The sequence below is a fragment of the Cupressus sempervirens genome, chromosome 2 (assembly GCF_028749045.1).
Source record: "Cupressus sempervirens isolate cs-2001-9-10 chromosome 2, ASM2874904v1, whole genome shotgun sequence".
NCBI classification, from domain to species: domain Eukaryota; kingdom Viridiplantae; phylum Streptophyta; class Pinopsida; order Cupressales; family Cupressaceae; genus Cupressus; species Cupressus sempervirens.
The window spans coordinates 103,405,335-103,477,423 of NC_143119.1; the positions used below are offsets into that span (position 1 = coordinate 103,405,335).

Genomic DNA, 72,089 nt, shown 5'->3' on the forward strand with positions numbered 1-72,089 from the left:
AGAGGCAATGCCCCTACAAGGTCTTGTGGTAGCACCCCAGGTGTGCTCCATGTCCCAGTACAGGGTGGCATCGAGGGGCAATTCCCCTGCGGGCATTGTCAGGGGTAGCACCCCTAAAGCCAAAAATGACCTTATATTGTAAAAGGCGTCAGCTATTGTTTTTCTATTATTCTAGCCCTAATTTTGTGAGTGGCAAAATGATTGTATAGAAAGGCTTAGGGTTAGGGATTTTTATAATGTGTGATGCAAAAATTACTTCTTGTAGTGGTATTGAGCTGTAAGGGATTACAAGTTGTAATCAGGTTGTAATCACTAAATCGTAATAATATTGGACTTGTTGTTTGGTGGATGTAGCCTAGAGATTGGGTGAACCACGTTAAATCTTGGTGTCTTGTGTTCTCTTATGTGCGATCTATTATTTTCTGATATTGGTTATATTTGCATGTAACTATTATTTATGTTTGAGGTTAATCCTAACAAGGTTTGGAGAAGCTCAAATTTGAAGATTGTAATTGGTTTTCTTTGAGCAATAATAATATTGATACCTTGTCTTATGGATGATCCTTAATGTATTATCAAGGTTTTACCACACACATTTGCACCTTATATGATATCATGTTTTCCTATTACATTTTATTGAGTATTTATTTACAACTAACTTGTTCTACTTTATTTATTATTATTATTATATTAGGGTTCTATGCTTCTTTTGTGCTACAAATCCATGTCTAACCACTTTATAATGGAATAACATCATCCCAACACAACATCCCAAAGAACCAATTTGAATTAAGATATGTTACAAAAGACATAAATGTTCATCTAGTGTTTCCTAATAAACAATCATAATAGATGGATATGAATTTATAATTCTAACCATACTCTAGAATAACTATAGAAGTACTCTATAATGTTTATCTTTAGTTTTTTGTAAAGGGTTTCAGGTCCCTTCAAAACTTTCTTTTGTACCATAATCTAAAAACTATAGAAGTACTCAATATGCTTAGTACATTTAAAAGAAATTAATGTACTCTATAAAATGAGTCATATATAAAGATAATGAAGAAATATGAAAAGTAAAAATTAATTAATGACCAAATCCTAAGTAAAGTATTAACTATATAAGAAAAATTCTAATCTTAAAAATAAGATATTAAATTCTTCAATAAAAAGTTATAAATTAAATGTTTGTAGGATCCTTCCAACACTTAATATATATATTAATAAACAAGATTTCAAAATACAAAAATTTTTCCATCTAAATTTATTATATGCCTGTTACTAATTAATTACAATTTAAAACTTAACACAATTTTACTTCATAAACTAATATATACAATTAAATGTACATTAGAATGATGTTTACTTCTAAGTTAACTAAGGTATATATTTATATCAATATTTAATTTAAATGATACTTTATATACTAAACATGGCTCCCAATACATGTTGAAAATAATAATAACAAGAGCTCTTGACGATCCAAAGTCTCTTCCTTTTGGAGGAGTGAGGAATTAGTGGGGTTTTCTATGAGGAGTTGATTATAGACTTGTTATTTTGTATGGAAAATGCATGAATAATGTATTTGTAGATATTATTCTTTTTGTAATTAAAATATCAATTTAGCCATGAAATGTAACTATCAAATAAGTTTGCAAGTCTAAAGTTGATATTGAATAGCCATCAATTTATAACAAGATTAGATACACAATCATGCTAAAAGATACTTTGTCATGCTATTGCATAAAATTAAAATAAAGATTCCATGATAATGCAAATGGAGTCTGCAATTTAAAACAAATATTGCACATGTATACTATGTTTTTATTTAGACATAGTTTCAAACACGAGCAAAAGGAAACTTGTACTTTTGCAAATATCAAAAGTCATGTACAAGTTGTAGAGGCCTTTTTTGAGTCCAGACACAACTTAAAGATCAAGCAAAAATTTTGATACAAAAGTGAGTGGAGAGAAAATTGCAATATTGTTTTCATGATAAAGAAATGAGTAAAATGTCTATTTTCTTTATGTAGAAGTTGGATTTGAGGTTAGTTATTTGAGCATTGTATGCTTCTATTGGTGATGAAAGGTGATCAATTGTACCCAGAAAAAGTGTAAAATAATGACAATATTTAACTAAGAGAAAAAATAGATATTGATCAAGTGTAATGATTTACAGATTGCGTGTGTCTTTAATGTCAGAGAAAATGTGAAGTCAAATATCAAGGGCACTAAAATAATATTATCCTATAGGTAAATGAGAATGCTTGGCAGTTTAGAATGATAACAATGTAAATGTTAGGTGATAAAGAAGCAAAATACTAATCAAGTATCACATACATCCAGTAACTTAAGAATCTTAAAATTAGCAAACTAATTATGTAATACAAATAACTAAACTGAACTACAAAAGTACAAGATATTCCTAAAGCTAGTGCAAGCCAAAAGTTTTAAAGAATTTGTATACATATGTCTATAATATATTATCATTTAGACCACTCAAGTTTTCACCATGTTCAAGTTGTACCATGTGCTTTTGTGATGTGTGCCTCATTTACTTTAGATTACAAAATGAATGATATAATGAGTTAATACAATTTAGTGATGTTTCCAAAGGGCTAGAACGACATAGTAGAAAATTAAAAGCCATGACTAATTCTAATTTGTCCAACTTCAATTAAAATTCAAACTCCCCTCAACATAAAGCATCTAAATTATGACAAATGTGTCCAACTTTATTTTGTGAAAGACGAAATAACAAACGAGAGCAAAAAACCATGGATTTTTATAGGGTTTTCTTGTTTTTGCAGCAACCAAGTCTTCCTCTTGATCTACCAGTCATGAGTGAGTCTTGGTAGGGTTGTCACAATTTTCACATCCAATATTGTTCCAAGTAGAATCATATCCACCTATCAAATAAAAAGTATATTCAAGTATAACCTTCCTCCTTACATAATCAATGTCACCTAGTAGGCTAAAAATTTTTATAAGTGAGAAAACTAAGAGAAAAGAAAATTTGAAAATCTTCTTCATAGTTTATAAAATGTCCAGCATAAATTGTTGAAGTTTCTATACCGAAACATCTAGAAACTATGGTTGTCCCAAAACCAATAAAAGCAATTAGGACCCTTGATGGATGTTTACTATTATTTACCCTCACAAATAGATTCCACACCTTGCCTAACATTATTTTAATTATAAGTGCAAACATGCACTTGGGGTATATAAATTTTAATATGGAGTATGTCAAATTAGGTAAATGCTAAGCTTTCCTTGAATATCAACACTAGAAAAAATAGAAACTATTAAGGCTTTGAAGGATAACTCTGTCGAGATAGCATTCCTCATTGAATTAGTTTTGTTAGAAATCATATTACGAAATCATTCGCCCTACCTTCTTGAAAATAAACCATAATCCCCAAATTCTTGCTGAAGGATTTTAACAACTTCCTTTGGGCAACAAAGCAATGTCAGGGTATGGCTGGGATAAGATCACACAAACTAGAATCAAGCAACTTAAACACACTATACTTTGGAATAACATAAAGTTCAAAACTTTCTTTCATGGAGTCAAGTGTTTTGTGAAAAGCAAGTAAAGACGCATGATTAACAAAGTAATATTTATCATGGAGTTGTAGATCATGTTATTGTCATTGGTCAAACTCTATGGGATGTGTGTGATGATTAACATGACTAGGGTACGAGCCTTTTGGAACTTAGGGTTTTAGAAAATGTAACGTAGAGTTTCCATACCTAGATCTCAAGCACTGGCATAATGACTTCAAAACTTTCAGTCTTTGTAATGTCCCATTTTTTTTGGAGGAATTAATTATAAAGTTATCAATTAAAAAAATATATATTACAAGGTAACTTTATAAATTAAATAAATAAATAAAGCTTCTAGAGGTTGTTGGAAGAAGCAGAGAAAAATTAAAAAAAGGGAGGCCAACCTATCAAGGAAAAAAGAATAAATAGGCATTGAGGGCTCATTGCCTATCATCGAGATTTATTATTGATTTTTTCTTATGTGCGTTGTGGAGCCTAGGGTTTCTACAAATAGTCACAATTGGCCATTGAAAACAAAAACTCTCAATTGGTATGCAATTTTGAGGGTGTGAGAGATCACCTAAATTATTGCAGCTATGGGAAGGATATTTCAATCCTTTCATTTGTGCTTAATTGCTGATTTGGAGTTTCCAGTGGAGTTGCACTTTCACCATATCATCTACAGCATTCAGTCTCCACCATTTGATCAATCCAGGTTCTTCATTTCAATCTGTAGTTGCAACAAGTTCTCAATTGTATATAGCTAGTTAGGGTTTCTCTGTAATGTGCTATGTCATAATGTTTTGGTGCTGAAATTTGTCATATCATTTGTAAAAACATTTGATTTTCATTGAATGAATACATTGGCACTATTATTTCTTTGTTTCAACAATATACTTTAGTTGTGCATTAAATTTAGGGTTTTGTTTAGTGGCCTACTGGTACAGGTCATTATAGTGGTATCAGAGTGGTTTCCTGCTAGCCTAATTGGGTTACCCAGCCATAATTTAATTTAGTTTACAAAGGAACTAGCATAACTAAGAATATAGCTAAGAGACATTCTCCAAGTCCATCCAAAAGTGTGCGAGATGATGAGACTTTACAGCAACAGGAGAGACTTCTACAGTCAATAGAGGCAACTACACAAGCAATGATGGTTATGATACAACATTTGATTGGGGAAAATAGGAGAAATAATCATGATTAGGATGATAGAAGCATAGCAAGATCACAACATAGGACACGGTCTAGAACAACTGATAGACCCACACCTCCTACATTTAGAGAAGAAACTCCAGCATGCACACCTGATGCTATGGTAATAGATATTGTAGATGAACTCCAATAAGCGAGGAATGAGTGAGATTCATTACCAGAATATGTACAGGATGGATGGACATTTGACAGGTACCTGAACTATAGAGCTGAAGCAAGTAGATAAACATAGTGAGTTGCAACAGGTCACCAACAAGTTGGTATTACCCACATTTGATGGCAGTGAAAAAATGACTACTCGTGCTTGGATTCATAAGGTGGATACTTTCCTATCTCTGAAGAGTATGACATAAATTGAAGCACTCAAGTATGCCACTTTACACTTAGATGGGGCAGCACATGATTGGTGGACACATGGCATGATCACATTGCAACACAATCAGGTAACCACTTATTAAGAGTTTGTGGATAGATTGATAGAAAGGTTTGATAAAAAAAATCTTGGAGTTTATTTCTGGGAGTTAGCCCAGTTGAGATAGTCAGGAGGCTTAGAACAATTTATCAATGACTTCCAGAAGCTTGTAGTGATGGTGCCTGACATTTCAGAAAGGAGGCTAGTCATTTTATTCACAGAGGGATTAACTGAACCACTCAAGGGGTGGGTAAAGGCCTTTGATCCTCCTACATTATAGGAAGCCATGAAGAAAGTGCACAGTATGGAACTTGTAGCTCTAGCAAACCAGTTTAGTTCAAAGGGTTCTTCATCATTTAGAGATAACAAAGGGGAATTCAGCAAGGGTAAAGAGAAGGTTAGTGACTCAAAGGACAAGCTAGCTGCACCTTGGGATAAGGAAACACTTAATGACTTGCATAGGAAGAAGCTATGCTTCTTTTGCAAAGGTCCCTATGAGTTTGGTCATGATTGTCCTATGAAGCCTAAGGGGAAGGCTAATCGGGTGATGTGGGCTTATTATGAAGGTTCATATTCAGACATCTCAGAGCACCATGATGAGGATCCTTATGAGGTAGAGGGTGAACAAGAGGTAGATAGTGCTGAGAAAAAAGAGGCTCCAGAGATACATTTATAGGAGGCATGTTTGTCTAGTATTCAAAGAGAGGGATCTTTTAGATTTCGAGGAATCTTGGCAGGACAAAAGATTATTACTTTGTTGGATACATGTGCCACACATAATTTCATTGATGCACAATTTGTGGAGAGGCGTGGACTCATTACTAAGAAGTTGGAGGGACTGAGAGTTAAGGTAGCTGATGGATATACTCTTTGTTGTGATAGGATGGTGTGAGATCTACCTTTGCACCTAAACAACTATGAGTTTAAGGCAGACTATCATGTGGTCAGCATGGGTGACATGGACATAGTACTGGGGATGCAATGGCTACATTCTTTGAAGGAGGTTACCCTGATATTGGAGGATATGGAGATACGATTCGTGGTGGATGACAGGACTCATGTGCTGAAGGCTATCCATAATGATGATGTTAGGACTATCTCATTTAGGCGGTTGGAGAGATTAGCCAGACATAATAATATAGAGTGGGCATCAATATGTACCTTGATGCCTACCCAGGGGGAGCAACATAAGACTGAATATCATCCAGATATTCAAAATTTGAGAATCAAGTATGGGAAGGTATTCAGTGAGATTCCACCAAGCAGGTCACCAAATAGAGGTATTGAGCACATTATCGAGTTGGAGGAAGGTGCTAAGCCTATCATGATCACACCATACCGGCACCCAAAATGACTCAAAGATGAGATCGAGAGGACCATCAACGAGTTGCTAGTAATGGGACACATCAGACCAAGTAAGTCACCTTTTGCATCTTTTGTTGTTTTGGTAAAAAAGAAAGATGGAACTCTATGAATGTGTATTGATTATAGGGTGTTGAATAAGAGAACTATAAAGAACAAGTATCCCATCCCACGCATCGATGAGCTGATAGACGAATTGCATGGGGCTTGTTATTTCATAAAAAATGATTTGAGATCAGGCTATCACCAGATCAGAGTTCAAGAGCAGGATATTGAAAAAATTGCTTTTAGATGTCATTATGGTCATTTCGAGTTTGTAGTCATGCCTTTTGGTTTGACTAATGCCCCTGCCACTTTTCAGTCCACTATGAACAAGGTCTTCTACCATCAATTAAGAAAATTTGTGCTAGTGTTCTTTGATGATATTTTGATCTATAGCAGGACATGGCAAGAACATTTAGAGCACTTGGAGACAGTATTAAGCATTTTACAGAGCGAGTCCTTGTATGCCAAGGAGTCCAAATGTGATTTGGGGATGACAGAATTGTTGTATCTTGGACACATCATTAGTGTAGAAGGAGTGCGAATGGATCCTGAAAAGATCTATGCTATTGTTGATTGGCCACCACCAGAGAACATTACACAGTTAAGAGGGTTCCTTGGTCTATGTGGATTCTATCGCAGGTTTGTTAGTGGCTACTCACGACATGCATCACCCATGAAAGATTTGCTGAAGAAAGGGGCATCTGTGTGGACTCGGGAGGCACAAGAGTGTTTTATGCAGTTCAAGGAAATAATGACTACATGCCCAGTATTAGCATTGCCTGATTTCATGAAGCCATTTGAGCTTCAATGTGATGCTTATGGAGAGGGAGTTGGTGATGTACTCATGCAGGACAAGCATCCTATAGCTCATGAGAGTAGGAAACTCAGAGGGGCTGAGAGATCATTTAGTATATATGATAAGGAGATGCTGGCCATCATGCATGCCTTGGCCAAATTCAGATACTATCTTGTCGGCAGCAAATTTTGTATTAAAACTGATCATAATAGTTTGAGGCACTTTTTCGGACAGCAGGACCTGAATGATCGTCAGCAGAAGTGGGTGAGTAAGTTATAGGCATATGATTTTGATATCACATATGTTAAGGGGACACAAAATATTGTTGCAGATGCTTTATCCCATAGGCCACATCTCACTTCTATGATTCAAATATCAGGGGATTGGCGACACTTGATTGTAGCAAAATATGCCAAAGACACGTGGACCTCTTCTATAGTGGAGGGGACAAAAATCGACACCATATACACTCTCATAGATGATTTGATCATTTACAAGAACAGGATTTACTTAGTCCCAGGATCGAAAGTGAAGTAGTTGATTTTTAGAGCATTCCATAATTCACCTATAGCAGGCCATCCTGGGTATTTCAAGACTTATAGGTTAGTACGGGAATGATTCACTTGGAAGGGACTTAAGGCTGATGTTTTGCAGTACGTGCGTGAGTGTCATGTTTGCCAACAGAACAAACAAGAGCACACTTATCCAGCAGGGCTCCTACAGCCACTTCCTATTCCTGACAGGAAGTGGGAATGCATCTCTATGGATTTTATTACGTGCTTGCCTAGGGCCCAGGGGCATGATTGTATCTATGTGGTGGTGGATAGGCTGACAAAATATGCTCACTTCTTCCCTATTGCTACTACATACTCAGCAACTCAGGTGGTAGAGGTCTTCTTCAGGGAGATTTTTAGATTACACGGTTTGCCTCGGACCATTATGAGTGACAGGGACAGCCACTTCATGAGTCACTTTTGGCAGGAGATATTTCGGTTGTGTGGCATTGAGCTTACACCTAGTACCAGTTATCACCCACAAACTAATGGTCAAACAGAGATTGTAAACAAATGGGTGGAAGGGTATTTGAGGAATTATGTGGCAGATCAACAGTGAGCTTGGGTCAGATGGATATATCTCTGTGAGTATTGTTACAATACTACATATCATATGACTATACAAATGACACCCTTCATGGAACTTTACGGTTATGAGGCACCTAGTTTCTTAGATTTGTTGTTGGGAGACAGTCGAGTACCTCGTGCAGGTGAACTATTACAGGAAAGTAAGGATATAGTTGCTACTCTCAGAGAGAACATTGCTAGAGCTCAAAACCAGCAAAAATAGTATGCAGACAAGAAGAGGACTGAGCATAGTTTTGAGGTAAATGATATGGTTTACCTCATGTTGCAGCCATATAAGCGGTCCACTCTCAAGAAGAGTGGTACAGAGAAACTCAAGCCATGCTATTATGGACCATTCAAGATCATCAAATGAGTTGGTGAGGTGGCTTATGAGTTGGAGCTTCCCACAGATAGTCGAGTGCACAATGTGTTTCATGTATCACGCCTCAAAAAGGCGTTGGGTCAAAATGTGATGCCTTCTGTAGTATTACCTCCCTTGGATGATGAGGAGAAATTGATCTTAGTGCTAGAATTCATTCTAGATAGTAGAGAGAAGCAGCTTCGCAGGAGAGTAATTAGAGAGTATCTAGTTAAGTGGAAAGATTTACCTATTGAAGATGCTACTTGGGAGGGAGAAGTGATTTTGCAGCATCTAGCATTAAGATTGCTTGAGGCCAAGCAATTTTAGGAGGGGCGGACCTGTAATGTCCCATTTTTTTTGGAGGAATTAATTATAAAGTTATCAATTAAAATATATATATTATAAGGTAACTTTATAAATTAAATAAATAAATAAAGCTTCTAGAGGTTGGTGGAAGAAGCAGAGAAAAATTTTAAAAAGGGAGGCCGACCTATCAAGGAAAAAAGAATAAATAGGCATTGAGGGCTCATTGCCTATCATCGAGATTTATTATTGATTTTTGCTTATGTGCGTTGTGGAGCCTAGGGTTTCTACAAATAGTCACAATTGGCCATTGAAAACGAAAACTCTCAACTGGTATGCAATTTTGAGGGTGTGAGAGATCACCTGAATTATTGCAGCTGTGGGAAGGATATTTTAGTCCTTTCATTTGTGCTTGATTGCTGATTTGGAGTTTCCAGTGGAGTTGCACTTTCACCATATCATCTACAGCATTCAGTCTCCACCATTTGATCAATCCAGGTTCTTCATTTCAATCTGTAGTTGCAACAAGTTCTCAATTGTATATAGCCAATTAGGGTTTCTTTGTAATGTGCTATGTCATAATGTTTTGGTGTTGAAATTTGTCGTATCATTTGTAAAAACATTTGGTTTTCATTGAATGAATACATTGGCACTATTATTTCTTTGTTTCAACAATATACTTTAGTCGTGCATTAAATTTAGGGTTTTGTTTAGTGGCCTACTGGTACGGGTCATTACAATCTTCTTCCTTTATCGTCTAGGAATATCTGTGTACATACACCCAATAACACACAACTTTAACACTTAACAACTAAGGAAAAACAAATGAAAAAATTATACAAGGGGAGACAGGAAGAAAATGTTTCAGGTGCATGAAGATAACAACTAAATAGAAATAAATGGAAAATGTTCAGGGAAAAATTGAAAGATGAGTAGAAATAAGCAAAAACCCTTCCTAACTTTTACTCCTCCCTCAAACTCATCTATAATGCATCCAATCTTCATGCTTTGCTTCTTCATCAAGTTTGTTTTACATTTTCAACTTTCCAAAAATCATGGTTCTACTCTATCTGACTTTTAACATTGATTTGTTTTCTGACACATCACTATCTTGGTGGAATGAATGCATGCGGCTATACTTCATCCAACCTATCATTTTGAAATTTTTCTTTTTTTTAAATTTTCACAAAAAAACATTTCAACACTAGGAAATTCTATTTCCCAATCAAAAATAAAAAATTTCCATTCAATAAATGCTATTTTCAAATACAACCTTCCTAACTTTAGAATATGACATTAGATTAGACAAAAAAAATTTAAAATTTAAAATTTAAAAAGGCCCACTAAAAACATTAGGTCCCGCCTTAGGGAGGGACATGTCAATCCCTATGTGGGCCTTTAATGGTCCCTTGTGTGGATAACGGGGATAACTCACACATTAAAAAAGCAAATAACATTAAATTAATATGGTGTATGATAATCCATTCCCCATATTCAACAAATATGACTTCATTACCGACTTTGTTAACTTCGCTTCCAAACGGTAGGTAAGGCAGGTACAAACTTCCAGCGGTGACCAAATCTATGAGCGGAATTATAAAACATTTCTAATGACATTTAAAAGTCGTTAAAATTCTGATCATGAATCAAGGGTTTTTCAGCAATAAAACTTGGAAATTTTGATCAAAATGGAAGAAGTAAAGATCGGAAGAAAAGTTATGGTAGCAGTGGACGAAACAGAGGAGAGCATGTACGCATTGGAGTGGACTCTGGATCACCTCATAATTCCAGGGGATTCTCCTGCCTCTGACAAACTTATTCTCATACACGCACAGCTCCCTGCTGCATTAAATACTCCCCTCACAGGCCACGGTAATGTCAAATCTTAACCTCTTTTATGTGTATTTACGATTTGAATTTTGTTTTCCGTTGCCTTTGCCGTAAATTTTGAGCTCTCCTATGTGTATTTATGCTCTGAATTTGTTTTCTATTGCCTTTGCCGAAGATTGCATTTTGCTCTCTTGTGCTCTGAACTTCTTTTGAGATGCCTTTACCGAAGAATTTTCCGCTCTATTATGTTTATTTACGCTCTGAATTTGTTTTCCTTAACCTTTGCCGAATAATATTTTCGCTCTCTTCTGTGTATTAATGATCTGAATTTGTTTCCGTTGCCTCGCCGCAGAAGATTTTGCTCTGTTATGTGTATTTGTGCTCTGTATTTATTTGTCTACGAATTTTCAGTTTTATTTGGGGTTTGCAGTTGCATTTACAGGCCATGTTTTGGACATTCTGGAGAGAAGAGAAGCTGCCAATTCCAGGCAAATTTTAACGCGTGCCATAGGCATTTGCGAGAAAAGAAACGTAGGAGAAATCGATTTCGTTTCTGTTGTTCTTGGCTGGCAAATTTTCATCCTTTATTTTTATTTTCCCCAAATTTTTGTTGGAGTTTCAGGTTGGAGCGGAGAGTAAAGTCGTTGAAGGAGAAGCCAAATATGCGATATGTGAGGCGGTTAAACAAATGCGGGTGGATCTTCTCGTGGTAGGAAGCCGTGGTCATGGAGGCGTTATGAGGTAGGGATTTTCTGCTCTTCTTTTCATCTTTACAGTTAATTGGTCTTCGGAGTCGATGAAAGATAGAAGTCTTTTTTGTCCGGGATTGATGTAGGCAAAGATGCAAGTCCCGTAGACATTTTTTCTTTTCCAAGCATATTCGCATATTTTAATATGACGTAGAGCTACTACAATAACGAAAACAAATTCAAAGCCACAAATTCTTTGCATAATCCTGTTAGCCTCAATCATAATAGCAAGTGGTTTTTTTTTTCTTTCCTCCAATGTGTTACATGATTTATGAATTTTTCCGGCTCAATTATATAATGTTCGAGTTAATTGAGTTAATTTTATTAATTAAATTTAATTGAGTCGATTTTATTAATTAAATTTTTTTATGTATAGTAACGAGTTTGATTTTGGGAGAAATTTTGTAATTTAAATTATAAGTCTCAATGTTTCATTTTTGTAAGTGTGATTTACATGTATAAGTATAAAGTTGATCATTTACATTTTATGAGTAGTGAGTTTGGTGGTTTGAATTTTTTTATGGTCAAACATGTTTGAGTCAAACCACTATTTGAAACCTACTAAAAAATTCTTAATGCTTCACTTTTATAAGCTTCATTTAGATATAAAAAAATATTAAGTTGACCATTCATATGTTGTGAGTTGTGAGTTTGATGTTTGGAGAAATTTCATGATTAAATGTGCTTGGGCCAAAGCACTAGTGGAAACCTACCAAAAAGTCTAAATCCTTCACTTTTGTAAGTGTCAATTAATGTAAAAGTATTAAGTGGACCATTCATGAGGGATGAGTTGTAACAAATATTACTTGTTAAATTTATTTGGGTTGAACTAGCATACTAACTAGTACCTTGCTATAAAGTCTAAATACTTTACTTTTGAGTGTCATGTATATACAATAAGAACTTGCTATAAACTAAATTGATATTAGTATTTGAAAAGAAAAATAAATAATTAAAAAATAGAGTATATAAATACTTAAGAAAAATGAATAAATAATCATACAATTGCTATGTTTGGATTGATAATCTTGTTAAATAATAAATAAAAATATTAACTCTTAGGTCTCAACTTGATTAAAATATTATGTGATAAATTGGTATGTCTTCTTATTAAAGTGGTCAAGAAATTATTGGATAAGCATTAGTGACATTTGATTTTCTATTTAATGTTCTATTCAGTCGCATCATGTTGAATAATGTAAGGGTTTATAGATTTTTATTGGAGATAAGGAATTGATAAACTAGAGACCTTGACTAGCTTGGGGATGTTTATAAATGGAGTCAAGGAAGGCTTAGGTTACTTGTCAAAGTTGAAGTTGAAATGTGCCACTTCCACATTAGTCATTGCATTAGGAATGCCATAATCAAAGTGAATCAAAATAATGATGAAAGAGTGTAAGGTTTCTATTTTTCACCTTTGTATTTTGTCCCCAATTTAAATTGCATGGTTCACTCTGAAGATCATTCATGTCAAGACTAATTTACTCTTCATGAATTTAAATATCTAAACATTCATAAATGATACAAATATAATGTTCAGGTTAATTGAGTTAATTTTATTAATTAATATTTTTTGTGTATAGTAATGAGTTTGATGTTGGGAGAAATTTTCTAATTTAAATTAAAAGTCTCAATGTTTCATTTTTGTAAGTGTGATTTAGATGTATAAGTATAAAGTTGATCATTTATATTTTATGAGTAGTGAGTTTGGTGGTTTGAAACTTTTTATGATCAAACATGTTTGAGTCAAACCACTATTTGAAACCTACCAAAAAAATCTTAATGCTTCACTTTTATAAGCTTCATGTAGATAATAAAAATATTAAGTTGACCATTCATATTTTGTGAGTTGTGAGTTTGATGTTTGGAGAAATTTCATGACTAAATGTGCTTGGGCCAAAGCATTAGTGGAAACCTACCAAAAAGTCTAAATCCTTCACTTTTGTAAGTGTCAATTAATGTAAAAGTATTAAGTGGACCATTCATGAGGGATGAGTTGTAGCAAATATTACTTGTTACATTTATTTGGGTTGAAGTAGCAACAGTAGTAGTTCCTTATTATAAAGTCTAAATACTTTACTTTTGAGTGTCATGTACATACAATAAGAACTTGCTATAAACTAAATGGATATTAGTATTTGAAAAGAAAAATAAATAATTAAAAAATAGAGCATTTAAATACTTATGAGAAATGAATAAATAATCATACAATTGTTATGTTTGGATTGATAATCTTGTTAAAATAAATATTATTTTTTAATAAATAAAAATATTAACTCTTAGGTCTCAACTTGATTAAAATATTATGTGATAAATTGCTATGCCTTCTTATTGAAGTGGTCTAGAAATTATTAGATAAGCATTAGTGACATTTGATTTTCTCTTTAATGTTCTATTCAATCGCATCATGTTGAATAATTATGGGTTTATAGATTTTTATTGGAGACAAGGAATTGATAAACTAGAGAGGTAAGGAATTGATAAACTAACTTCTAGATCTTGACTAGCTTGGGGATGTGTGTAGACGGAGTCAAGGAAGGCTTATGTTACTTGTCAAATTTGAAATTGAAATGTATCACTTCCACATCAGTCATTGCATTGGGAATGACATAATCAAAGTGAATCAAAATAATGATGAAAGAGAGTAAGGTTTTTATTTTTCACCATTGTATTTTGTCCCCACTTTAAATTGCATGTGATTCACTTTGAAGATCATACATGTCAAGACTAATTTACTCTTCATGAATTTAAATATCTAAACATTCATAAATGATACAAATAAGGATGTTGATTCAAAACATTGTCTTCATAATAAGTTTTCCATGTTTAAGACTACAAAAATATGAAACTTTTTAGTGGGTAACATGTTTTTTAAAACATTTAAAATATATTGCATCAACACTTGGAAATTTATCTAAAGAAAAACATGTCACCACCTTTATCGTTCCTAAGTTATGATCTTGTCAATTCATTTCAATTATGGTTTATCCTTTGTTCTCTTTAAGGATACAATCTCTCTTTCATCAATTATTGTTGTTGTGGAGGTGGGAAGAATAACACTACATTTGACTTAGGCAATGCCCTAGATCCAACACAACCATTTTCCCCCTTTTGTATGTGCAAATTCATATTCAACCATAGAGGAAGATACATGTGTTTAGAGTAGCATGTGACAAAACACCTCAAATTTCAAATTTAAAAAACACTCGACTAGGATGCGCTAGTCTAGTAGTGTTTGTTGTTATTTTTACTATATTTAAAAGACTTTAAATTATAGAACCTCATGATTTAGAATCTAGATAAACACCTTCAAGTTAGGGAACCCTCCAACCTTGTATAGTATTTTATCTCCATAATGTATCCATGTATTCTTCTATTTGTTCTCTTTCTAGATTGGTGTTGTTGTGATGAGTTCTTGTTACATGCTTCATTAAATATTGCTAAAATTTATCATTTCCCTATTATTTTACCTATTCCATTTATTCATAATGTACAATCTCAAATCCATTGTTAAAAATGAATCATATAGCACAAATGCTCAACTTTCATATTAGAATTGTAGCTAAATCTAGTTTATGATACTAATGATTTATCATCATGATTTGAGATCTTATTTCATATTTTCTAGTTTAGGATATCATTTCCAACATATCAACAGTGTCCTTTTATGCCAATAAAATGATAATTCAAACTATGAATCATCAAAAAGAGAGATATAATGGATATGATGTTTTGAGATCTTAGTTTACATTTTCTAGGTTAGGATCTCATTTCCAACATATCAACAATATAATTTTTGCCAATAAAATGAGAATTCAAACCATGAATAATTAGAAAGAGAGATAGAGTGAATATGATGTTGTGAATTGGCCCATTGAAAAATAAAGTCATGGGCATTAATTGACAAAATATTAAGGAACAATGCTAGAAGAAAACCTTTTCAAATAGATTTTTGAAGTGTGAAAGTAGAATAAGTGGAAAACATTAACCATGAGGCGAAGATCAACATTTGTAAAATATCTTTGATGCAAGAGATGACCTTAAGAACATATCCTTACAAAATTATAATTCCTAACTAGAATGTCCCTTGGTTTTTTCAAGCAGATTAGTTCATGTATCACTTCTAGTTATCTCCCAAGTAGAACTATTACAAGTGTGGTTCTTGTTGCCCCAAAAAGATCAACAATTGAAACAACCAACAAACTTATAGAATATTTAGGAGGAAATTTAACCATGTCGTGAATCTTGTGAGGGACATTGGTCCACTACCAGCAATCCCCCTAGGTGTTACTTACCACATGATGAATTGAAGGCACAAAGATTTAATGTGGTTCATCCAATTCTAGGCTACGTCCAACAAACAAAGTGTCCAATATTAACAAACAAAGAATCCAATATTATTATCCACTAACTTCAAAATGTTACAATCTTCAATCTCACTTGCATCTCAACGCAATGCAAGAATCTATATATTCTCTTTTGAAAATAGTGACCTTAAGCCAATATTACATGACTTATGTTTGACTTAACAAGTTAACCCTAAACATACTTGACAAGTCAACCTTGAGAAATGGTTTAAGATTCAACTAATAAATGCTTGACAAGTTAAATAAAAACTGTATAGTACTCATAAAAAGTGCACAAACTTATGAAAAATGTACAAGTTAACCCAAATCCCATAACTTATGAAAATTTTATAGTGCTTACCTGATCAGTCACTACAAATCAACAATCTCTCACTTGGAGATTTATTAGGCTCCACACTAAAGTGGCTCCCACTTGGATACTAATCTTGTAGCCACACTGCTACCCTTGAAGTTCCCACTAGATTGATGTTTGATGCAGGAGCATCCAGAGGTATAAGGGCCATCCTGTGTCACCAAAAAAAAATGTACTTAGACTTAGTTTCTGTTTTATGTCTTTACATTTTTGGATACCCATTTGGCTCAAATAAAGGTTCCAACTCTCATAGTTCGACTATCAGTGCATTTGAAAATCCCGAAAAAATAGGAGCATGCAATTTGACCATCATTTTGGTGACCTAGAAGGTGCGACTTGGCCAGATGAATATAATTGAGATTTAGAGCATTCCATGAAAAGAATCAGGTCAAAAGGCCCCACGGTTTGAAAGTTATTGCAATTTTTTGGGTTTTGGAGACCTCCTAAGAATGCTTCAAAGTCAGGTTTGGGGCATTAAATGACCTCGAAAAGGGTCGAAAAATGGGAGACGAGCAAAGCTTGTTTATAGGGCTATAGAGCACTTTCCAAAAATGTAAACGGTTCGTCAATCGGAGCTACGGTTCAAAAGTTATGCCTCCCAGAAGTTCGGCTACCGTTTCTGGATTCTTCTAGATTTGCACCGACTTCTAACGCGGCTTCTGGAACCTTCTATTTTGTCGGTGGATGCCTACTAGCACTTTCTAGAATGTACTCCTAGTCCTTAACCCTCCGGGGTCTATTTAAGGAGATTTTGGCATTGTAAAAGGCAGTTCGGATTGGAGCTTGAGAGGAGGTGCTAAAAGGAGAAATATTCTCCAGATTTATGCTATTGTAAGCCCGTAGGGCATGTTTTGAAGTTTATTTTCCCTGCACTGTTTGTACTAGCTTATTTTCTCAGTTAATATAAAATTCCTCTTTCTATTGTGTCTATTCTGTTGTTGGGTTGTGTTCCATCAATGTTCCTTAGACTTTATTGTTCATTTATTATCTTCAGTCTAGATAACCAATCAAAGCTAAAGAGGAATTCAACTTCTTCCTTGGCACTATCTTGGTAAACATATCTGTTGGATTGTTATCTATTTGTATCTTTTCCATCTTTAACTATCCATCATCCAAAATTGACCAAATGAAAGGTACCACTATTGTATGTGTTTTGTCTTAGATTATGAAGTAAAATCCTTGGCAAGATAAATAGTACTCTAGCTATTTGTATATAGACAATGCCTAGTATGTGAGTGTCCCAACTCTTCCATTAAAGCATATATCCATAGCATCTTGTTGGCTACCTCTATATTAGCAACATACTCCTCTATACTAGATAAGTAAATCACCTTTTGTAATCGAGAAACCCAACTCACTGTTGTCCCGCCAACAATAAATACATATCCTTAAGTACTTTGTCAGATATCTAGATTCCTTGTCAAATTTGAGTCAACCTAACCTTATAAATCAGTATTAGAACCCCCAAAATGCAAATATTTGCTAGATGTACCTCTCAAGTCTAAAAATCCATTTGACTACATTCTAATTCTCAATACTAGGATACCTACTAATGACTTCCACTACATTTTCAATATCTGTTCTAGTGCATACCACGACATACATTAAGGTACCTATTGTTCAAGCATGGAGTACCTTGGATATTTTAGCCTCCTCTTCCTGTGTCTTTAGAAACATCTCTTCAGTCAATTTCAATTGACTAAGCAAAGACGTGCTAACAAATTTTGCATTAGTCATGTAAAATCTTTGCAAAACCTTTTCAACATAATGAGTTTGAGATAGAGTCAATTTTTTGTTCTTCCCATCTCTACAAATTTTCATACCGAGGATTTTTTTAGCTACCCCCAAATCCTTCATTACAAAAGAGTTCTCTAATTGTTGTTTTAACCCCTTATTGTGATCCATGCTGACCCCACAAAAAACATATCGTCAATATATAAACATAAAATAATGTAACTAGCATCAACTGTCTTCTTAAAATAAACACAATGGTCTGAGTAGCATTGACTGTATCCATGCCTAGTCATAAAACTATCAAATTTAATATACCATGGTTGAGGTGCTTACTTCTAGTCATGTAAACTTTTCTTCAGTCTACACACTAAGTTCTCCTTAACTTTGACCTCAAATCCTTATGGTTGTTCAATATAAATTTCTTCTTCCAAATTACCATGTAGAAAAGTTGTTTAAATATCAAGTTGTTCTAGATGCAAATCTTCAATAGTTACAATACTTAAAACAATATGAATTGATGTAATTTTAAAAACTAGAGAAAATATCTCATTAAAATCAATGCCCATTTTCTATGCAAATCCTTTTATAACTAACCTAGATTTTCTTTCTTTCTTTCATCCATCCTCCTCTTTTAGCTTATAACCAATTTATATCGTAAAACCCTTTCACCTGCAGGTAACTTACAAAATTCTCAATTCTAATTTATCTAAATGATTACATTTCTTCTACCATTGCAAACTCCCACTAAATCTTTGTATCCACCTACATACCTTCATCGTATCCTTTTGGTTCACCAACATCTGTTAATAAAATAGAGCACAAAGAGGGAGAGAATCATTTAGGAGGTCTACTTAACCTTGTTGATTATCTAACATTTAGTGGAGTTTGTGGGTTTTTTTTTTTTGGTGTGAAGCATGGGGGACCATTGGAACATCATCCTTTGGAGTATCATCTAGCACTGCATAATTATTTTCCTTCTTCTCATGTCCCTGCAACAAATATTTGTACAACATGTTCTCATTTAATATGATATCCATGCTTCTTACAATTTTATGATTTTTAAAATCCCAAAGTCTATAGCCAAAATCATCAATTCCACATCCAAAAATATACATTTCTTTGACTTAGGTTCTAACTTGGTCCCACTTTCAAAATCTACATGTGAAAAAGTTTCACAACCAAAGGTTTTGAGAAAAGAATAACTCACCTTTTTGCATGTCCATACTTCCTCCAAAATACCATAGTCCAAAGGAGTTGAGGCACCTTTATTGATTAAATAAATAAAATATTTATAGCCTATTCCCACATGTTTAAGGGCATCTCATCATGAAACCACATACTCCTTGCACACTTCATTATTGTCTTGTTTATGCGCTCAACCACTCCATTTTCTTGTGAAGTCCTTGAAACAATTTTTTTCCTACAAATATCATTAGTAGAATAATAATCTTTAAAATATTTGTTGCAATACTAACCACCATTATTAGATCTGAGACATTTTAGTCTTGTACCAGTCTTATTCTTAGCCAAGCTTTTTTATTTTCTAAATGCTTCAAATGCATACGATATCTATTTAAGAAAGTAAATCCATACTTTTCTAGTTGCATTATCAATTAATGTGACATAATATAGAGATTGACTGAGAGAAGATATCTGAGTTGGTTCCCATACATCTGTATGGATAAGCTCTAATTTTAAATTTTCCCTTTGTTTCCTTCTCACTCTCTAGAAAACAAACATTTTTCTTTTCCTTCCCTCTCTTTAGAAAATAAACTCTCTTTTGCTTTCCATACAACTTTCACAAAAATCAATGTCGACACATTTTAGACTAGATACAATTTTCTTTGAATGAAGTAATTTCATACATTTTTCACTCACGTGCCCAAGTCTTTTGTGTCATAGTGTTCTTTCAAAATCTACAACATCTATTTGATGTTATTCTTACTCAATTATAATAACTATTCTTGAACATTGATTTTTCTCTAAACCATTTTAAGTAGAAAGAATAATATGCCATGTACAAAAATATAAGGTAACCTACTTTCACACCTTTTGCTACTACTAAGGAACATTTTGAGACCTTTCAATTTTTATCATTAAAAGTAATTGTGCAAACCTCATCACCTAGTTGCCCTACTAAGATTAAATTCATACTAAACCTTAGAACATGTTTTACCTCTTGTAGTAGCTAGTGATTCCCATTCTACAACTTAATCACAATTCTTCTCTTTCCAACAATCTAATAGGTTTCATTATCTACCAAATAGACTAGCCCAAGATCCCCTTGGACATGGGGCAAGGGGCGAGTGGGGTGAACTAGTATCCTCAAAAAAATTAATCTCAAACTAAATTTGTAATGCCCTTGTCCTTTTTTTAAACTCGATAAATATACAATATTAACTTCAATACTTGTAAGTGAAAATAACTTTGTTTGATCTAATTTGAATGAATCATAAACACATACCATAAAATCATCACACACGATACAAGTATTTGGTCATGCATAAACCCTAGATTAAAGGGAAAGTTGTGGTAAGGATGACACCCACAAATCCATCACTAGTGCAATAAGAGGTTGCCTTATTAGGTCACTTCTAGTGACTTACTCTACCAAGGGTGATACAAAAAGATCTAGTAGGACTCCCTTTTTCAATGCTTTTACAACACTATACCAATGTGTACACAATTAAGAGGTTTTAAAAAAGACTATTAAGTCTACCTTGTGAAAGGATTTAATCTACTACAATGATTATGTTAGCATGAATGTTGATGATACTACTTAGTGAAGTATCCTAAGCATTTGAGAGTATTGATATGTTGCATTCATGACTATGTTTGTCATTGATGTCAACATAGCATTTGTTTCTTTAAAGACTAGTAGAGTAGTAGACATAGATCTTGATGGTACACACAATGGTTTGATTGTCTTGTCATGTACAGTTATGGATGTGTACAACACAGTGTCTTGATGATGTGGTTAACTACATAGAGTCTAAGTTGAATTTGTACCTGATTTAGAGAGAGCAGTTTAGAGACAAATTATTGAGAAAGCAATTCCTGATGATTGTTGGCTATCTTACATCTGAGATGTAATGAGAGATGCGTAGTAAGGTAGTGATAGAGGATAGTCAGATGATGACATTAGCGAGTGTGCAAGCATTAGTATCACAAGTGTGAATTTTTGTATAGACTGTGAGTGGACAGTGTTATTATAATTCTAATTAATTAAAGGCCGACTCAAGGAATTATTATGAAGATATGGTATAAATGAAAGATGGTTTCCTTGATTGCAAAGTGTGATGTAGAGTATCTATTGTTGCACGAAGTGTAAAGTGCAAAAAGGAGTAGAGTGCTTATTGAATGTGTGTAAGTGATCCAAGGGATTATTGGATGGAGATTTGAGATTTGGTTACAAGATCTAAAGGAGCAATAGTCTGGTTGATAGGAGAACGAAAGAGGAACAAAGTACATTTTAGTTCTATTATTGTGCAAGGAAAAATAAAGAGATCATTTGGACAATGTATCCATTGGTCTTTCCCTTGAAGTTGTTTGGGTAGTGATTCCAACTATCTTTCACAACTCCTAACAAGGCTGGCACAACTCCTAACAAGGTTGGAATCTCCTAATAGATATTCAAAGTCTCTTAATAGAAACTCATATGTACTAAATGTTGTAGCAACTCCTAACAGGGTTCATCCTCTAACAAGGAATATTTATATTAGTACATCATCTTCTGGGTACCATCCCCATTGAGGTTTTCCCGCTGATCAAGGGTTTCCCTAGTTAACATATATGTTGTTATTGTGCACGAGTATCTTGTTGTGGTTTTAGTTTATATTACTCATATGGTTGAGATTTTTTTAAGTTGTTAATTGTGATATTAGTTGGATAATGAATTCAAACCCACCTGCCCCCTCTCAGTTATATAAGTGAACTATATATTCTAACAATTGGCATCAAAGCGTCAAGTCCTTGAAGAACAAGCTTAACAACTTTGGGAGATCAATGGTGAATATGTTTAGGAAGGATAGTCAAATATTTGATGGGGCCAACTATGATGGTTGGAAGGAGAAGATGAAGACTCATTTTTTGTGCATGGGTCCAAGATATTGGATCTTGACAAAATGTCAAAAGATAATCATTGAAGCAATGAAGAGGAGAGAGATCTATTCATGTAACATGAGAGCAAGAGAAGCTCTACTGGTAGCTCTTCCAAAGAATGAATACAGTCAGGTAAAGTCACTTGTAACATCTCGTGAAATTTGGAAAGCATTAAAATCTACTTTTGAAGGTGATGATCATGCAAAAAGAATGAGATTACAAAATTAGATATGTGCATTTCAAGATGTTAGAATTATGGAAGATGAATCTGTAAGAAGTTATATTGGCAAAATATCAAACATGGTTCTAGGAATTTGGTCTCATGGTGGAACCAAGGAAGGTGATGAAGTCATATGGAAGATCTTGAAAAGTTTGACACCACCATTCAAGTCAATAGCTCAAATGATTCAACTAGTGATGCCTTGAACTAAGGATTTCATAAAGAAAACATTGCTTGAAGATTAGAATCAACAGAAGCAGATCTGAGATAGTTTGGAGAGCTTGCAAGAGTTGAAACAACCATTAGTGCCCTAAACATTTGACCTAATTTGACAAAGAGTGCAAGCGCTTGTGGAGATTTTGTTGGCAGCAATAGAGCTAATGAAGACAAAAAGATTGAGGAAGGAATTAACCATTCTCTTGAGAAGAGAAAAATATGGTAAGAAATTTTTTTAATGTTGGACTTGTAATGAATTTGGTCATTATGCATCTAAATGTCCTGAAAGAGAGAAAAAGTATAAGGGAAAGTTTAACCCTAGAAGAGATACAAATATAAATTGTTTGTATTCAAATGAAGATGAAGAATCTAACGAGAAAGGTCAAAATGAAATTGATGATGAGTTAGGATGTGTGGCTATCAAGGAAGATGATCTTGATCGAGAAATTAGACAAGAAAGAGCTCTAGTTACCCAAGTGGAAAATAAGTCTAACTGGATAACTGACAGTGGTTCTTCACATCACATTACTGGTGATATGAATAAATTTTTTAAGTTCAAGAATCATGATGGAGGTATTGTTAGAGTTAGAAAAAATGCAACTTGTCATATAACAGGAATTGGATCCATTACTCTTGATGGTAAAGCTAACAGTGATGATGTCTATTTTGTTGATGGATTGAAGCATAACTTGTTGACTGTTGGACAGTTGGTGGACAAGGGGTATGTGTTGCAGTTCATTGAGAAGACCTGCACTATCAAAGACAGAGATGGTAAGATGATTGTAATTGGCACTAGATCCAAAGGTAATGTATTTCAATTGGATCCTATTGAGATGGCATGTTTGGTAGCCAAAGTGGATAATAGTTGGTTGTGGCATAGAAAATTATGTCATATAAAATTTGATAATATTGTGAAGGTTAGTAGCACTTTTGCAGTTAGAGACTTGCTTAAGATTGTTAAGCCTACTAATGTTGTGTGTAAGGAATGTACTTTGGCTAAGTAGAAGAAAGTATCATTCCCTAGCAAGAAGTTCACTACCACAGAGAAGCTAGAGATCGTTTACATAGATCTGAGTGGTCTTTCTAGAATAAGAGGATTCTATGGTGAAAGATATTTTATGATCTTTGTTGATGATATCACTAGAATGATGTGGGTAGCATTTCTTAAAGAGAAATTTGAATCTTTTGAGAAGTTTAAGATATTTAAAAATAGAGTTGAGAATGAATCTAGTGTTAAGATTAAGTGTTTGAGATCTGATAGAGGAGGAGAATTCACCTCTAGAGAATTTAACATATTTTGTGAAGAAAATGGAATCAAAACACAACTATTTGCACCTAAAACACCTGAGAAAAATGAGATTGTTGAGAGACGAAATAAGTCTATAGAAGAGGCATCTAGAGCAATGTTATTTGAGAATCATGTTTCTAAGACAATCTAGAGAGAAGCAGTCAATACAATAGTATATACTTTGAACAAAGTATAGATTAGAAAAGGTATGGGCAAGACACCTTATGAACTATGCTTTGGACATTCACCATCAGTCAAATATTTAAGGATATATGGGAACAAATGTTATATTAAGAGAGACGATGACATTGGTAAGTTTGATCCAAGAAGCTATGAAGGTATGTTTCTTGGCTATTCATTGAAAAGTAAGGCTTATAGATGTTTCAACTATAGAACTAAGACAATAGTTGAATGCACAAATGTAAGGATTGATGAGAAGTTTGGAACCAAAGAAAAGATGGTAGATTATAATTCAAATGAAGAAGAGAATAACTTTGAAATTGTTAGACAGACTACTGAAGTTTTGTTTAAGACTAACAATGACTTGCATAATGTTGTGCTAACTTGTGAGCATAGAGGAGAATAGATTTATGAACCTAGAGAAGTGATAAGAGTTGAGATGTCAACTCCTACCCCTAATAGAAATCTGATAAGGAATCACCCTCTTGAGCAAATAATTGGAAGTAAAGACAAATGTGTAATGACAAGGTTTAGAGTAAATAAGGAGATATGTTTGACATCTCAAGTTGAACCCAAGTGCACAGATGAAGCAGTCAAAGATAATCATTGGATCCAAGCAATGAAGGAACAATTGCATTAGATAGTGAAGAATGATACATGGGAGTTAGTTCCTAAACCAAAAGACAAGGATGTGATTGGAACAAAATGGGTTTTCAGGAATCAGATGAATGAGCAAGGAGAAGTTGTGAGAAACAAGGTTAGATTTATTTGTAAAGGTTATTCATAGCAAGAAAGCATTGACTATGAGGAAACATGTGCACTTTTAGTAAGAATGGAAGTAGTAAGGATGTTCCTAGTTTATGCAACAAACAAAAAATTCAAGGTTTATCAGATGGATGTTAAATCAGTCTTTCTGAATGGAGAGCTAGAAGAAGAGTTTTATATTGAGCACCCTAAAGGTTTTCCTTTATCAGAAGACAATGACATGGTATGAAAATTAAGGAAAGCTCTTTATGGTCTAAAGCAAGCACTGAGAACTTGGTATGCGAGGTTAGACAGTTACTTGGCAAAGCTTGGATTTGCTAAAGGTACAACATATAGTAACTTATATATGAAAGAAATTAAAGATGACTTGCTAATTATTGTAATATTTGTTGATGACATCATTTTTGGAGGTAATGATGAAGCTAGTGATAAATTTGTTGAGGAGATAAAGAATGAATTTGAAATGAGCATGATAGGAGAAATGAAGTTTTTCCTAGCTTTGTAGATTGTGCAAAATAATGATGGTATATTCACTTCACAAGCTAAGTACCTAAAAGATTTTTTGAAAAGGTTTGGTTTGGAAAGTTGTAAACCTGTTGGCACACCTATGATAATTGGTCACAAGTTATCCAACAAAGATGAGACACCTACAGTGGAGTAGAAGTATAGATCCATAATTGGAGGTTTGCAGTATCTGATTCACACCAAACTAGATATAGCAAATGCAGTTGGGATTGTAGTTAGATTTCAAGTTGATCCTAAGGAATATCATTTTCCAATAGTGAAAAGGATATATAGATATCTGAAAGGGACATATGACTATGGTATTTAGTATGATAGATCGAGTGAGTTCACACTTTTTTTATATATTGATGCTGATTGGGCAGACAATATGGATGATAGAAAGAGCACCAGTGGTGGAGCATTCTTTCTTGGAGGAAGATTGGTTTCTTGGTTAAGTAAGAAACAAGATTTTATTTTGCAGAGCACTACTAAGGCAAAGTATATTGCAACAACAAATAATTGTAATCCAATCATGTGGATGAAGTAGATACTAAAGGATATCAATATTGAGATTGAAGAACTTGTTATCATTTACTATTATAACACAAGTACAGTGAGTATGTCTAAGAATCTTATATTGCTTTCTAAGACTAAGCATATATCTATTAAGTATCATGTGTTGAGAGAGAAAGCAATAGAAAAGGAGATTAGATTGGAGTATGTAAGTACTAAGGATTAGATTGCAGTTATCTTTACGAAGCCTTTTCCTAAAGATACAATTGGATATTTGAGAGGTATGCTTGGGGTTATGCCCTTGCCTACTTTTGAGTAGTTGATGCAACAAGTGCATCAGTTCAGTGGTATAGAGTACTATTATTTGACTAGACCGAATGATGTTGCTTCCCATATGGTGGAGTATTTAGTATGTACTGAGTCATTGAGGACTCTTGGTATTTGGTATTTGGTATTAAACAATGTCTTTGGACAACTCAAGTTGGTTGATGACTTAGAGTAGTTGATTAACAATTGGCTAATTGAGTTTGAGGCCTTTGACATAGATGTCAATGGGGGAGAATATGCATGAAAGTCATCTCCTAAAGCATGGGGGAGAGTATGCATGGCACGAGGACAAAAGCAACAACAAAGTACTAATAGGTATTCTTGGAACTTAGATGTTTTTCATCTATGTTGCCATCAATGCCAAAGGGGGAGATTGTTAGCATGAATGCTAATGATACTACTTTGGGGAGTATCCTGAGCATTGGAGAGTATTGATATGTTGCATTCATGACTGTGTCTGTCATTGATGTCAACATAGCATTTATTTCTGTAAAAACTGGCAGAGTAAAAGACAAAGATCTTGATGGTACAGACAATGGTTTGATTGTTTGGTCATGCACAATTATGTACATGTACAACACAATGTCTTCATGACGTGGTTAAGTGCACAGATTCTAAGTAAAAGACGTACGCAAGTTGTACCTGATTTACATAGAGCAGTTCAGAGACAGAGTATTGAGAAAGTAGTTCCTGATGATTGTTGGCTATCTTAAATTTGAGATGTAATGAAGAGATGTGAAGTCAAGTAGTATGACGTTAGTGAGTGTGCAAGCCTTAGTATTGCACATGTGAAGTTTTGTATAGACTGTGAGCTGACAATGCTATTGTAATTGTAATTAATCAATTATCTTATTTTAATTAATTGGGAAAGCCTCAATGCCAACTCAAGGAAATATTATGAAGATATGGTACAAAGGAAATATGTTTTCCTTGATTGGAAAGCATGATGTAGAGTATCTATTGTTGCAAGAAGTACGAAGTGTGAAAATGAGTAGTGTTTATTGAATGTGTGTAAGCAATCCAAGGGATTATTGGATGCAAGATTTAAGATTTGGTTACAAGATCTGAAGGAGCATAAGTCTAATTGATAGGATAGAGATAGAGGAACAAAGTCCTTAGTTCTATTATTCTATAAGGAATAATACAGAGATCATTTAGACAGTGGGTTCGTTGGTCTTACCCTTGAAGTTGTTTGGGTAGTGAGTCTAGTTGTCTTCCACAACTGCTAACAGGGTTGGTACAACTCCTAATAGGGTTGGAATCTCTTAATAGGGATTCAAAGTCTCCTAACAAGAACTCATATGTACTAAATGTTGTAACAGACTTCTAACAGGGTATATCCTCTAATAAGCAATATTTATATTAGTACCATCTTGTGGGTACCATCCCCACTATGGTTTTCCCTCTGATCAAGGGTTTCCCTAGTTAACATATCTGGTGTTATTATGTATGAGTATCTTGCTATGGTTTCAATTTATATTACTCATATGGTTAAGATTGTTTAAAGTTATTAAATGTGACATTAGTTGGATAATTGATTCACACCCCCCCCTCTCTCTGAGTTATATCAATAGACTATATATTCTAGCAGATTAGAAAATAACAATAACTCGATATGTACTATTACAACTTACTTTGTTGATCATATCCCAATTCTTCTTACTAATATATTACCTCAAGTGATTGATAAAGTGAATCCTTCCTTATGATGCTTGTATCTATGCTCTTCCTTCTAAATTAAACTCTTCTCATCATAATACTAATTGCTCTTCCTTCATTATTAATTATTTGACACTAATGACAACATGAATGTGTCGTAGGATTAACAACAAGAACATTACATATATAGCCATTAGGATGCATAGGTTAGCTAGAGTTCACAATCTCTAATAATAGGAAACATGCATTACTATAGGAATGACCCTCAAATAATTAATGTCCAAATCCATAATACACAATATTACATTATACCACACATCGCATGAAGAGCAACATAGGGAAAAACACCCAAGAAGATGAAGCATAACTTCTACCAGATATCACATATCATTATGTGCACTTAGGGTAATGATCCATGATAAGTCCACAATACAAAGCCAAGCTCACAAAATCTAGATATAAAAAACAAGTGTTTGCCAATACAAACTATTAGATAGGTAGCTGTAAAATAGAAAACAAAAAATATAATTTTAGGTAATGCAAAACTATCAACAGCCCAAGGATGCTTCCATGTCAGAGATGATCCAATATGTTGCCAAAAGTCTTGTGGAGAGAGGCACAAGAGGACTCCCAAGTTTAGGGAAGAGTTTTTCATGTGAAATGTAGCATTGGAAGAGTTGAATTGAGGATTGGTACAAAATCTTGGAGGCAACCAACATACGTTCCATTAATAGGAGTCACAAGATGGTTGGGTGAAATTTTGAGAGTAGTAGAGGCAATAGAGGTGAAGAAAAAGATAAAGAGCATAGCTACAAACAAAGTGAAACATGTTTTATTGCTGGTTATTCGAGCACATTTCCATGGGACATGGACACCTTTCAAGATTTAGAGTGTGGTGCAAGTGAACCTCGACATCATGAAATAATCAAAGTCATTTTAATGTTTTAAAATTTGACATGAACCCGATAGTTGTAAAAGTCCCTTAAATGAATTATCATAGTGCCAGTTTGCACATTTATGAATTATGAAATTTGAATAGTCATTGCAACCAAATAGTTCAAAGATTTGTAACTCCCCAACCATATTTAAATAGGGCTAAGATCGATCAAGAACACATCAACAGGGAAAGTAAGAATGTAGTAAAAGTTTACCTCTGGTTATCGATAGTCATGTCTGCTCATGTATATCAGTTGAAACAAGAAAATGGTAACATGAAAGATTTAGAGATATTCTCTGATGCTCTACATCAACCAACAATCTTTTGGTCCTTTGGATTGAGACCTCTTTTTTTTTCCTCTTGATTTTCCATGATTTCCATAATTATTTCCTCTCACTATCTTTGTGCCCCTACTTTATGCATTCAAAATACTACCTGATATAGATCTACCTAAACTTCTTCAATTTTCCTCACTCATAATAACACCAACATCATCAAATTTTAGGGTTTTTGAACCAGAGACAATTACTTATAGCCATTACTAATCCATTACAACTTTTAAGGAAAAAAAAAGGAATTAAGAGAGCCATGATTCCTTCATCAAAATTTACATTTACAAAAGATAATTGATTGGTAGCCATATTAAAGTCATTTAAATGATCAACAAAAAAAACCCACCTTCTAGCACCTTCATATTAAATAAGCACTTCTTTAGAAATACCTTATTTGAAGCAAAAGTGTTTTCATAAAAGTTTGCTAAGGTTTCCATCAACTATTCAATTGTATTTTCTTTGGTAATGTTAAATGTTGCCAATTGTGCCACACATAAATGAACACTTCCAAGTGCCTTTGTGTCCAAAATACCCTAGTCCTTATTAGACATATTTGGGTCTTTCTTTGATTTTTGTCTGAGTGGCCACCATAAATCCTTCTAGTAAACTTAACCCTCTATTTGTATTTTTTGTAACTGAAATTTCTTCTTATTAAATTTCTCAACCTTCAACTTACCCTCATATTCCATTACTCCTACTCAATTATGAGGCTCCTACTCAATAGTGAGTGTATATGAGCAACGTTAGTATGCTAATAGAAACCAAATTTAAATAAAGCTTCTACAAACTAAACAAAATTCATAAACTTCAAGATAGACTAAGATGAGCTCTCAATTGAGAATATGAGCCATTAATGGGCTCTCTCAATGAGAAGCTCTCTTGTTGAGTAGCTTTGTCTGAATAAATATGATGTATGCTCAATATGCTTCCAAAGGCTTCAATGGATGATTGTGGATTTTTGGTGTGGATAGATGGCTTTAGTATGGATTTGGCTCTCAAAATAGCATTATAACTTTACTTCATGGATTGTGTTATTTTGCAAAGGGGAAGGGTCCAATTTATAGGCAAGAGGCTTGAGGGATTGAGGGCTAAGATGCAAGGATGGGAAAAAGCTCATGGAGGGCTTAGATTGCATGAGAGGAGAGCACATGGATTGTGCTTCCTTACAACCAATCAAAGAGTGACACATGTCACATGGTGAGAGGATGGAGGAAAGGGGAAGGATGAGTCAACAAAGGAGGCTCAAGGGATAAAATCTTCATAAAGACCCTTCATAAGTGCTTTGTAAGAACATTTATGACTTTGTGGGCTTTATAAAATTTTGTGGTTGAAGATATTTGTGAGAGATACCATGAAATTCGAATTTGAGGGTTTAGGGGGGTTTTAAGCATGCTTAGGGTTGTAAAAATGATTAGAGGAAGGGTTAGAGATGGCTTAGGACTAAGCAAGTGGATGGCAAGTGGATTGCAATTAATGAGGGTGGGTGAAGGAGGAGATATTTGTTAACTTTGGCTTGAGTTAGCAAGTCTTAACCCATGTTTAGAGAATGTGACAAGGTTAGGAGGGGATTAGGATTAGGGTTAAAGACATCTTCTAGAAGAGTCTAGGCTTTGGATAAGGATGAAGACTTTCTAGAAGAGTCTAGAACTACTTAGGATAAGATTTTATGAAATAAATAAAGTTTCATTTATTTCAAGGGTTTGGGTTGAGGAGATATTTATTAAAATATTTTTAATAAACATGAGGATTAATATTTAATCTTGATTAAATATTTTGAGTTGGGATTAGGGGTAGGAAATGATGGGATTAGCCTTTAATCAAAATTAAAGAGGGATTAGAAGATTTTGGAAGAGGTTAGTGGTCTTAAGGAAATTGACCAAGTTTTGGGCAAAAAATAATTTTTTTATTTATTTTAGGATTTTTGGTCAATTTATTAATTAAATAATTAATAAATAAGGAAATAATGTTTAAATAAGATTTAAACATTTTTGGGAGGGATTCCTTAATTAAATATTTTTAATTAAGATAAAGGGATTTAATGGCATAAAAATTAATTAATTAATTAATTAATTAATTAATTAATAAATGATGATGTCATTAGAGATTTTTTTCAGTAAATAAAAATATTATTTTCTAAAGGATTTTTAGGTGTCTACATTTTGCCCCTCTTTGATGTGATGCCGCAAGTGGCATGGCATCAATGATAAGAAAATAAGATGCCCAAGGCTAGAGCAAAAGAGGAAAGAATGGACTGTGACATGCCCCCCCAAGAAGGCAGCGGGGAGAGAAAGCGAGGCTCGATGGCTTCTTGAAAAATACAAGAATCTGGGATGAGCAAGGAGACTCAGATTGGCAAAGAGAAGGGGCTGAATTAGCTCAAACTCTCACTATGGGAGAATGATAAAGGAGAATCAGATGCACAAGAGGAAGCAAGCTTAAGACTTTAGGGAAGGTGGAGGATGAAGGAGCAGCGCGCTATAAAAAGGAATCCAGGATAGGGAGATGGATGAGGGGATTATAAAGCTGATGCAAAAGGATTTCAAAGAGTCAGATTGGTGGAAGATGGGTTTCGGAGATCCCTAGGACTAGGATTGTGGATCTCGAAAGATGAGGCTTGGTGGATTGATTTGGATTGGTGGATCCCTAAGACTAGGATTGTGGATCCCTAAAGCTAAGAGTGATGAGTGATTCAAAGAGATACTGATGCATAAGCTGGGGTAGGAGAGATGGATGCTGGATATAGATGGGGGATAATGGAGATGAAAGAAAACCATTGAAGCTTTTTGAGCGGGGGGGATACTTCAAAGAGAAGTACCACCATGTAGTTGAGCACTAGATTTGCTATAGGACTATTGGTTAATTGCCAAGGTTACCAATAACATCAAGGCCTTTTCACCAACCGTCCAAAGGACTGACAAACTGACTCAAAACAAACACGCAAGGATTGCCCCAGCATCACACATGAATCCTAGAGGAAGCAGCATGGAAACGACACTGGAGAACCCACAAGCAGAAAAGAAAAACAAATGAAAGACCTAATCAAGACCTTACGCTCTAATTGCCCCATTCGCAGCATACCATAATATGGAAGATCGTGGCAACCTTGAGGAGGGAACAAGGAGATTGCTTGGAAAAGATACTTCAAGACCCAAAAGGGAAGATCCCAAATCAAAAGAAAGTGAAAATCCAAAAGAGAGCCGTTTGCCAACGAGATGGGTAGGACAAGGTACTAAGGGACCAAGATCAGACATGAGGAAAGCTATATCCTGCAAGGACCTATCGGAGAGCATCGAAGCTGGTGGATTTGGATGAGTGATGCATCTAGCAAGCTGAACTAAGAAAGATAACACTTTGGTGACAGGAAATCTAGCTAAAGGATGCGTTGGAATAGCTAACCAAGATGTGCGATGGGTGCAAGATGCTGATCAAGGACAAACTGACACGAACACTGGATAGATACAATGGTACTAAGCTAAAGAGGATGTACAAGCTGATAGACCAAGATATTTACAAGATATGGTACAAGCTAACACACCAATGATATGTATGATACAGATGGATAAAAGCTCAGGATGAGAGGATAGCGGGATAGCTCGATTTTGTGTAAGATGCAGAAACTAAGGATGAGGTGATAGCGTAAGATATGGATTTGGAAGGATGCATCCAATGATGATGATAAATGTGCGACCAAGGATGGGGACAATGCTAAGGTTGGTGGTAGCTGAGCTGATAGATAGTGCTAGAGTGAATGGCTAATGAGAGGATGACATTGGATTTGCATGAGGATAGCCTAGAGCGAGGTACCAATGACAAGGGAGGATGGACAAGACAAGATCTCCAAGGAATACAGTTCCCCCAGTTAGAAGATGGCATGCGAAAGGTCTTACGATGGATGTGATAGGATTGAAGCTAGGATGGAAAAGCTGAAGGCGTTAGGGAGATGGATGATAACTAGGATGATGGGGTGAGGTTGCAGAAGATAAGTGGATAGTGATAGATAAAAGCTGGAGGATGAAAGATAGGTGGATAGTGATAGATAAAAGCTGGAGGATGAAAGATAGGTGGATAAATTGGAAGATGGAGCTGGATGGCAAGATGTGACCAAAAGCATGAGGATGATAGGCTAAGCTGGGGATGGCTAGATTACGCATGATGCTTGTTTGCCAAGTTTTCATCATGGTACTTGTCCAAGGTGCTTGAATTGCCAAGTTTTCACCAGTGGATGCTTTATTTTTCTTTTCTTTTTTGACTTTTTGACTTTGGACTTAGCTAGAATGATTTTGGCTTTCTTCAGCTATTTTGGCTATTTTGGGATTTTTCACTGGCTGTTGAAATGTTCAATTTTTTTGCTAGCTGTTGGTACACCGGATGTGTGATTTATGCAATAGATCGGATTAGATGGGATTGATGGTAGGAGATGGAGGGATGAAAATGCTGGAAAGGAGCATGAGATGGGGATGCTTGCAAGAGCAACATTGGCACATGTTGGAACGGGTGTGAAAAGAGCATATGGGGGATAGATGGTAGATGCAGGCGTGATGGAGGATTTGTGGAAGTGTGCTTGGGGATATAGGCACCCAAGATGGAGTTAGGAGATGGGGGACATGAGTCACTAGATGGGGGATTAGCAATGGTGAATGCCATTATGCATTGGGTTTCAACTTTTTTCTTGGGGATCCACATGGTTTTGGATTTTCTTTTCATAGGCTTTTGCATTGTTTTGCATTCGTTGATTGGATTTTTCTTTTTTGGAGTATGTCTTTTAGAATAGACATATGATTGCTTAGGATGTGGATTTTTAGCTTTATGCATTTTGAAGTTGGCATTTACATTGTTGTGGTAAGCTTTGGGAAGATGGTTAGGAGAAGCTTTGTGAGATGGAGAGGATATGAAAGAGCATGTAGGGGGATGATGATGGATGATGTGCCCTGATATGTGCCTTTGTTGATCTTGCATAGGAATGGATGGAATAGGATTTTTATGATGGCTAATAGGAGGATGGAGGATGGTAGATTTTGGGACATAGGGACCCAAAATGGATTTAGCAGATGAAGGGGGGATATGGTAGGTTGTTTTGGGTTGCAAAGATGGTGGAGGGGGGATGACATAAGATTTCTTGAAGGAGTGATGGGAGGCTGGCATGGTGGGCTTGGAGATAGGCTTGGTTTGGGGGTGTGGTGTACCAACACCTTTAGATGGTGAGCCTTTGGATACATATCCAAGACCATGAAATCCTAGATTTTTTTGTGCAATAATAGGCTCTCTGATTCCTTGCTCTTGTGGTCCTAAACCTTGACCTTGATAATGCCATCGATTGAGCATTTGAACAAGCTGAGGAAACTTTTTGCTTGTAGAAAATGGTAGAAGTGATTTATTAGGTGTATTGCAATGGGGAGATACTGTTCTTAATTCTTCTGCTGAGAGAGGGCCACCGTGGATGAATGTAAGTGAACCAAGAGGGTAGATTATAGATGGTGGAATAGCTTGGATAGGTGGTAAGATGGAAGCATGGAGCGGGGGAGATGGAAGGATAGGATCTTGATGTAGCTGGTGGGATGACAAGATATCTTGTAGTGGAGGAGATATGGCTTGAGGTTTTGGAGATGGAGGAGATGGTGATTGCACTATGGATGGAAGACATGGTACGATGATATCTTCATTTATGCTTTGGGGGATGTCAACATGCTTTTGGGCAGGATCTTGATAGGATTGGTTTGGAGTGGATGGTGCGATAGGAGGTGAAGGGATGGATTCTTCAAAGGCAACGGATGGATAGATGGGAGATTCAGTAGTGGAGATGGGTGAGTAGAAGATGGATGCATAAGGGTCATTACGAGAGATTTGGGAAATGCTTGGAGGCGATGTGGATAGGATTTGGAGGGATTTGATAGGTGGTGGGATTTTGATGCTTGCGGGAAGTGGAAGGATTTTAAGCAATAAGATGGATGGTATGGGGATGATAGCTATGGGAGATGGGGGTGATATTATAGATGGGGAAGCTTCATCACTAACTACTTCACATGGTTGGATTAGATGACATGGCTTATCGACTGTTGGAGGCGACTTTTCTTGTATTTCCTCTAGGAGATTCCTTGGAGACTCGTGTGTCAAAGGTGGAGGTGGATTGACAGGAATAGCTAGTGTGATGGGGGTGGAAGATTGGAAGCTTGGTTGATGGGGTGATGGAGGGGAAGCTGGAATATCAGATGGCATGACTAGATAGTTTGGAATAACTCTTGGATTTTGGGGGATGCTTGGGGGAATGTTTCTAAGGCTTTCAATATACCCATCATAGTCAACAAGATTTTCATCATCATTGGAATAGGAGGTGGCAGGAGCAAGGACAATGCGACCAATCACATCATGATAGGATTGGTACTTCATGCTTTGATGATGAGTTTGATGGGGATGGGGTCTTGCGTATGGATGAACACGGAAGCTCATGGTTGGATTTGGGTTAAGCACAGATTTTGGATTGGCTGATGAAAAATTTCCTAGGGAGAGTCAAAGTTGCATGACAGACCTAAGGAGGATTGGCTGGAGATTTTTGGCTTTCTTGTGGGTGGAAGACTTGAAGGGTATGCTGTCAAAAAGTGAGAGTTTTGCTTTCCTATGCGCTGGATTTGGTGGTGGCTATGTCAACTTGAGGATAGACTAATAATCCTATGGGCATGGCATGAGATTGACCACTTGTGGATCCCAACCTTTAGCTCAAGGTGATGAGGGATACAAGTGACAAAGCTGGATTACCCTAGACAATGCTCTGTCAGAGGGATAACTTTGGTGAGATTGGTTGATTGGTAGGATTGATTGGATAGCAAACTCCGGTAGAGTAACAACAATTCCTTAAAGGCTTGGGTGATTTTGGATTGGGTTGCTAGCTGGCTGGGGGGATGATTTGGATGGACTTTGGATTTGGGATTGTTCTAAGGCAAAGAACTAGATAGATTCGGTTGCACCGGGGGAGCTTGGATGATTTTCTGATAAGGCAGTGACTACGCTAAGTATGCCTTGAGTTGGGAGATTTCTGCTTTTTTGGGATTTCGACCAAAATTGGCAAACATTCATTCAAAAGCTATGAACAAACAAGCAGACAAAAGTTTTGAGCAAGCACATCAAACACACCAACATCTTAGGAAGCTTTCTACAAGGATGAAATTTGGTTTAGCTAGGGAGTCCTCGATATACACAAGGTACGTGAGGCCCAAATCTATAGATGAAACCAAAAAGATGTCACACAGCCGAGAGGAGCGGTAACCCACTTCTCCTCTTTCACTTCTCAAGGGTATAAAGTTCCTTGAGGCTTAGCCCGAGTGACAAAATTTTGATCCCAAGAGAGGTGTCTTTGGGTTCACCTCTCGATCTTTATACTCTGCCGGAACGTTGGAGTTGAGGTCGTCCCAAGGGGTGATGAAATCCCCAAGCAGGCCTCCTAAAAAGCTAAGACAAAATTTTGGATCCTAATCTTATGCACCCAAGATGGCCTCGAAAGACGACAAGGGGAGAGAAGACTTGGATGATCTTGGGCTAAAAAACACGCTTGTTCTTTTACCAACTGACACTTAAGTTTTCTAATCTAGACTTTGCAAGCACTCATGTTTAAGATACAATATTTATTCCAACTTTGAAGTGTTGACAAAAATAAAATTGATCGAAGAATGCGAACAACAAGAAGAGTTAGGGTCAACAAGACGGTAAACTCGTGCGCTCGGAGGCCCTCCACGTCAAGTATCGATTGATTTTTCTTTAAGGCATTCAAGATTGAGTGTGAGTTTATTTTAAGCCCAAAACAAAGGTGTGTGAGATTCGATTTCAAGCGCACGCCCGAAGGCCCTCCACATCAAGATTTGTCCAATTTTTATGCCCAAATGAAGTGTGAGCAAGATTAATGCGCATTCAAGGAATTTTCTAACTTAGAAAAACCACTAAAGACCCAAGTGAGTGGAGTTTGATCTTTGTGGAGCACTTAACACCCTCTTAGGTAGACCCATCCCCATAGATGGCGCTGAGATTGCAACCGATGGTTAAATTGATGGGTGATTAAAGAGGGTGAGTCCAACTACAAACTTACTCAAAGCGTCTTTATTAGTTTTTATAACTTAGAAGATTTCAAAAATGTGGATTCTTTTTATGCCCCAAAAGATGATTATTTGATCTATGGCATTCAAGATTGGATTTGTTGTTTTATTCATGCATTCATAAAAAATAAAAATAAAAACTTGATTTTAATCCATGACACTCAAGAGTGATTTTAGCAACATGCATTCAAAGACAAGTGATTAAACATTCAAGTTTTTTCCTTTGAGCATTCAAGATTGAGATTTTGTGTGTTTTAAGAACTTTGAAATGCTTTGTTTTAACCTTAGATCATTCAAGATTGTTTTGGACTCAAAAATGAAAATGACTCTTTGGACTTTGGTTGTCATTCAAGATTTTGTGTTCTAGTTTGCATATTTTAAGCCCAAAAATGATATTCCTAGATTGTTTTGATGCATGAAAAACCTAAGAAACATTCAAGATTTTGCAACAAGACATTTGTTTGGAACAAATAACAAAGCTTTTAGGACAATTTTTGGCAACCATTTAGGACACTTAGTTTTCATGAAATTTTTAAAAGAACTTTAAAATAATTGCAAATGAGGTTCATTTTATCCTTGATTGATGCTTTGAGTTTGATTTAGATTTTAGTGTGCACTTGGTGTTGATTTTGAACCTTTTGAAATGGAAACTTGAATTTCTTTTTAAATTTCCAAAAATGAAGTGTTCCTAACTTTGCATGAATGCATTTAAAACCTTGATGTTGCAAGGATGCAAATGATTGGATTGGTTTAGTTTCACTTGTTAAAAGATTTTTTCTTTTTTGCAAATTTTTAATTTTTTAATGGATTTAAGTATGATTTGGGAGTTCATTTGAAGCACTAAAAAGAAGTGTGTATGATTTTGCTTCCTTAAATTTTTTTTTTTTAAAAAAAATGGCCAAGATCTCCCACAAGAAGAAGAAGAAGAAGTAGATGGAATAAGAAGAATATAGACAAGAAGAGGAAGAAGAATTCCAAATGCTTTGTCCACCTATAAGCTTGAAAAATTTGCAAATACTTTGAGATAAACTATGAGTTCCTTTGTCTTCTTCATGCTCATGTGGACCTACAAAACCAATTTATACAATCCTACCAATCACAAAAACAAGAAAAATTAGTCAAAATTAGCAAATGACATACAAAACTTGACTAAAAAAGCTAATGAAGATGACCCATGCGGGGTCCCACCGGGTGTGCCAAAATGTATATGAGCAATGTTAGTATGCTAATAGAAACCAAATTTAAATAAAGCTTCTACAAACTAAACAAAATTCATAAACTTCAAGATAGACTAAGATGAGCTCTCAATTGAGAATATGAGCCATTAATGGGCTCTCTCAATGAGAAGCTCTCTTGTTGAGTAGCTTTGTCTAAATAGATAGGATGTATGCTCAATATGCTTCCAAAGGCTTCAATGGATGATTGTGAATTTTTGGTGTGGATAGATGGCTTTAGTATGGATTTGGCTCTCAAAATAGCATTATAACTTTACTTCATGGATTGTGTTATTTTGCAAAGGGGAATGATCCAATTTATAGGCAAGAGGCTTGAGGGATTGAGGGCTAAGATGCAGGGATGGGAAAAAGCTCGTGGAGGGCTTAGATTGCATGAGAGGAGAGCACATGGATTGTGCTTCCTTACAACCAATCAAGGAGTGACACATGTCACATGGTGAGAGGATGGAGGAAAGGGGAAGGATGAGTCAACAAAGGAGGCTCAAGGGATAAAATCTTCATAAAGACCCTTCATAAGTGCTTTGTAAGAACATTTATGACTTTGTGGGCTTTATAAAGTTTTGTGGTTGAAGATATTTGTGAGAGATACCATGAAATTCGAATTTGAGGGTTTAGGGGGGTTTTAAGCATGCTTAGGGTTGTAAAAATGATTAGAGAAAGGGTTAGAGATGGCATAGGACTAGGCAAGTGGATGGCAAGTGGATTGCAATTAATGAGGGTGGGTGAAGGAGGAGATATTTGTTAACTTTGGCTTGAGTTAGCAAGTCTTAACCCATGTTTAGGGAATGTGAGAAGGTTAGGAGGGGATTAGGATTAGGGTTAAAGACATCTTCTAGAAGAGTCTAGGCTTTGGATGAGGATGAAGACTTTCTAGAAGAGTCTAGAACTTCCTAGGATAAGATTTTATGAAATAAATAAAGTTTTATTTATTTCAAGGGTTTGGGTTGAGGAGATATTTATTAAAATATTTTTAATAAACATGAGGATTAATATTTAATCTTGATTAAATATTTTGAGTTGGGATTAGGGGTAGGAAATGATGGGATTAGTCTTTAATCAAAATTAAAGAAGGATTAGAAGATTTTGGAAGAGGTTAGTGGTCTTAAGGAAATTGGCCAAGTTTTGGGCAAAAAATAAATTTTTTATTTATTTTAGGATTTTTGGTCAATTTATTAATTAAATAATTAATAAATAAGGAAATAATGTTTAAATAAGATTTAAACATTTTTGGGAGGGATTCCTTAATTAAATATTTTTAATTAAGATAAAGGGATTTAATGGCATAAAAATTAATTAATTAATTAATAAATGATGATGTCATCAGGGATTTTTTTTTTCAGAAAATAAAAATATTATTTTCTAAAGGATTTTTAGGTGTCTACAGTGAGAACTTCTTGTAAAGGGTAGTTGAAAAAACTTGGCTCTGATACCATTTGTAGGACTACTCAGATAGAAAATAAGAGTTACATGAAAATATAAGCAATAACACAAAGAAACAAAGCACATATAAATGAATAAAACCCAAAGACTTAGCGTGGTTCACCCAATATGGCCTTGGATCCTTCCCCTTTGCAAAATAACACAATCCATGAAGTAAAGTCATAATGCCATTTTGAGAAGCCATTTTACATCAAAACCATACACTCACACCCAAATTCCAACTCCATTTGAAGCCCTTTTTGAAGCATAAGCTTGAGTATACATCCTATCTATTTAGATAAAGCCACTCAACAAGAGAGCTTCTCATTGAGAGAGCCCATTAATGGCTCATATTTTCAATTGAGAGCTCATCTTAGTCTATCTTGAAGTTTATGAATTTTGTTTAGTTTGTAGAAGCTTTATTCAAATTTGGTTTCTATTAGCATACTAACATTGCTCATATCCTCCATCCTCCAACTTCCATCTCACACCGTCCACTAATCTCCTGCAACTTCAGCCAATCATCCCAGCTATCATCCATCTCCCTAGCCCTTTCAGCTTTTTCCATCCTAGCTTCACTCCTATCACATCCATCATAAGACCTCCTTCTGCATGTTATCTTCTGATTGGGGGCACTATATTCCTTGGAGATCTTGTCTTGTCCATCCTCCCTGGTCATTAGTATCCTGCTCTAGGCTATCCTCATGCAAATCCAATGTCATCCTCTCATTAGCCATTCACTCTAGCGCCATCTATCCGTTCAGCTACCACCAACCTTAGCATTGTCCCCATCATCATCATTGGATGCATCTTGTCAAATCCATATCTTTCATTATCACCTCATCCTTAGCTTCTGCCTCTTGCACCAACTTGAGCCATCCCGCTATCCTCTCATCCTGAGCTTTTTATCCATCTGTATCATACCTATCTTGGTCCGTTAGCTTGTACCATATCTTGATTAGCTCACTTGTAAATATCTTGGTCTGTCAGCTTGTACATCCTCTTTAGCTTAGTACCATTGCATCTATCCAGTGTTCGTGTCAGTTCGTCCTTGATCAACATCTTGCACCCATCGCACATCTTGGTTAGCTATTCCAATGCATCCTTTAGCTAGATTTCCTATCACCAAAGTGTTATCTTTCTTAGTTCAGCTTTCCAGACGCATCACTCATCCAAATCCACCAGCTTAGGTGCTCTCCGATAGGTCCTTGCAAGATATAGCTTTCCTCATGTCTGATCTTGGTCCGTTAGTACCTTGTCCTACCCATCTCGTTGGCAAATAGTTCTCTTTTGGATTTTCACTTTCTTTCGATTTGGAATCTTCCCTTTTGGGTCTTGAAGTATCTTTTCCAAGCAATCCTTTTGTTCCCTCCTCAAGGTTGCCATGCTCTTCCATATCATGGTATACTGCGAATGGGGCAATCTGAGCGTAAGGTCTTGATCAGGTCTTTCATTTGTTTTTCTTTTTTGCTTGTGGGTTACCCAGTGTCGGTTCCACGCTGCTTCCTTTCGAAATCATGTGTGATGCTGGGGCAATCCTTGCGTATTTGTTTTGAGTCAGTCCGTCAGTCCTCTGGATAGTTGGTGAAAAGGCCTTGATGTTCTTGGTAACCTTGGCACTTAACCAACAGTCCTATAGCAAATCTAGTGCTCAACTACATGGTGGTACTTCTCTTTGAAGTATCCCCCTGCTCAAAAAGCTTCAATGGTTTTCCTTCATCTCCATTATCCCCCATCCATATCCAGCATCCGTCTCTCCTACCCCAGCTTATACATCAGTGTCTCTTTGAATCACTCATCACTCTTAGCTTTAGGGATCCACAATCCTAGTCTTAGGGATCCACCAATCCAAATCAATCCACCAAGCCTCATCTTTCGAGATCCACAATCCTAGTCCTAGGGATCTCCGAAACCCATCTTCCACCAATCTGACTCTTTGAAATCCTGTTGCATCAGCTTTATAATCCCCTCATCCATCTCCCTATCCTAGATTCTTTTTTATAGCGCTCTGCTCCTTCATCCTCCACCTTCCCTAAAGTCTTAAGCTTACTTCCTCTTCTGCATCTGATTCTCCTTTATCATTCTCCCATAGTGAGAGTTTGAGCTAATTCAGCCCCTTCTCTTTGCCAATCTGAGTTTCCTTGCTCATCCGAGATTCTTGTACTTTTCAAGAAGCCATCGAGCCTCGCTTTTTCTCCCCGCTGCCTTCTTGAGGGGGCATCTCACAGCCCATTCTCTCCTCTTTTGCTCTAGCCTTGGGCATCTTATTTTCTTATCTTTGATGCCATGCCACTTGCGGCATCACATCAAAGAGGGGCAAAATGTAGACACCTAAAAACCTTTAGAAAATAAAGTATTTTTATTTTCTGAAAAAGTCCTGATGACATCATCATTTATTAATTAATTATTTAATTAATTAATTAATTAATTTTTATGCCATTAAATCCCTTTATCTTAATTCAAAATATTTAATTAAGGAATCCCTCCCAAAAATGTTTAAATCTTATTTAAACATTATTTCCTTATTTATTAATTATTTAATTAATAAATTGACCAAAAAACCCAAAATAAATAAATAAATTTATTTTTTGCCCAAAACTTGACCAATTTTCTTAAGACCACTAACCTCTTCCAAAATCTTCTAATCCTTCTTTAATTTTAATTAAAGGCTAATCCCATCATTTCCTACCCCTAATCCCAACTCAAAATATTTAATCAAGATTAAATATCAATCCTCATGTTTATTAAAAATATTTTAATATATATCTCCTCAACCCAAACCCTTGAAATAAATAAAACTTTATTTATTTCATAAAATCTTATCCTATGAAGTTCTAGACTCTTCTAGAAAGTCTTTATCCTCATCCAAAGCCTAGACTCTTCTAGAAGATGTCTTTAACCCTAATCCTAATCCCCTCCTAACCTTCTCACATTCCCTAAACATGGGTTAAAACTTGCTAACTCAAGCCAAAGTTAACAAATATCTCCTCCTTCACCCACCCTCATTAATTGCAATCCACTTGCCATCCACTTGCCTAGTCCTAAGCCATCTCTAACCCTTCCTCTAATTATTTTTACAACCCTAAGCAAGCTTAAAACCTCCCTAAACCCTCAAATTTGAATTTCATGGTATCTCTCACAAATATCTTCAACCACAAAACTTTATAAAGCCCACAAAGTCATAAATGTTCTTACAAAGCACTTATGAAGGGTCTTTTTGAAGATTTTATCCCTTGAGCCTCCTTTGTTGACTCATCCTTCCCCTTTCCTCCATCCTCTCACCATGTGACATGTGTCACTCCTTGATTGGTTGTAAAGAAGCACAATCCATGTGCTCTCCTCTCATGCAATTTAAGCCTTCCATGAGCTTTTTCCCATCCTTGCATCTTAGCCCTCAATCCCTCAAGCCTCTTGCCTATTTAAGGAATCCTCTCCCAAGTCATTTTAACACAATCCATGAATTAAAGTTATAATGCTATTTTGAGAGCCAAATCCATACTAAAGCCATCTATCCACACCAAAAATCCACAATCATCCATTGAAGCCTTTGGAAGCATATTGAGCATACATCCTATCCATTTAGATAAAGCCACTCAACAAGAGAGCTTCTCATTAAGAGAGCCCATTAATGGCTCATATTTTCAATTGAGAGCTCATCTTAGTCTATCTTGAAGTTTATGAATTTTGTTTAGTTTGTAGAAGCTTTATTTAAATTTGGTTTCTATTAGCATACTAACATTGCTCATATGCAACGTCCACCAAAAAGAGAGTCCAATATTGTTATCTAGTAACTTCAACCTGTTACAATCTTCAATCTTACTTGTATCTCAAGACTGCTGCAAGAATCTATATATTCTCTTTTGAAAACCTTAACCCTAAGCCAATATTACATGACTTATGTTAGCTTAACAAGTTAACTCTAAACATACTTGACAATTCAACCTTGGGAAATGGTTGATGAGTCAACTCAAAAATGTTCATGAGTTAACCAAAATAATATACAATACTTATGAATAGTAAACACCATTTATGAAAAATGTATGAGCTAGCCCAAACCCCACAACTTATGAAATTCGCACAATACTTACCTGAACAAACACCACAAATTAACAATCACCTACTTGGGGACTAATCAGGCTCCATACTAAACCACATCCCACTTAGAGACTGATCTTGTAACACACCACTACCCTTGAAGTTCTCACTGGATTGATTCTCCCTAAACTTTGTTGTTCATTTATTATTTTTAGTCTAGAAGACCAACCAAAGCTAAAGAGCAATCCAACTTCTCCCATTGCACCATCTTAGTAAACATATATGTTGGATTTTCATCTATATGCATCTTTTCTAGCTTTAATTGTCCATCATCCAAAATTGATCAAATGAAATGGTGCCACAATTGTTTTTGTTTTGTCTTGGAATGTAAAGCATAATTCTTGGAAAGATGGATGACACTCTGACTATTTGTATAAAAATAATGTCTATTATGTTAGTATCCCAGCTCTTCCATGCAAGATTATAGCCATATCATCTCCTTTGTTGCCTTTGTAGTAGCAACATACTTTGCCTCTGTAGTTGATAAAACATTCACCTTCTATAATCAAGAAATCGAACTCACTATTGTCCCACCAAGAGTGAATACATATCTTATAGTACTCCATCAGGTATTTAGATCCCTTGCCAAATATGAGTCAACATAACCATGTAAACCAATAGTAGAGCCCCCAAAATGAAAGTATTTGTTGTATGTACCTCTCAAGTATTTGAGAATCCATTTGACGACACTCTTGTGCTCAATTCTAAGATGACTCGTATATGTACTAACAACTCCCACAACATTTGTAGTATCTGGTCTAGTGCATGTCATGACATACATTAAGCTACCTACTGCTAAAGCATGGGACACCTTGGATAATCTATCCTCCTTTTCCTAAACCCTACAACTTATGAAAAGTGTAAAGTACGTGCTTGATCAAGCACTGCAAAAAAAACAAAAATTGTTGCACCAAAGGATTGACATGTCAATGTTCTGATGTGGAGCCTAATCAGACCTAGAGGTTAATTTTTCCCCACTTTCTTCAACACAATTTCCCCTAGATTTTACTACCTGGGTTTGGAGGTAGTACCCCTTGCGGAGTACTTGAGTAGAGCCCCAAGTGTGTTTCCTATCCTAGTCCAAGGTGGGGTCGAGGGGCAATGCCCTTGTGGAGTTTTTTGGGGACAATACCCCCTAAAGCTCAATGGAATTTATGATATTAAAAAACATCAATTGCTATTAATTTTGTTGGCGACTTATTCTAGCCCTAATTTTGTAAGCAGAAAAAAACCTATATAAAATGGCTTAGGGTTAGGAATTTCATAATGGATGATGAGATTATAGCTTCTTGCAGTAGTATTGAGCTGTAAGGGATTGCAAATTGTAATCATTGGATAATAATAATATTGGACTTGTTGAATTGGTGGACGTAGCCCAGGGATTAGGTGAACCACATTAAATCTTTGTGTCTTCTATTCTCTTCTATGCGATTTATTATTTTTTGATATTGGTTATATTTGTATGTAATTGTTATTTATGTCTGTGGTTGATCCTAACAGTCAATGCCTAATTCAACCACTAGACTTATATAATCCACATGAGGTAGTAAATAATGTCACAAATCTCGTGAGGGACATTGTTATGCTGCCAACAACAACAAGGTTACCAACTACAAATTGAGTGCTAAAGATGCTATCTATTTAGTTAGACTAAATGTTTTATGATAGATTTGACTTAGATGAGTATATATTTAGTTAGGATTTTATATATAGTATATTAAGGATAAGTAGAGAAGCCTGAGTCAAATAAATACCACTATATGATGACATGATATTTCTCTAATTACAAAGAATTAAAAATATATATGAGAAGGTAAAACCTATAATGAGGAGAATTTTATCAACACACTTAAAATTATAGTTTTTCAACATTAATATTGACTAAGTTGATAGTTTACATTGGAATGTCACTTGGATCTACGTAATTTTTATCAACAAATCCAATCATAGGCTCATAAAAATATGTAATAATAAAATTAATAAATGAAAAGAAATATTTTTTAACACTACTATTGTTAATGATTTTAGTTAATAGCTATATTTGTGGATTAATAATATCTTGCTTGATTTATTAACTACTATTTAGTTTTGTAATATTTTTTATTTGTAATATTATTAGTTGATTCTTATAAAATTGAATCTCAAAATTTAGTTGTATACCATCCTCAATTGTAATCATACAATTAGTGTACACCTTTTAGATTTATTTAGCATACACCTTTTTTTTGGTCATAATTGGACATCATATGACACTTAAATTCAAATATGGATCCTCTATCATTTTAATCTTTCTTGAATTGAGGTAGGCCCTTATTTCTTAGCATGTTCCTCTATTTTCGCTCCAATCACATAATTCATTTCACCACCTAATCACTATATAACCATTTGTGGCCTTTGTGTCCTCTTCAACCTTTGAACCATTTGTATTCTATAATATGGAATCCCTTGATTGTTTGGGACTTGTGGTCTAGATCTGAGCTCCAATTCACTAGAATAAAATACCTAGGGAATTATGTTCTTGGGAACATAACACTTAGGACAATTTCTTCCCTACATATCTATTAGGCTAATTGCTAGTGTCCCAAGTTGGGATTCATGACATGGCTTAATTGGCTCTTGTGTTGTTAATTCTAGTGGATGTATTAGGCATTGATAGGTTAATCTTTTGGTACAATGACAACCCTAGCTTGTAACAAGTGGTATCAAAGATTGATCATAGGTTCAAATCTCCTTGGATAATGTTGAGCAAGGATTGTTGGACTAACCACCAACATTCTCCTTCAGGATTTGTGACATGACTCAGTGACCTCCTATGTTGTATAAGTCTAGTGGTTGTATCAGGCATTATTAGGCATTCTTCTTAACAAATTAACTTAATAATCAACAAGAAATAATTTCTTTCTCAAGTTTTACTAACCATTTTCACCCAAGTCTTGATATTTTCTTTTCCTCTCCTTTGTCTATCCGTTTGCAAGTGTTCCCACCAAAGATAAACATGTCCTCTCAATTTTGTATCTTCTATTCTCACTTTTCTATCTTCAAGAATGTTTTCATAGTCAAAGTACTTTTCTATCTTAGAGATCCAATCCAACAAAGCATCTATATCAAGATTTCCATAGTAACTTGAAAGTTTAAAAGAATCTCTAGATTTTTTGTGAGAAAAATCTCTCAAGAGTCTTTATTCATCTTGTTATACTTTAGGTTCAGGGTTAGGTGTAACTGCTTCTTCTTCATCACTAACATCATTAAGATGTACTCTTCTTTGGGTTGTCTCAATAGCTTTAAGTCTAGCTGCAGTTTGCCTCGACATGTCCATTATAACATCATCAAAATTTCCTCTACCTTGAACCATTTTGACAATAGTTCCTACAAGAATCATAACCATCTACAAGTTATAGGTTAGAAATTAGATCTACCTCCCTATAACCAATCCAATCAAGGTTCTCCATCCCAAAACTTTGGAAGGAAAGAAATCTTCACTCTGATACCACCTGATGTGAGGGAGGCATGTAAAATGAATCAAAGGGATCTTTCACCAACCACCTTCCTAGAGTATACACATGAATGCTAACACATATGAGGGAGAACACAAATTTATGTTGAATCTATCTCATATATGTTGAGATGATTCCAATACAATGTGCCAAGAATATAGCCTACTTGGCTACAACCATATAAAATTGAATTATAATCAATGAGCTTAAAAGCTCAAGACTATAGAGCCAAAATTATATTATCTTTCTTATACTTACTTGATCACTACTTACTCTAATCCTAGACCTCAAATATATAGCCGCCAAGACCATATGTCATCATGTTAGACCATATGTCATCATGTTAGGTGCATTGATTACAAAATATAGGTCCCATCCCAAAGGGGAAATTAGACAATGATCAATTAAGACAAATAATTTTGTGGCACCAAGATAGTTCCACATGTGATCCAATAAGATATTCCCGAGGCTAAAGAAAGCCTTGAAATCACAAAAACCTAACAGAAGCAAATAACCACTCGTTACTTGATATGCTAGGAAATGAACACATCTCGAGCAAGGAGAAAGAATAACTCTTTAGCGAGATGGAATGAAATTCAATGAACATAGGAGGTTAATCTCCAATAGGTCCACATTAAAAATCCATCTACGCAGAAAGAAAGAACTTGAACAACTAGGATTGTTCCTAGAATAGTAGACTAGAACAATAAATTGAAAATATTTTTGGTTGATGTAAGATTACTAAAGATCCCAAGAAGCTCTTGCACTAGGTTAGCTACACATTGTTAATTTAAGGGTATCCTTGTTCTCTTTTCCTTATGATGTTTCCATGCATGTTCCTATTTCATCATCATAAGGAGAAGGCATGCATATGAGCTTCTTTGTATATTATGCAATTATTATTGATCCCTTTATTGATCACTTCTTTGATGGATTTACATAGAGACTATGGTTTTTGTAAGACTAATCTCATAACATGCCTTGTGCATAATGTTTTGTGAGTTTTCATGTATGCAAGATTTTTTGTAATCGTTCTCATGGCCAAAGATTTTGTAAGCTACCTTAAGTGCAAAATTAAAAGATGTTGTATGCATAAATATTGTAAGGTAGAGTTGACTAGCATCTCTCTCTCTCTCTCTCTCTCTCTCTCTCACACACACACACACACACACACACACACACACACATGCATGCATGCATGCATGCACACATGCGCACACACACACACACGGTTAAAATGTGCTTGTCATTCCACCAAAAGACTGATCTATCAATGCCTAATATAACCACTCAACTTATAGTACATAGGAGGTAGTTAAGACCTTGTCACAAATCTCGAGGGGATTGTTGAAAAAATTTCCAATAGTCTCACCCTCAGTATTACCTGAGGGTCTGAGGACTCGAACTTGTGACCAAACTCTGATACCACTTGTTAGAATGGGGTTGTTGTTGCACCAAAAGATTGATCTATCAATGCTAATACAACCACACAATTTATAGTACACAGGAGGTGGTTAAGCCCTTGTCATGAATCACAAGGGGAGTATTGAACAAATTTCCAACACACACATATATACAACCACATAATTTATTTATTGTGTGCATGAGTTTTTCACATACTCCTACTAAAGTGGGGGATAAATGTATCATCCTAAATTGTAATCACTTGATTAATGCACAATTTTTGGATTTATTTAGCACCCATCTTAGTGTATTTTCATAAGTGGACTCTGGCTTACACTTAATGAACATCTAAATTCAAATATGGATCCTCTATCATTCTAATCTTGCTTAAAATAGGCATAGGCTCTTATTTCTAAGTATACTCTATTTTCCCTCCAATAAGATAATAAATTTCACCACCTAGGCCCTATATTAATATTTGTAGCTTTTGTCTTATGTTGTATCTCTAAAGTAGCTATAGTCTATAATTTGGCATCCCCTTATTTCCCAGGACCTATGGTTCTGATATGAGATCCAATTAGCTAGAATATAATTCCTAGGGCATTGTACTCGTCAAAACATAACACCTCTGACATTGTACTCCTAGGAATATAAAACCTAGGGTGTTGTGATCTTGGGAGCACAACACATGGGATTTTTTGTTCTTGGAAACATAATACTTGGGGCATTTTTTTCCTGAAAGGTTTGGCCCAAATTGGATTTGCGGTCCCATCTTGGTAGTTTAGTGGGTTATTTAGATATACTATCGGCTTGCTTTTGTTTTAGCCCTTGAGATGTTGGAAGAGGTATAAAAACATCATATCTCTAATCATTTTGGCATCCATTATCAAGAAATCCAACATTATCAACTAATGTTTTCAATCATCAAGATAAAACATTGGTGTTCAACCAATCAAGGCAAACATTCGAGGTGTTATTCTCTATGGATCAAGCTTATTTCCCTCAATGAAGGCCAAGAAATGATGTGTTTTATGAAGAAACAAGATAAACTGAAATATGCATCTTATTTCTTCTTCTTAATCAAACATTGTGGTGAATTACTTCATCCATCACAAAAGTATTTTTCTTCTTGTGTTAACTCAAAGCTATTGTATCAGCATATTTGATAACATTGAAAGAAGAACTTATATTTTCAAGGTATGATATGTCCTATTTTTCAAATCTAGCCTTTGTTAAATGCCAACACATTTTCATTTAATTACAAGGTTGCTTCCATATAGGGGTTGGAATGAGACAAACCTCTCTATCTAAGCTTATTCCTTGTTTTCTATGTGCAGGTACATGTAGTGCAAGCATTAGGACTTGATCTAGCAAGTATAGGTTTTGTTGGGAAGTCTGCAATTGAAATCATGAAAAAAACACCTAGGAACAAAGCACCCTAGGCCTTTTGTTCCCAAGAACATAATGGCCAAGGAATTTTGTTCTTGAGAGAATAAATTTATATTTGACGTTCATGTTATTATAGTTTTAATGTTTTCATTTCTTATCATAATTGGTTCTTGTTTGTTTTGGACATTTTTTTTTCCCGAAACTACTTAATATGTCTTATTATAGTCTTTATCAACCATAATTAGATTGATACCTAAAAGTCGCACTTTATTTTTAATAAAATACAACAAATATCATTGCACCCACTTAGTGTTTGATTCCTAATTGAGCCTATTGGGCCATCTTCCTTTTGATTATACAATAGAAAATGAAAGAGGTTATCATCATATCCCAATCCCCTTTTCTTATTGTACAAGTTGTAATCTTATGTCTACTAATTCTTATTATACTGGTGAAATATACACACCCACAGAAAATTCCCATTTAGTTCTAGGCCAATTTTGAGAGATTGTGCTAGAGTTATTACATAATGACATGTGGTACACTTTTGTGCTTGACTAGGCTCCTTCCTCAATCCTTATCCATTGCACAATTAAAAAATGTAAAACTATAATTCTCAAGTTTCACTTTTTGTCATGTTTTTTCAAATCCTTGATAGTATAAGTTTTTTAGATGATTCATTATGTCTTCAATTTAAAGATATTCATTTGAGCACCGAACTCATCTTGGAACATCTTTAGTATTAGATTCAATATCTATTTTTTTCCCATAAATATAAAGCTAGTCTAATCAAGAAACTTGAACTAGGAGAACTTGAATCTCAATAGTTAGTAATTTTTAAAAAGTATTTTAGAATATCAATAGTTCTTAATTATGAATAAAGAATATAAAGAATATAAGTCAAATATTATATCTATGAGATTAATCCAAAGCCATAAAATTAACCCACAACAATCAAAGATCTTTAAAAAAATCTAGACTATAACACTAATAACAAGACGTCTAAATGGTAGAGAAGTTGGAAAGAATGCATAAATCCTTTTTATTAACATGCATGGAAGAGAAAAGATGAATGACAATTGTTAGTTGGATAAGATTTTTCAACTAAAGAATATTGGAGGGTTGGGAATAACAAAAATCTTGTTACTTAACAAATCCTTTTTTGGAAAAAATTGGCTGGAAGTTAGATGTTAATAATGTTGATTGGTGTAATATTATGGTTCCCAAATATTAAAAAAATGAAAAATTCTAAGGGCTCTTACTACTTAAGTATTCCTTAGTAGTTTAAAGATATCAAATAACATCCCTAAATATAGAAGAATTATTCATGTCAGTCTAATATGGAAAAGCAAAAATAGTTGAGAAAATGGTTTTGGGAAGATGCTCAACTAAGGGCTAGGTCATCAACTTTACACCAAATGTTTAGGAATATTAATGGGACTACGAATAGGTTCTTTGGCTACTACATGGCAAAATATCTATCCCAATCCAACTCCTAGAAGAATGTATTATTGGGTTTCCAACCCCAACTAGAAGTGCTTGATGCTAAAATAATAGACACAATTGAATCCAAAACTAATCTCATTATCTAGAACTACAAAAGATTTGAATAAAATTGGAATCCTCCTATTTCAAGGGGAGGAAAAGTTCATTTGAAGAAATTTTTTTGGAACTATAATTACTATTATAACTTCTTACTATCTACTTTTAAGGGAGGGGAGTAACACCAAACTCTAGAGAAAACTTTGTAATCCCCAACTTATGCCAAAACTTCTACTAGGGTAGTAACATCATACTCTATAGAAATTTTGAGTCCCTAAATTTTTTCCAAAATTAACTTCTTTCAATGTAAAGACATGCATACTAAAATTATTACACAAGATAATATCATTAAGCATGAGTTCCACGTGCATTACCATGTGTTTTCTATACAAATAGGACACAAATCTCCTCACCTATTAATCCATTGCAACTATACACAAGTTGTGTGGGGTATGGTGTTGTAGAACCTTCAAACTACTTGGTTCATAAAAGAGATGCTCGACATCTTTCTTTGGAATGGTTTGGTACTTCCCATAACACCTTTATTAGCCACTTATGGAAGTAGTCATCCCCCATATCTAGGATAAAGTGTTTGAAAGGAAATGAACCGTATGATTCATGGGATGCAGAGTTTGATCAAAGTTCTTAGGTCCTTCCACAAAATTCTTATGGATAATTATTTGGTTACTGCCTAGCCTCACGCTTCTTTTTCATAGCAAAACAATTAGATAAAAAATTGTTAGGAATTGGTGCCAAGTTGACTCTTTTTAAGATTTGATAATTTGAAAAGATTAAGGAGAAACAATAAACAAACTCCCTAGATCTCATTGGTTAAAGCTATACTTTGATGACATCGCAAGACAATCCCAAAGTAAGGTTGCAACCAAGGAGGGTAATTCAAATGGGTTTGGGAGATGGTAGCAACTTATAGTGGTACTCTTCATGGTAATAAAAATGACCAAGATGAAGGAATGACCCTCCTATGGGTCTAAAAGTTGATCTCTGAATTAGAACTTGGGTATTGTCAATAAATGGTGATTCAAAACTCATTATTGGTGTTGTTAAATACTTGTCGAAAATCAATTGTTCAATTATAGGAATTGTGAGAGACATTCACAAACTCTTGTTGGGTCTAGATCTTTTTGAAACCAATCATGTCTTTAAATGACATATGGTGGTTGGTTCCATGAATACATTGGACTAGTATATAGAAGAGTCAAGATGTTGGAGGAAGAAATATTTCCTTTTAAATAATGATAAAAGTCTCCTGAGAGGTGAGGGTTCAATCACCAATATTGATGGATGACATCTACCTTTGGTCTCTGCAAATCTTGCTTTGTACAACTATGTTTTGGACATGAATTGTAGGAGTTTCAAATTAAAAATCTTGAAGTGAGAAAACTCTAATATGAACTTGAGTTTAAATTCTAATAAGGAGTGGATGAATTATAAACAAGACTTGAGGGCATTTTTAGGCAAAGGAGGTGGGGTGGTTAAATACCATATAGTAATATAAACTTGGCTACATGGAAAGTGAAGGATTGTAGGACCCATGTGAACTTTGTTGTGAGTCATATTCGATGCTTCACCTTCGTGAGCATCACCTAGATCCAATGTGTGCTAATTGTTTCATTTATTGTCACGAGAGTGTTGTTATGTAGAGCCTAATCAAACTAAGAGGTTATTTTTTCCCCACTTCAATTGATTCAAGTTCCCAATATTTTTCTATGGAGATTTGGGGGCAGTGCCCCCATGTTAGGGGTCAAGGGGTAGTGCCCCATGCGAGGTCTTAGGGTAGTGCCTAAGGTGGGGTTGAGAGTTAATTTTCTTATTAGATGACTTATTCTAGCCCTAATTTTGGTAAATGGCATAAGTCTTTCTATAAACTGGCTTAGAGTTAGGGATTTTATGATGTATGATGATTTAGTAGCTTCTTGCAGTGGTATCGGGTTGCAAGAGATTGCAGATTGTAATCAGGATGAAATCACTAGATAATAATATGGACTTATTGTTTGGTGGACATAACCTAGGGTCATCATGCCACTTCCCGACCGCTTTAGGAATCATAATCTTATTTCATTCTCATTTTTCAAGCTAAACTCTCTTGAGGATTTTGTTATGGAAGTGATAGAGAATGCCAAAATTAAGGGTAAAAACCTCACTGCTTTGCACCAGGGTTTAATTTGTATGATATAATTTTTTTACAAGGCTCTTTGTCCACCCAAACCCATTGTTGTCCAAGAAGCCACAATTTGAGTTCACCCCCACCAACCAATATTATTGACGCTCTTGGTCCAAGTAAAAAGAAGTGCATCAGCCACCCTAGTGGGCTCTAAGCTTGATTCTAGGTTGAGCACTCCTAAAGCTTCCACTCTTTCTATGATTGCTACAAAATTGTGTGGTTCAAAAATCAAAGCCTCTAAATCCTTGATTGTGAGTAAAACGAATGGAAAATTTCCCCCTCCCCCACCAAGAGAACCAAATTATTCATTCAAGAGGTGATAAGTATGGATGAAGACAATGCTAAGGAAGACCATGTCAACCCACAAAGGTCCCATAGGTTGATGACCAATTTTGTGAACATAATTAAAAGCCCAGTTGGTTGACCATGATTAGGAAGGAGTGGGAAAAAATAGACAGAAAAAATTGTGGATAGCGAAGGAGGCAACACTGATACCATTGACAATTTTAAGAAATTTAAAACTAATAGCTCCACTCACATTTCACATGGTATACAAAGGAAGCATGTTATTTTAACTGTTATGATGTTGAAGGGGGAGAATGCCAACACAACTAATGTAAAAGGAAACTACACTAACTGTTAGATTGTGACCATTGAATTAGATATGTCAAGGATTGAATTAGAAGGGTTAAAAACTAAAATCTCTGCCATGGAAAAGAAAATTGGGTGCATCTTGATGTTTAGCGTGTCTATGATGTATAGTTTGACAACATATATAGATGACTAGAGTCATGTGCTCTACCAATATGACATAAAATCAATAGCCCATGCATATCTCTCTTTAGATATGTTTTGTTTACACCGTTCTTTGCTTCTAGGGGCTTTTTGTCAGATCTCCTTTTATTTTTTTATATATTGGTAAACTAGACCTTGGTTCCAATATGAACATTTCTTCAGTTTCTATTTTTTTATGCTTTATTATAGCTTACTAGACTTTAGTTCCTAAGTGAACATTTCTTTTACTTATAATTTGTTGTTAGTTTTAGCAATGAATATATTATTATTCTATGTGATGTTAGATGTTGCTTACAATCTACTGCATTTTTTTAATAGTTTGCTATTATTGTATTATGAGTTGTTAATATGCCCTTAGATTGTAATTTTAATTTTGATAATGACACCACCCTATTTTTCTGTTGAACAATATTAAAAACAAATATCTATTTTTCTATATCTAAATGAAAATCTTATGCATATCCAAACTTTTGGTTCATCAAATCTGTACGATCTATTTTTAAATTTTATTTGTAATCATCTTTTGCTTTGATCAATAAAAAATATTATAATAAATTATACAAACCCTTTCACATCGTATTTTAAAAATATATGTTTGGTTTCCACACGTTAATAATCCTTGCCACTATTGGGCTGCTGGTGTTTTCAGGGCTTTTGGAAGGAGCGTGAGCGATTACTGTTCGCACAATGCCAAATGCCCGGTGGTCATCGTGAAAAGACAAGATGAATAAATCTAATCGCAGGGATTCGATCCAAATAATTTATATTTACAAATTTCCTCAATGTTACACGTTCTCATTAATAAAGTACAGAGTGCTGTCATCGATATTACAAAGTCTGTGTTACATGGAATCTCGACCCAAAAACAATTCCAATTATAACAGCTTTTGTCGAGCATTTACTTTTAATGCCTGCCATGTTTAATAAGCATAGATTCTTTCTTACTTTTTTGTTCTCTTGAAGTTCTCAACTAAAGTATACTTTGTATATGGACAAATTATTATTAAACTTATAAAAAAAAATTACGCTTTGTTTTTAGCTATGGCTCATTTTGATTTTGTCCTCTAATGGCATACGGCATAGCTTTCATCCCACATTAAATTAAAGATATTCTAAGAATGGCTAATTGGGGGTTAACATGTCATTTTCTTAAATGATCATCGATGCTATTGGATTCCATTGAGAAGACAAGGGCATTTAACGTTTATTATTATTCTTATATGACCAACTATGATCTTGAATTCGCTTGAGAAAAGTACATCTTTTAAAACTAAAGTTTTTCTTCTTTTCAAAAATATTGGATTAAGAATAAAAATTTATAGATTTAAGTTGAAATATGGTTTAAAATAATTTAGAGCAATAAATATATATACTAGTTTATAATATGATATTTATAAAATGCTTATTAGTTTTTTTAATTGAATAAATGTAAATAATAATATAAGGTAAAAAAAAAGGTAATTGAGAGCATTTGAGGATGCAAAAACTTAGAGCTTTATAGTTCTTGGATTACATCCAACAAACTAATCATGCACAAATTACATATAACAACAATAACTCCCATGAAGGAGCAAAAATTGCAGCAACATACAATAAGAAACTACTAGTTGTGCATAAAATGTTTATTAGTTAAGATTAATAGTTGTGGGGTGAAAGAAAATTATACATGATCTAAATAGGATTTATTTTAGATATAAAATATATTCTTGATATTTTGATTGAAGTGTATAATTTGAAAATAATTAAAAATATAGTGCATTGCTTGTTAACAAAGTTTTGGTGTCACCACGGGTGCAATATAAACAATGGTTATGTTTTCTTTGTTCTAACTCAGAACATTAGTATTAAATGTTTTATTAAATGTTTTTATGTTTAGTGGGATAGTCTTTGGTGGCTTATTTATCATACTAATAGAAGTTTAGAGGTAGTAGACTCAAAGGTTTTTTGATGATTTGGATATTTGATTTGAGTAGTTAATTTTTATATTAGATGCTAGTTTTGTTTGTTGATGTATTTTTAATGTTAATTTGTTGATCGTATGCCCTTAGGGTAGTTTTATTTAAGGGGCATCACCCTCATTTTTTGTTTCTTTAATACAAAGAACAAAATATTGGCAGAAGCAATTATATTGTAATGTCCACAATCTATATAGTTTGAAAAAAATGTCAAAAGTCATTAAACTATTTACAAAGTGCCTTTAATGAAAAGATATTTTTTCCAAAACAAAAATGCATACATATAAATTCTAAAGTAATAATAGTCATCATCCACAAGCATTGATTCCAACTAGTCAGAGCTTACCATTTAGTAATAATGATTACCATCCAACTAGTATATAGTCCAATTAGTTAGATCTCACTCTTTAAAAAAAAAAATCTCCATGTCTTGTTCAGAGTTATCATATTTAAAATCAAGGCAGGAAAAGTTTCACTATGGCTAGATTACTATACATCATGGCATTCAAAGAAATTATCACCAACATTTATATTATGCTATGGGGAAGAGCACCCAAAATTTGGAAAAAAAAAAAAAAAAAAAAAACTATGTAAAAACTATGATAGAAACACTTTTTTGTGAAAATGATGTCTCAACCTTACACTAATTAAAATGTATTATTGATGAAAGGGTTCTTATTAATATGTGAGTGTTGGGGTTTGTTAGGTGGGGTGTCCCCCTTGCCAGTTCATGTCCTATGGACCAATTAGAGGTCAAGGGCTACATACCCCAACAAGGGTCTTCATGGGTAGTGCCCTTGAAACCAAATTTTATGTATGATTTGTCATTATAAATCTTGACTATTTATTATTATGTTAGAGGTCCAAAAATAGATATATTGTGCACCTAGAAATAAATGTCTTGTTAGCACTTGGAGGTATTGTTTATGTGTTGTATTGATGACAAAGTGGTTGTCTTTAAAAGTTTGTTTGACACTTGGATGTACTGATGATGTGTTGTATTGGTGATAAGTTTGTCATTGATGACAATATGTATGTTTGAGTTCATGATAAACAAGGACTTTGCACATTGCAGATGTTTATTGAGTCAATGAGCACAACATATAATAGGTTAAGCTATGTGAGCTTATGACTATGTTCACATATGAGCGTAGATGCTACATCTATGCCTGCTTACATTCATTTGAGTATTGGAGGAATTATAGTTCATTTTATCAGAGATAAATGCAACATCTTGGATCATTGAGCAATCTTGCATCAGCGAAAAATAGTTCTTGTTTTTTGTACCAATCACTTGTTCATGAAGTAGTCATTGCCACTTTTGGCTTCTTATTGTGCACAATTAATATCATGTTGAGGATCTATCCTGTATCATTGTCCTAAGTGCACAAGTTTTAATGTTTGATATTTATTGAGTTATGTGTCATTATTTGTGGTCACTATTTTTCTTCTTTTTTCAACTAGCAAATCTTGTTGTTTTGGTTGGCGTAGTTTCCTATACTTACGTGGCATCTTATGCAGTTGGGAGCCAACTCCTAACACAAGTGTGAACTTACCTTTAAGTGGGAATGATTTTATATTGTCCTTTTTTTTTGGTTTTGGTTTACTCATTCAAGATTGGACCTCTATTGTAATTAAATGCTTGACTACTCGACTTGTGGCTTATCTAGCTATAAAAGAAGCTTGGTTAGATGTAGGAAAGTGGCATTATCAAAGGAATAGAAGATAAAATATATGATGTAGAGATAAATTCAATGGAAGCAAAAATAAAAGGAACTAGCACTAAAAAGAGATAGATAACAATATTCTTCTAATTGATTCATCAAATGAATAGTATTTACATTTTCTCTCCTAGAAATTTCTTCTCCCCATAACTTCGTATCCAAAAACTTGACCTAAACCTAAACCTAAAAACTCTATTTTATACTTGCTAGGATGGTCTACGAAACATTCTAGATTATTTCAAAATAGGAAGAACGACTTACAAAATACTATAGATCAGTATAGAATAGGGAGAAGAATGACCCCACAATGGTCTAAACAAATCCCAAGAAAAGATCTTATCCTAATGACAAAATTGGGATAAATTCCTGAAGTTGGCTCGTGTAGAAATCACATACAAAATATTTTATGTGGGTGCTCCTGCACCATACTCCCCAGGAAATTTTATCTCAAGCCCACTTGAGATGAGCTCTTGGAGAGTGGTACCTTGCTTCGTGATATCTTGTTCGGTCATCCACACATCATCTACATCTGAATAACCTTTGAGTTTTACCAAATTCTGTTTGGACTCCCTTCCTCTTATCCGCTTTATGACTTTGGTGTCAAGTATCCTTTCTAGTTGTGGTGTCTTCTTAAATGGTAGGTGTTGAATGTCTTTTGTATCAACAATCTATCCTGTATCAGTTTCTTCATTGGGTGCTTTAAATGGTGTGGGGTTTGCTATGTTGAAGATGGGAGAAATGCCAATCTCAAGTGGCAATCGAATCTCATAAGCATTGGTTCCAAGCTTCTTCAATATTTGACAAGGACCTAGTTTTCTCAACATAAGCTTGGTAGTTTTTCTTTTTTCTAGCCTCTCTTTCTTGAGATTTTCCCATACTAAATCTCCCACTTCAAATTCTAAGTGTCTCCATTTTTTATCTACATACTTCTTATACTTGTCAGAGGTTTGTTGGAGTTGTGTTTTGACTTCATCATGGATTTCTTTTATGGATGTAGCAAATTCTTCTCCTTGGGCACTAACTTGTTGCTGTGAATTCATATCTCTTAACTTGCAGATCCCTCTAGGATGAATTCCATACACCACTTGAAATGGTGACTTTCCTATACTTCTATTGATGCAGTCATTATATGCAAATTCAGCTTGGGGTAGCATTTCATCCCATTTTGTTGCATGTTGTCTTGTGAGTGTTCTTAACAAATTGCCCAATGTTCTATTAACTACCTCTATTTGGAAATCAGTTTGAGAGTGGTAGACTAATGAGAAGAATAAATTGGTTCCAAGATTCTTCCATAAAGTTCTCCAAAAGTGTCCTCCAAACTTCACATCCCTGTTTGAAACTATGTTGAGAGGTAGCTTGTGAATCCTTATGACTTCCTTGAAAAAGAGACCTGCTATATGAGAAGAATCATTGGTCGACTTACATGGTAAGAAGTGAGCCATTTTGCTGAACCTATCTACTACAAAAAATACACTATCATGCCCCTTTTGTGTTTGTGGCAGACCCATTACAAAATCCACCGTTATGCTTTCCCAAGGTCTAGATGGTATTGGCAACAGTTGATAAAGCCCTACATTTGTAGTCCTTCCTTTGGCCCTTTGACAAATCACACATGTTTCCACAAATTTTCTAAAATCAGTATGAAGTTTAGGTCAACAGTAGTGCATCCTAACCAATTCTAAGGTTTTATCCAAACCAAAATGTCCACCCATTGTTCCACTATGCTTCTCTTTGATAATGTTTGTCCTCACAAAGCACCTGGGTACACATAGTTGTCCTCCTTTGAAAAGAAGTCTATCTTGTATCAAAAAATAGGAAAATCAGCATGGTATCTTTCACCAAACTCCATACATAACTTGTAGATGTCACCAAAATCTGGATCTGCTACATACATGTCCTTGAGTGCTTCAATTCCCACACTTTCTAGCTGTATCTAGGAGATAGTAAGATTCCTTCTACTAAGAGCATCAACAACCTTGTTCGATATGCCCTTCTTATGCTTGATGGTGAAGGTATAGGCCTATAAATACTCCACCCTTTTCACGTGCCTATGACTTAATTTGTCTTGGCTATTTAGAAAACTAAGTGCTTGGTTATTGGTATACACAACAAACTCCTTTAGCAAAAAGTAATGTCTCCACCTTCTGAGAGCTTGAACCAATGCATACATTTCTAGGTCATATGAAGAGTATTTCTACTTGGCTTCATTTAGTTTTTCACTTCAGAAAGTCACTGGTTTTCCTTCTTGACTAAGAACTGCCTCTATAGCAACCTTGCTAACATCACATTCTACTTGGAAAACTTTGTTAAAATCAGGTAAAGAAAGAATTGGATGCTCACTAACCTTTTTCTTAAGCAATTCAAAAGCTTCATTTTCTGATTGACTCCATACAAACTTACACTTCCTTCCTCCTTTAATAGTTTCTAACATAGGAGCACACATATGTGACTGAAATTTCTTATGAATTTCCTATAAAATGTAGCAAGACCATGAAAGATTCTAACATCTCCAACTATTTTGGGGGTAGCCAGGATAGTATAGCACTTACCTTATCTTTATCCATCTTCAAGCTACCTTGGGAGATCACAAAACCAAGATATGTGAGCCCCTCTTGCATGAACAAACACTTTTCCAAGTTTATTACCAATTTCTCCTGATGAAGTCTTCTCAAAACCATGTCAATGTGCTCTAGGTGTTCTTCCTTTGTCTTGCTAAAAATTAATATGTCATCTAAATATACTATGATGAACTTACCATTGAAGTCTTTGAGTATTTCATTCACAAGTCTCATGAAGGTACTAGGAGCATTAGAGAGTCCAAATGGAAATACCTTCCATTCATATAATCCGTCATTGGTTTTGAATGTTGACTTCCACTCATCTCCAACTCTTATCCTTATTTGATGGTATCCACATTTTAAGTCAATCTTGAAGAAATACTTTGCACCTCCCAAACAATCAAGCAAATCTTCAATTCTTGGCATTGGAAATCTGTAACTAATTGTAATCTTACTATTGTCTCTAGAATCAACGCACAACCTCCAAGTTCCTTCCTTCTTGGGTGCCAAAACAATAGGTACAACACATGGGCTTAAACTTTTAGTAATCAAGCCAGAATTGAGTAACTCCTTTACTTGTCTAGCAATCTCCTTATTTTGTTGAGGTATCATCTTATATGTAGCCTTATTGGGTAAGGTAGCTCCAGGAATGAAATCAATACAATGACTAATGTCTTGTATAGGTGGTAAAGACTTTGGCATACCTTTTGAAATCAAACCTTCATACTTATCCAAAAGTTCTTTCACTTCATTAGGAATTGCCTTCTTTGTTTCAGCCTCCTTTCTGTCATTTCCAATGGGTTCTTGTGGTTGTGGGTTAGGCATCAAAAGAAAACAAGGCTTAGGTTCATCCTTCATGTCCCATAAGAATTCCTTTTTACCAAACATCATAATTTTGACTTCCCTCTCTTTATTTTCTTCCACTTCTTCATGATCAGCAAATGGAATCAATCTAATCACCTTTCCATCCTTCTTGATGGTGTATATATTGAGTTTTCCATTATGTTGTGCCTGCAAATCATATTGCCAAGACCTAGAAAATAATAGATGGCATGCATCCATGTCAACTATATCACACAAAATTCTATCCTTATACTTCCCAATCTGAAAATCAACCCATGCTTGCTCATTTACAAGAGTTTGTTGACCCTTTGTTAGCCATGAAACCTTATAAGGAAAAGGCTGAGGTATTCTCCTAAGTTTTAACTTCTAAACCATTTGAAGAGAAACTAAATTCTCAGTAGATCTCGAGTCAATAATGACTTTACATACCTTACCTTCAGATTTGCAAGCAATCCTAAAGATAGTTTTCCTTTGTGGTGGTTCCATGGTAGTAGGATCTTTCAAAAGTCTTCTTTTCATCATTAAAATTTCTCCTCTTTCAGGTGCACTATCTGAGTGAGCCATCTCCTTCTCTTGGTATTCATCATCTTGTACCAAATGTGTTCTTCTTTCACCTTGTGAGATTGAACTTGTTCTATCTGGACACCTAGATGCATAATGTCCCTCCTTATTGCAATTGAAACAAATAATCAGACTTGCCCTTCTACCACCAAATCCACCTCTTGAATTGACTCTTCTACCTTTGAAGTTACCTCTAAAATTTCCTTCACTTTGACTTGTTTCTTGCTTTATCTCCTTATGATCTTCATGGTTTTGTCCTCTTCCTTGGAAATTTCCTCTTCTCCTTTGATTTCTTCCTCTTCCTTTGCTATTTTGTTATTTCCTTCTTTTCAATTTGGCTTCCACCTTCAATTCTAGTTGATAACATTTATGTATTGTATTAGGACACAAGAAATTAAGTTCTTCTTGAGTGTTCAACCTCAATCCATTGAGATATCTAGCAACTTTTACACTTTCACATTCACTCTTTCCCTTAGGCTTAATTTTTTGGAATTCTTTAGTATAGGCTGTGACATCTAGCTCCTTTTGTCTTAAACTTTGTCTCCTTCGATGAAGTTGGATTTCATAATCCTCAGGTAAGTATGTTTCTCTCACCTTGGCACACATCCTTTCCCATGAAGTTATCATGTTCTTACCTTCTTTGACCCTTTCTCCTTGAGTGAAATTCCACCAAGTGAGGGCTGGTCCCTTCAACTTTGACTTGGAAATTTTTACCTTGTCCTTTTCTGCTATATTTTCTCATTAAAAATGGTTGTTCAAGGCTTCTATCCAATCCACAATAGCATCAACACCCATGTTTCCTGAGAAGATGGGTAGGTCACCTTTGACATGCTTCTTGCCAACTCTTTCAAGGGCTTCTATGAAGTATCTCTGGTTTGCAGGTAAGTTAACCATCTCCTACTTAAGGGCATCCTCTTCTTCCCCTTCTTCCTCTTGCTCTGCGAAAACCTTTGCTCTCATTTCCATCCAATCCTCAGCTTCTCAAATTCATCTAATAACCACTTATTGATTTTCTCATGTTCTTGCATCTTCTATGCTAGTTCAACATTGGTGACCATGTTTGATGTTTCAGCTTCTGAATCTGATCTAGACATAAAATCTAATTGCCTCAGGAGCTTTCCCCAAGCTCTGATACCAAAAATGATGTAGAGATAAATTCAACGGAAGCAAAAACAAAAGGAACCATCACCAAAAAGAGATAGATCATAATATTCTTCTAATTGATTCATGAAATGAATAGTATTTACACTTTGCTCTCCTAAATATTTCTTCTGCCTGTAACTTCATATCCAAAAACTTGACCTAAACCTAAACCTAAAAACTCTATTTATACTTTCTAGGACAATCTACTGAACATTCTAGATTATTACAAAATAGGATTATAGAATACTCTAGATCAATATAGAATAGGGAGAAGAATGACCCGACAACAGTCTAAACGAATCCCAAGAAAAGATCTTATCCTAATGATGAAATCAAGATAAATTCCTCAAGTCGGCTCATGTAGAAATCACATCCAAAATATTTTATGTGGGTGCTCCTACACCAATATATGAGCTTGGACTCTAAATTATATTTCTTAATTCTATATAAGGCCACAAACTTGAAGGCCTCACAACTAGGTATGTTGTTTTTTTGTATGTGAAGTTAAATAATTACACCTATGAATGTGCCACATCTACCCTTGTATTCTCTGTGGTTATTTGATTTTTATGTATAGCTTCCATGTGTAACTCTAGGTAGGGAAGTGTTTGCAGGTTTTAGGTTGAGTCTATTCCTCCCTTATCCTTCTCCTTGCTTTCTCCCTACATCAGGTGGTATTAGAGGAAAGTTCTTTCTTGTGGCTTAGATCACAGAGAGCCTTGTTGAATTTGATTGTAGGGTGGAAGATCTAAAACCTAACCTATAACTTACATAAGGTTACAATCTTGTAGGAACTATTGTCAAAATGGTTCGAGGTAGAGGAAATGATGATAATGTTATTATGGACATATGGATGCAGATTGCAGTGAGACTTGAGGCTATTGAGATAACATAGAGAAGAAGTGTACATCTTGAGGATGTTAGTGATGATGAAGAAGCAACATGAATCCTAATCTTGAACTTGATGTTGAACAAGATGAAGAAATGACTTTGAGGGTTTTGTCTAGGGTGAATGTTAGACCTGCTATTGAAGTTGCTTGCTATGATGGAAGACTTGTGACTAATGCACCATTGGATTGGATCAATAAGAAGGATAAATACTTTGAGGATGAAGGTACTCCTGACCACAAGAAGGTTAAGATAGCAGTCACCAAGTTGAAGGGTATGCTTAACTTTGGTGAGATCATTTGCAAACTGAGAGATGGAAAAGGGGAAAGAAAATATCAAGACACGGGTGAAGTTGATTGGAAAGCTAAAGAAGAAATTTCATTATGTTGATTACCAAGTTAATTTGTTGAAGAAAATGCAAAATTTGAGACAAAAAGACATGAGTGTGAAAGAATATATTAAAGAATTCTACAAATTGGATATTAGATCTAGACATGTGGATGATGAAGTTGAGAAAGCAAGTAGATACTTGAATGGTTTGACGAAATTGATTCAAGATGAGATCAAATATGTTAAAATGGATAGTGCAGAAGAAGCATATTAGTATGCTCTAAAAGGTGAAGAAAGAATGGCAAAGAGACATGATCAAAGAGAGAGAGGAAGAGGTGGAAGATTTCAAAGAAGTAGATGAAGAACACATGGAGAAAGTAGCAGATCAAAAAGTGCAATGCAAGATAAAAGAAAGTCAGAATGGAAGAAAGAACCTATTGGTAAAAGAGGTAATTACACTAGAGGTAGCTATACTAGTTATTCTAGGAATAATAATGGTAGGAAAAGAGAAGGAAGACCTTGGTTTAAAGGTACTTGTTATAAATGCGAAGAATAAGGAAATAGAGTTTTTGAATGTACTAACTTTGAAAAGAAGATTGGAGGAAATAGAAGAAGCACTTTGTCTTGTAAGGAAAGTTTTTGAAACACTTAATCAACTTGAAAAGGGTGACAACCTAATGCTAAGAAGGATATTGTAGAATGAAGAAGTTGATGGAGAACTTGTTTTAAGAAGAAGTTTGTTCAAAACAAGATGTAATATCATTGGAAAATGTTGCAAAGTAATCATTGATAGTGGAAGTTCTAATAATTTGGCATTTGAGGAACTAGTTAACAAATTGTAGTTGTAGAGGTTGAGACAACCATAGCCTTATCATGTTGCTTAAACTAGAAAGAACATAATTTTTTTGTAAGTGAGAAATGCCTTGTTAAATTCAAATATGGGAATTATCATGATGAAGTCTTATGTGATATTATGCCTATGGATTATTTCATATTCTTTTGGGTAGACCTTGGTAGTATGATAGACAAGATTTGCATGATAGTAGATTGAATCAATATACTATTTGGATTGATGGAAAGAAACAAATTTTATTTCATTTGGTAGAAAAAATTTATGAGAATCATTGTACCACATTCGTAGCATGCTTAGTTGAAGGTAATCAATTTGTTAAAGAAATGAAGGAACAAACTATTTGTTTTTCTTTGATTCCTAGAAATACTGAGAAACAAGATGAGTTAGAACATGCACCTGAGATTGAATCCTTGTTAGCAAAGTTTCAAGACATTATTTCTGATAATGGACTTGATGTTTTGCCTCTTGTAAGAAGCAAAAGTCATTGTATGGACTTGATAGTTTTCCTAATAAAGCACCACTTAGATTGGAACCTAATGAAAAGGCTAAATTAAATAAACAAGTGCAATACTTTCTTGAGAAAGGTTTGATTAGAGAAAATTTGAGTCCTTTTGTAGTACCTATTATGTTAGCACCTAAAAAGAATGGAGAATGAAGAATGTGCATTGATTGTAGAGGTTCAATCAAAATAATAGTGAAGTATGTATTCCCTTTTCCTTGGATAAATGACACCATTAATAGTTTGATTGGACAAAAGTATTTTAGAAATGTTGATTTGAAATGTAATGCCCCGCCTGGAGATCCTTGGAAACAAGGATGAAATACAAACCAATAATTTTTTTTTTATAAGTATGAATGCACATGACAACATCATACAGGGATCACAACGATCGCAATGGAAGACTTCACCACAATCCTGGCAACCAACGAATCTCCAAATGCCACTACCAAACTGACACACAAAAACAAAGCCAACAACGACAACACACATGATGAGGGCTCAAGAAATGACCACTCATCAACAAAACGCCAAGTTAGGGTAAATGCAGAATATTGAAATTCGACTAAGCCTGAAATCCTAAAGCCCTAGAAATTGGCTAAGTTTGGATTTCTAAAGCCCTGAAATTTCTTAGAATCCTTAATTTGTCTCCGAGAGGTTTGAAACCTATCTCAAAAGATTCGTCGCATATATTAAAATATATCTTAAGTATAAGGAATTAAATATACGTCAACTTATACTTATACGATATATTTTAAACCCCTAGGAAATCTGTTTTGAACTAGGAAGGTGTAAAAACCAAAAGGGTGTCCAAAACCAACTTCCAAACTTTCATCTGGCAAACCTTGATAGCCCCTATTTCTCGCGCGAGAAAGAAAATTGGTCTCGACTCTCACGTGAGATCTTTCACCGCTATGCGCGAGAAAGTGCGCAGCTTTGCATGAGGACTACTGAGCATCGTGCGAGGGCTTTCGCTCTTTGCGCGAGGATTCCCTACGCACCGCGTGAAGATTTACATTCTCGCACAAAGAAGTGTATTCTCTCACACGAGAAAATACATTCTCGCACGAGGAACTACCTTTCCACGTGAGAAAACAAATTAGCACAACAACAAAACACAAACAAAAAGCTAAAAAACAAGGAAACCTCCACACCGGGGAGTATCAAATCCACGTAAATCAAGGAATGAACACTCGAGAGCATTAACAACAAGGAAAGAGGAACATCTATCCATCTAAACCATAACATCAAGGAACATACTGAAATAAACATCACAGTAAACAGAAATACCAGAAGAAACTAAACAACCAAATTAAGTGCATGGTTCCTCCTATCCATCAATAGCATCATAAGACCATTGTGGGTCCTAGCCATCCCATGCGCGTAACATCCCAAGCCACCGACTAGATCGTCGGTACTGTTGTAATAGGGACGTCAATACTAAAAACATACAACACTATAAGCATAAGGAAATCTAACATGCTAGTAGAAAAGCATAAGATAATCCTATAGTAGATAACATCACCTATCACATGCTAAATAGCAGTAAGCAACAGATATACTACTAAATCAAATAACATCATCTAATAATATGATAAACATCATGGTAAGGGAATGCATCAAATAAAATAACATGATCTAAACATGATATACAAGCATCCCAATGAAAGCACAAATCACAAGAAAGCATACTCCGAAACCCGAAGTATCAAGTGAAGACATCCAACAACGGTCACACTAGGACAAAGATCATCTCTGTACACTGATCCCTAGCAGTGGTGAAGGTAGTTACGCCTCCCAACCACATGGCACCCGTAGGTCCACACCCACCGTGCTAATGGAGATAATGATCCAACCACAAACACACATAAAGCACAACATCCAAGGCTAACACTCACGCCAGACAGTATGATGGCTGCAACCAAGAACCTAAGACAATGCAAGGAGTACAGGTCTTTGTCAGACACTCAATAGGCTACTATGTAGGGAGTAACATCATGGAGAGTCACTTGGCATCGAAAAGCCCAAGCTTGGATCACGTGTGGAAACTCTCGCAAGGTACTTCCCTCTCGAGGTACTCCCTTGGAAGCCTCAAACAAAGTTTATTTATCTTAAGTTTTATTACCAGTCACACATTTTCTTTAGTTATCACTTAATCAAGCTCCTCTCAGCCATACCCATGGCATCATGATAGCCGAGCTGTGAGATAGAAGCCCCCTCCATATGCTACCCTACCCTACCCATGCTCATCCTACGACAAGTGCCCGTGGGGATGCATACTCCCATCCCAACCCCAATGAACATTAAATTCTAGCAATACCACAGGAGATCGGGCCTCGCAAGTCACCCGACAAATGTACGCGCACATACTCGTGTGTGGCGCACCACCATCACGAAGATCACAACACAAGGATAGGAATGAGAACACAATGCAAAGAAAACACCCAATTGAAAGCAACACGGGAAGGATGAATTCTACACGAATCCCAAAGCCAATAAACCATACATCATAAAATCACTCAACCGGCCTCAATCCGAGAGTATGGATTCTACATGAATCCCAATGATGCAACAAGACCAAACATGATGAACTCACTCAACTGGCCTCAATCTGAGAGTATGGATTCTACACAAATCCTAGCGCTCATGAAACAAAAGCAAAGGTCTAAAAGAAACAATAACACCAGGTATAAAATCACTCAAACGAACACGTCGGGAGTACGGATGTAACACGCATCCCAATGCAACATAAAAGTGCAGGAGTGGTCTGATTGATATCCAAATGGATCATCCAAGTCCAAGACCCACATTATGCCAAGAAAACTCGAGAAAACAAGGCAGCATGCAAAACGAGGTAGAAACTCCAAATTTTAGAAAATTCCAAAATTAAAACCCATTTGACCTTTGGGTTCAAAAACCCCCAAAATCCAAAAATAAATGGAATTGGACACCATCTGCAAAAACGGCTAGCATAACGACGTAAAATCCCAAACCCTCATCCTGAAAAATAGGGAAATGTTCGTACCTGCCCAACCGGGTAGAACTAACATACAAAGACGGAGTGGAACACTAGTTTTCAGCCTCCAAAAAAAATGGCTACCAAAAACAGAAGCAGAAACAGAGTCGAAACAATAAAATGGGAAAGCCCTACCTCATAGCCAAAAGGGCAAAATGAAAAACTGAACCAGAAAATAAAATGCTCGCAGAAGTGGCTGAAAATTGCGGCAATCCAAGGTTTCCCCGAGCTGGATCCAACGAGCTCAACCTCATGATGATCCCACACTCGTAGCTCCCACAACGAACAAAACAGTAAATCCTCATGAAGAGGATTTTGGGTTTTACTCTCCAACTTTCCAATTTGAAAGTGAGAAGTCAGGAATTAAATTCCTCTTTGGATACTTATTCACTTTTCGAGTGAATAATCGATTAGGGAAAATAACTAGCCAACCTAGTTAAACCCCGAATCAACCCAAACGAAAACAAGCTATTCCTATAAATAGGAATTCATCTATGGGAAAACTACTAGAAATTAAAATAAATCTAAGTAAAAATCCCGAAAACCCAAAAACACATAAATCTCCTTAATAACTTTCGCGACAATGCGAACCTCTAAATGCACAAACATGCTTACTAGTCTAATCACATAATGCAAATGAGTTCGGATTTAATAATCACCGAAAGGTTTAATTTAAACACTTTAATTAAGGATACGTCGACCATACCAGGACGACATTGGTAAAATATGAAAGGATGATCACTAACTCCATGTGCCACTATGAGGAATATAAATCCTGCACACTAAACAACACGATCAAGTGCAATTGCATATAATAACATAGCTGAAGAAATAATGCATTAAATCACCTAATTTAACCATTTATTTAATTATATTAAAATAATCTATCTACATCACTCACATTCGCATAAAGCATAACAACGCAAGAATGAAGTAAATAATCATAGCATTAAATCCATCACATAACATACTCAGAGGTATGTCCAAAAACCAGATAACTAGATATCATCATAAAAACACACTGTCATCTCAAAATGGCATCATCATGCAATATGATTAACTGAACAACATAGTAGTCTAAAATCTATGATACTAAAATCAAGGTGTAACATCTGACCTTCAGGTCCTCTCAAATGTAAACATAACATGAGTAACAATTATCTCTCTAATTAGAAATATAACAAGGTAAATGTCTGCAATACCTAACCAAAGAATCCAACATGAACAATCCATTTAATTACTTACGCATTTAATAATGATTAATTACTCTGCATTAAAAAGGCACTTAAAACACATAAGCAAACATAGTCATGAACATGACTAACCACTGCTACAGGAACCTAGTCCAGTGTAGCATGGTAAAAAGTACATAGTGCAATCTCTGCACACATCTCAAGGTAATCAAAGAACAACCTCATGATACCACATCGATCTTGGTAACCACTGGAACAAACCTCAATGAACCAAGAATCACATCATAATCTCATAGATCAGTCAAAAGCATAAACAAAGCAACTGATGCAACAACATAAATCCAAACACCTCGACGGTGTAGACCACTCAGGGTCACAATCATGATCCCATCACAACAAAAGATCAGCAAGGTTGCATCCATCAGGATGACTAACAAAAGTCAAATGGGAGAGGCACTACATGAAAAGCGGATATCATTAGATCAAAATTAGAGAAGGAGATGAATGGAAAATTACTTTTAAGAATAATGAAGGTTTGTATGAGTGGTTAGTTATGAATTTTGGTCAAAATAATGGACCTAGTACTTTTACAAGGATAATGAATTAGGTTTTGGAGAGATTCTTGGGTAAATTTGTGATTGTATATCTTGATGATATTTTGATATTCAATAAAACTAAGAATGAACATCTTGAGCATATCAGACAAGTATTGCAGAAATTGGAGGACAATTTATTGATTAACCTAAAAGAATGTTCATTCATGATGGAAGAGATTGTGTATCTTAGTTTTCTCATTTTAGCTAATGGTTTGAAGATGAATCTTGAGAAGGTAAACACTGTTCTTGATTGGCCTACAAATGAGATTGTTGGAGAGGTAAGATAATTTCATGGATTGGCAAGAAAGTTCATCAAAAATTTTAGTTCTATTTGTAACACTCTGATTGAGACTATGAGAGGAGATAAAGGGGTTTTCAAGTGGACGCATGGAGCACAAAAGTGTTTTGAAACATTGAAACAAAAGATTGCAGAACTGTGAACACTTGGTTTGCCTGATTTCAGTAAAGCTTTTCAATATGAATGTGATGCTAGTGGAAGTGTTATAGGGGCTATTTTGAGTCAAGAAGGAAGACCTGTAGCTTTCTTTAGGAAGAAATTGAATGATGCTAAAAGAAAAAATATATTTTGTGATCAATAAGTCTATGCTATTATTCAAGCTTTGAAGAAATGAAGATAATATTTCATGCCTATAGATTTTTTTTGTATACTAACCATAAAGATTTGTTGTATTTGGAAAGTCACAATAAATTGAATTAGAGACACATGAAGTGGAAAATAAAACATGGTTGATGATACTTTGAGAAGGAATTTGGTAACAAAAAATAGAATTAAGGTACTTGGTTTTAATGATCTGAAGTATTTGTATGGAACTAATCTTGATTTCGTAAAACCGTGGAAAGCTTGTGAAGATTAGATGGTGAGAGATAAGTGGACTAATTATTTCATTTAGGAAGACATGTTATTTAAGGGAATTCAATTGTTCATACCTAGGGGATGTGAGATAACATCATGAAGGAGAAGCATAGTGGCAGACTTGTTGGACATTTTGGAACTGATAAGACAATAAAATTGATTTCAGATAGATACTTTTGGTAGAAAAT

The 72,089-nt window shown here is 35.1% G+C and overlaps 1 protein-coding gene across 2 annotated transcripts; it reads left to right on the top strand.

Moving 5' to 3' along the window:
• The first annotated feature begins 10,651 nt into the window (after positions 1-10,651).
• On the top strand, positions 10,652-55,906 carry LOC149571255 (universal stress protein A-like protein). 2 transcript variants are annotated; one of them, XM_089812813.1, is made up of 4 exons: positions 10,652-11,033; positions 11,434-11,522; positions 11,614-11,732; positions 55,518-55,906. In XM_089812813.1, the coding sequence occupies exons 1-4, from the start codon at positions 10,850-10,852 to the stop codon at positions 55,597-55,599; spliced, it is 474 nt and encodes a 157-aa protein (XP_089668939.1). In that variant the 5' UTR covers positions 10,652-10,849; the 3' UTR covers positions 55,600-55,906. The 2 variants fall into 2 exon arrangements, with proteins under 2 accessions (XP_089668939.1, XP_089668938.1); XM_089812812.1 differs by having other exon boundaries at positions 10,692-11,033; positions 11,422-11,522.
• Positions 55,907-72,089: the final 16,183 nt, after the last annotated feature.

Coding starts and splice junctions, on each gene's coding strand:
- LOC149571255 (XM_089812812.1), top strand. CDS start 10,850: ATGGAAGAAGTAAAGATCGGAAGAAAAGTTATGGTAGCAGTGGACGAA. Junction 11,034..11,421: donor TACTCCCCTCACAGGCCACG/GTAATGTCAAAT, acceptor TGGGGTTTGCAG/TTGCATTTACAGGCCATGTT. Junction 11,733..55,517: donor GGTCATGGAGGCGTTATGAG/GTAGGGATTTTC, acceptor TGGTGTTTTCAG/GGCTTTTGGAAGGAGCGTGA.